At 36.1% G+C, this 72,089-nt stretch overlaps 4 protein-coding genes across 14 annotated transcripts; 1 reads left to right on the forward strand and 3 right to left on the reverse strand.

Annotated features, from left to right (window-relative positions):
* Positions 1 to 19,005: 19,005 nt before the first annotated feature.
* Positions 19,006 to 21,947, forward strand: LOC112291172 (uncharacterized). 5 transcript variants are annotated; one of them, XM_090250198.1, is made up of 6 exons: positions 19,006 to 19,222; positions 19,622 to 19,853; positions 20,161 to 20,211; positions 20,553 to 20,798; positions 21,121 to 21,215; positions 21,351 to 21,947. In XM_090250198.1, the coding sequence occupies exons 2-6, from the start codon at positions 19,787 to 19,789 to the stop codon at positions 21,642 to 21,644; spliced, it is 753 nt and encodes a 250-aa protein (XP_090106324.1). In that variant the 5' UTR covers positions 19,006 to 19,222; positions 19,622 to 19,786; the 3' UTR covers positions 21,645 to 21,947. The 5 variants fall into 5 exon arrangements, with proteins under 5 accessions (XP_090106324.1, XP_024394034.1, XP_024394056.1 ...); XM_024538266.3 differs by having other exon boundaries at positions 19,006 to 19,186; positions 20,145 to 20,211; XM_024538288.3 differs by having other exon boundaries at positions 19,006 to 19,186; positions 20,145 to 20,211; positions 21,483 to 21,947.
* A 2,157-nt stretch (positions 21,948 to 24,104) lies between these two features.
* LOC112278928 (uncharacterized) lies at positions 24,105 to 25,862 on the reverse strand. The gene is made up of 2 exons (XM_024512856.3): positions 25,274 to 25,862; positions 24,105 to 25,070 (listed from the first exon to the last, which is right to left on the reverse strand). Exons 1-2 carry the CDS (start codon positions 25,553 to 25,555, stop codon positions 24,351 to 24,353), a joined length of 1,002 nt encoding a protein of 333 aa, XP_024368624.1. The 5' UTR covers positions 25,556 to 25,862; the 3' UTR covers positions 24,105 to 24,350.
* A 3,327-nt stretch (positions 25,863 to 29,189) lies between these two features.
* On the reverse strand, positions 29,190 to 32,121 carry LOC112283630 (putative protein phosphatase 2C 26). 3 transcript variants are annotated; one of them, XR_016502950.1, is made up of 11 exons: positions 31,837 to 32,121; positions 31,490 to 31,541; positions 31,298 to 31,377; positions 31,054 to 31,135; positions 30,765 to 30,835; positions 30,535 to 30,614; positions 30,334 to 30,431; positions 30,034 to 30,172; positions 29,816 to 29,898; positions 29,623 to 29,716; positions 29,190 to 29,506 (listed from the first exon to the last, which is right to left on the reverse strand). XR_016502950.1 is itself a non-coding variant. In XM_024522625.3 (11 exons), the coding sequence occupies exons 1-11, from the start codon at positions 32,106 to 32,108 to the stop codon at positions 29,313 to 29,315; spliced, it is 1,200 nt and encodes a 399-aa protein (XP_024378393.1). In that variant the 5' UTR covers positions 32,109 to 32,121; the 3' UTR covers positions 29,190 to 29,312. The 3 variants fall into 3 exon arrangements, 2 of the variants coding, with proteins under 2 accessions (XP_024378393.1, XP_024378382.1); XM_024522625.3 differs by having other exon boundaries at positions 29,623 to 29,671; XM_024522614.3 differs by having other exon boundaries at positions 29,623 to 29,713.
* A 1,232-nt stretch (positions 32,122 to 33,353) lies between these two features.
* On the reverse strand, positions 33,354 to 38,600 carry LOC112283615 (protein CORTICAL MICROTUBULE DISORDERING 2). 5 transcript variants are annotated; one of them, XM_090250368.1, is made up of 7 exons: positions 38,231 to 38,600; positions 36,683 to 37,273; positions 35,855 to 36,587; positions 35,504 to 35,752; positions 35,264 to 35,355; positions 34,528 to 35,047; positions 33,354 to 34,407 (listed from the first exon to the last, which is right to left on the reverse strand). In XM_090250368.1, the coding sequence occupies exons 2-7, from the start codon at positions 37,141 to 37,143 to the stop codon at positions 33,856 to 33,858; spliced, it is 2,607 nt and encodes an 868-aa protein (XP_090106494.1). In that variant the 5' UTR covers positions 37,144 to 37,273; positions 38,231 to 38,600; the 3' UTR covers positions 33,354 to 33,855. The 5 variants fall into 5 exon arrangements, with proteins under 5 accessions (XP_090106494.1, XP_024378350.1, XP_090106449.1 ...); XM_024522582.3 differs by having other exon boundaries at positions 35,855 to 36,599; positions 38,162 to 38,498; XM_090250323.1 differs by having other exon boundaries at positions 36,683 to 38,031; positions 38,162 to 38,470.
* Between the last annotated feature and the right edge of the window lie 33,489 nt (positions 38,601 to 72,089).

The following is a 72,089-nucleotide window of genomic DNA, read 5'->3' on the forward strand; positions in this document are numbered from 1 at the left end:
TTAAAACTACAGCAACCAAGTGCCTTTGATAGGTTGAAAGAGGCACTCATTACTGCATTAATATTGCAACCATATGATTTCAACCTTCCTTGTATACTTGACATTGAGGCTTTCAACTTTGCTATTAGAGCTATCCTTCAATAAGACTTTGGTAGGGACCTAGAACGTATGGCATATAAATCATGTAAGCTCAAAAGAGTAGAGCGCAATTACTCTGCACGTGATCCAGAACAATTAGCAATTATATATGCTACAAAGGTATGACAATACTATTTTTTGACAAAATTAGTGGTTGTTTGGATTGACCATGGATCCTTATTACAGAACTTGCATCCAAAAAATATGAAATCATGATATTATGGTTGAAAAAAATAGTTGTAGCTTTTTGATATCTAGTTAGAGTACAAGCAAAGGCAACAAAATACTATACCAAATAGCTTATTGCAGAGATCAAACTTGAAGGCTAAATTGAGAGATAAGGTAAAAGTCATTACCATTAATAATATCATTTTAAAGCTAACCAAAGAACTAGAATTGAAAGAAGGAATACAATGGGATACTTATTTCAAGATGATTAGTAATCAGTTGAAGGTAAGAAATACACAATATCAAGATTATAATCTTAGTAATGGCTTATTTTATTTCAAAAAGTAGATTTATGTACTTCAGAATACTATACTTTGAACGTGCTATCAAAAACATGAACTAAAAGATGATGCATAAACCAATGAAATTCATGTAAAAGAAAAATGAAAAAATAAAAATAAGAAAGTATGTATATTAAAAAAAAACTCGAATGTCTTATTACTAAAAGAGAAGAAAACTTAAGACTCTTGAAATTGAACTAGAAGCAAAAAAAGAATTGACAAAATTAAAGAGGGCTTCTTTCTTATCTTTATATATACTATCTAACTAGGGGCTATGTGGCAATATTCTATAGGTCGTCTAATATGTGTTGACTATGTAGGACACATGCTTTGACTTATAAGGAAAGTTTTTCTATATATATGCCATATAGTTAGCTTGTTCTTCAAGCTATCAATATGTATGGTACATGGTTAACTTTTTTATCAAGGTTTTAACCTAAAAATCAACAATGGAGACCTAAAAAATCAAAGCAACAACTAAGAAGCTTCTTTAAAAGATTTTATAGAATTAATTTACTTTTACCTACTTCTATCTATTTCTACTTATTTATACATGTAATTACTAGCTTACATGTATATGTCTGTGACATTATCTCCTCCTTCTAGAGACGAGTTCTATAAAGAATAGTCATCATAAGTTGAAAAAATCTATAATGCGACGAATTGATTTTACTACATATTCAAATCTTTGTTCTCTTTGAAGATGATTGATAGGGACTTTCAATCATCGATAATGTCTTATATCTAAGCAAAAAGACCACCCTATTATTTGGACATTGTTGAGGCATTCATAACTTCCTTCAAGTAAAACATTTGAAACACAGTTAGGAATTATTCCTACCTCTAATAAAATTACCAAACATCGGGAGTCTCTTTCAAGGTCGTGATACCGAACGTATTATATCTCGCCATCTATTCAAAGAAAAATATGTTGTTCTTAAAGATCTTCATCTCGATTGCATTGTCTTCAAGGTTGTAACAATTATAATATCTCATTTGGCAAGTTTGCAAATGAAGGCTCTTCAGTTGAATCCGCTGGTTGTTGATTCTCCATCTCCTCAGCGTCACAAATACTTAGAAGCTACAAAAAAAGATAGAAGGTAGAATGCAATCTTTCTTGAACCTTGTTTCTTTTATAACAAAGACTTACTATTTTTATCTTGATTTAGATAGATGTTGTCAATAAAAAGCCTCCACTACCTTTGCTATATTTGTAAGATTCTTTATTGGCTCTCATATGCATTCACTAATATTATATCTGCCCCAAAAGACAAGATATTCTAATTTATTTTGGTGCCACCTCGAGTCTAAAACTTCTTTTACTTCAAACTCTTCATTATTGTATACTTCTATAAGAAGAAATGGCACTTCTCTTCTTTTAAGTATGTCCACTATCTTGTATGGTTCAAATAGAAATATGTAGAATATTGAATGGATTTTCATTGACTCCGGTGTCATAATACGTGGTGTTTGGCTTGAAAATGCACCGGGCACCTAGTTGTGGAAGATAAAAGGAAAATTACAACAATAAGTCCTAACAACTCTAATAGATTCTTAAACAAATTACAATTAAAGATTAGCAAGTATAATCAAACATCAATCAAATTCAATCAAAATTACAAAAGAATTATGTAAGAACACAAAATATTTCTAAAGACCTTTTAAAGAAATCATAAAGAAATAACATAAAAATTCAAAAATATACTAAAATAAAAATCTTAATTAAATATTAAAATAGAAGCTTTAATTAAATCTTAATCAAATCTTAACCAAATCTTAAATAAATCTTAATCGAATTTTAATAAATCCTAATAAAATCCTAATAAAATCCTAAATAAATCCTAACCAAATCCTAATCAAATCATAAATAAATCTTAATTAAATCCTAACAAATCTTAATTGAATTTTAATCAAATCCAAAATAAATCTTAACCAAATCCTAAATAAATTCTAGTTAAACCTTAATAAATCGTAATCAAATCTTATATAAACCTTAACCAAATCCTAGTCAAACTTCAAACAAATTTTAAATAGACCCTAATCAAATCCTAAAAAAATCCTAAAAAAATCCTAAAAAAATCCTAAAAAAATCCTTATCAAATCCTAAATAAATTTTATTCAAATCTTAAACAAATTCTAACCAAATTCTAATCAAATCCTAAATAAATTTTAGTCAAATTTTAAACAAATCTTAATCAAATCCTAGTCAAATCCTAATAAATTCTAACTAAATTCTAGTCAAATCTTAAACAAATCTTAACCAAATCCTTTATTAAGTTGACAACAAGTACAATTTTTTTGAAGAAGATAAAACTCACCAAAAGAAGATCAATCCTAACATTTGCACGAATGTTGGCTGGTCTCCTTCTCCAATCTAAATGTTGAATTTTTAGTGCCAATATCTCCTTATTAAACCATTTAATTGATCTCAAGTTTCTTACATAAGTAAGAAAATAAGTCTACTACCCACATACATAGTTTTTATTCTAATCCAACCAATAGATTGCAAGAAATCTAAGAAATCCTCATTAGTTCTAAACTCTACTATCTAAGATTCTGAACCTTTTAAATTTCAATAATCCTCAATCCAACTCTTTAATCTAAGTCAAAGTCATAGAATATATTGAACACATTTAAATCCACAAACCCTTAAAATTTCATTTATAGGTCTTTTACCAAACTTACAAAATTCTTCAAAAAGTATCACCTATTGTATTTTACAAATCTTGAGTCATCCAAAAGAAATCTCAACTTTACAAAGTTCTTACAAAGTCAATACAAATCCAAATCATCCAAATTCAATATTCATCAAAATCCTATTAAGTTTACTTTCTAATCCTTTTCTTTGATTTGCCAAAGAAATTAGAATTGTCATCAAAGCTCGGTTTTGTATCTTGGGATTTGATTTCAACCTTGGTTCATAACTGGCCCTCTTCGGATATCAATATCTAATTTTTCTAGATAATTTTTATTAGAAACTATTCTTAACTATTTTCCAAATGTGCTTGTATTTTTTATTTTTCTAATCTACCTTATTTTACTCTATTTGTGGTTCTATAAAGTGATTAGAAGCCTATTTTGTAAAAAAGTAATATTAACACTTTTAATTTTTCTATCCCTTGACTATTATCTATTTTTTAAAGATAATTTATTACAATATATTTTAAATAAGATTTTCAAAAATATGATATTTTTTTCACCTTTTCACATATTAGCTATTTTACATCAGGACATTGGTAAATATAAACAATATGCAATTAGATTGATTTGTGTAGAAATAGGAAATGGTCCAAGTCTATGATAGTCTAACTTGTCATAAAGATGAGTAGTCTTGATATTGCGATGAAGTAACCATATCTTACCACCCATGTGGAGTGTTGGTTATTCTTTTTGATAGACATTTGAATTGATCTTTCGTTGTTCTAAAACTTCTTTTAATTGTGCCTTCATTATTGCATGTAGCTATGACAAATGATTTGTCAAATCTTCCATCCCAAGATTATCAGCTTCTAAAAACTCAAAAGGTATTAAATTGTGGATGGTAACTATAATTGGCAAAGAAAGATGTTTGTTTTGTAGAAGAATGTGTTACCATAAATAAAATTTGCCAATGGTAAAAGAATTGTTTAATCATCTTGTTGGTAGTTGATGGTACATCTTAAATATTCCTCCAAAACTTGACTAATACGCTTTGTTTGTCCATTAGTTTGTAGATGGAATACAAAAGAAAGTTTTATATGCACTTTTAGAATCTTAAAAAGAATCTACCAAAATCTTGATACAAATTGAGTTCTCTTATGTGATATAATATCTTTAGATAATCTATAATAGCGATAGATGTTTTCAAGAAAGAATTTAGCTATTTCTTTACTTCTGATAGATTTTGTACATAATACAAAATGTACCATTTTGGTAAAATGATCTACTATCATAAATATAGAATCATAAGAACTTAAGATTGGAAGATCTGTGATAAAATCCATAGAAATAGAAGACCATGGTTGTTTTAGAATGGATAATAGTTGAAGAAGTCCATAAGGTTGATGACAGGGAGTTTTTGATCTTGGACAAATGTCACATGACTAAAAAAAGTCTTTTACTTTCTTTCATGTTTGTAGCCACTAAAAATCTCTAAATATAAGCTCCAAAGTTTTGTTGCATCCAAAATGTCCTGTAGTTGGAAAGTCGTAATATGCTTGAAGAACATGTAATCATGCTTCTTTTTTTGGAACATAGAATTTACCTTCAAAGTAGAATAGGTTGTTTTTGAAATCAAAGTTAGAAGTATTTTGGAACTTAGAAGAAAGATTCTTGATATTGTGAATAAAAGGATCACAAGCCATACTTGATTGGATTTATTTCACAAAGGTTGAATCAACAGTCAATGTTGATTTCATTACTCGAAGATGAAAATACTCTAATTTCAAGAAAATCATTCTTTATTGATCAAAAGATGCATCTCCTTCTTTTGGTGCAAGATAAGAACGTCTAGATAGGATGTTTGACAAACCTTGTTGTTTTCCAGATTGATATGTGATCTTGAAATCAAATCTTGATAAAGACATGCTCCAACAAGCTTGGTGACAATTCAGAACTTATGTTGACATAAAATACTCGAGATTCTTGTAGTGATTGGATTAGGAGTGTCTTTTAGATGATGATACCATTCTTGACATGAATCCATAATTGCAAGAAGCTCTTTGTCATAGATTTCATAATTAATCTTGACTGCTGAAAATATTTTGGAATGAAAAGCTACTAGATGAAGTTTATCATTTGTTATCATTTTTTATCATTTTTTTGTGATAATACGACACCTAAAGCAAAGTCTGATGCATCTGTTTTTATAAAAAAATACCTTAGAAAAGTTGACGTGATATAAGATTGGTGCAAAAATAAAAGGTGACTTCAAAGTTTGAAAAGATGCTTCAACTTCTTTGCTCCACTCAAGATTGTCTTTGCAAGTCAAATGTATAAGTAGGGTTGCAACTCGAAAAAAGTCTTTGATGAAGATCCAATAATACTTGGCAAAGTTCAAAAAGTAATAGAAATCTCTCACCATTTTTGAAATCTTCTAATCCATAATAGTTTGAACTTTCTTAGGATCCATCACAAGTCTATCATTTGAAATGATGTATTCTAAGAAGTTGACTTGAATAGTGTAGAATACACACTTTTCTATCTTGGCATAGAGTCCAGCATCTCTTAATTTTTGTAATACATGACAAACATAAAATTCATGTTCATTTTGTGAGTGGATTTTTCTCCCTTCACTTAAATTTGATTTAATTAGATCATAACTTACATCAGAGCCCAATACTAATTAATATAGAGATGCAAATCATCTATAAGATAAGATAACCAAAATGAGGTAATAATTAAGCTTAATCCAATAAAAAAACAAATTAAATATACTTTTTTATGATTTAACTTTTAGTATTTGTAGTTCATTTAATTAAGTGCCTTCTAAGACTTATTCTATTAAATTTAAACTCTGAAAATTATGAATTAAAATAAAATAAAATAAAAACAATGAATACCATGCTAAAGTATTAGTCTAAGGCTTTCCAAGGTAGTATTAATCATATAAATCAGAGTTCTATATATGAAATTATCTAAAGTTGAAGTTTTTATGAAAAAACTTCATCTAGAATTAAACATTCAATAATAAAATGCCTTAAATATTTAAGTTGAATGCTAACATGATGTTAAGATTTTTTTAAGATAAAACATGAAAGTTGGAAGATTAAAAAATTAAAATAAATAAAATAAATAAAATCTTAAGTTAGAATTAATAATTAAAAGTGAAGTGAAAGTTTAAAAGTAATAAAAGTAAAAGATTAAGGTTAAAAGTAAAAATTTAAAGTTCAAGGTTAAAAGTAAAAGCTAAAAGATTAAGGTTAAAAAGTTAAAAGGTTAAGATTAAAAGAAATAGGAAAAAATTAAAAGATCACATTAATCTTTTTTTTTCTTTTTTTTTTTATTCTTAAGGATAAGAATGGATGGAAAGATAAGAATTTAAGATTAATTTCTAAGTGAGGTAAAAGTTCTTTGAAATTATTAAATAACATTAATTGATGGTAATAAGACAAATGAGTGATAATATAGCAATTTAGGTTCTAAGGGATGTGATTAGAGGGTGATTAGGGAAGAAAAACTTACTTAGAGTATGTCAAGTTGAGGGCAGCAGATCCCTTGTCATTCAAAAATTTGCTAACAATTCCACAGAGCTCTCATGTACTTGAAACTTTTTGTAATTGAGGTTGATATAGAGTTGCTCCTATCTACCAAATTTCATAGTGATCCAAGGTTTGACATTCGAGATGTGTGTTTTCAAAGCAAGGCGACTTGAGCTGCCTAGGCAGTAGACCCTCTTCTACTTAAAAATTCACTAAAAATCAGTTAATAGTTTAAAATTGACAAGTATAATTTTTCCTAAAACCACACTTAGTAGAGATCTTTTTCTGATAAACTTTAGCAAAAAAATGTAAGTAAGTATTAAGATACAATTTTTCAAAGCTGATTGTTCAACACTGTCAAGGCATTAGACCCCTTCACATTTAAAAATTCATTAAAAATTTGATATAGATTGAAAATTAGTGATTTAAATTTTGTAGTAAACTAAACTATAAAGTGCATTCATTTCAACAATCTACATCAAAGTTGAGTTAGAGGTCACCAAGTTATAGATTTTTTAAGCTGATGCTCATATACTACCAAGGCAGTAGACCCTTGCCATCTTGAAAACTCGCCAAAAATTCATCACAATTTTAAATCAAGCATGCTTTATGCTGTCACAAAGCTAAGGGTGAGTAGAATCTGCTTACAAAGTTTTACAGAAATAAAATAAAAAGAGATAGACTGAGCGAGTTAAAACTGAGGCCATACAAGTTTAAAGAAGTCGATTTGCATTCACAAGATAGGGGAACATTTTGCCATGGCTTTGCCACAAGAAAATAGAGAGAGAGAGAGAGAGAGAGAGAGAGAAAGGGAGCTCAGTCATCCAAGCCCTCTTAACCAAGTGGAGGGAGGCCCAAAAGTGGCGGACACGACTCCACCATCAAAATTAGAAAATTCCTAACCAAGATCAAAGGTCCTCAATAACTTTCAATTCAAACCCGATTTTAAGGCTAGAAATGCTTAGAATTCAAAAACTAACACCTTTTTGGTGGATCTAACACCACCAATGTGTCTAAAACATATTTTTACCCTAAAATCAACTATTCACAAGCCCAAATCTGAGTTCTAAATCATAAGAATTAATTAATTTCCTAATTTAATTATAAATTTTATTTATAATTCTAATTCTAATTAGCCTACTTGGAAATCAGCAAGGGTTCTTGCCATCAAAGCCTTAATTATCACCATTCTTCAATTTAAACTCCCGTAAGTATAAGCTCTTGACAAATCCAAAACCTAATTACAAATTGGCCTTGAATTTGTGATTTTTTCCATTTTTTTTTTTAATTTTTTAACTTCAAGTAGTGATTAAAATCATTATGAGAGGAATCTCCACCAAAAATTTAGCTTGTCTCCATATTTTTAAGATCATCATTAATTTAAAAATTAGACTTTATATTTTTAATCCAATTAAATTATAAAATGAAATTTAAGCTTTAAAATTTTCAAAATTAATTAAAAAGATAGAGCAATTAGATTTAAGGGACTTTCTAACCATAGTCAAATTAGAAATTATCTTTTGGATTGAAAATTAAGATTGTGGATTAATTTAAGATATAATTCATAAGAATTAGAAGAGAAATTCTACTAAAATTATAGTTTTATTACTAAAAAAAGATTTAAAGTAATTCATGAAAAAAAAAATCATAGACCTTCTAAATTTACTATTTTTTTCTTTTGAATTTTAAAATAGTCAATCAATCTACGAATTAGAAGTATCTATCTAATTAATAACCTAAAGATATGATCAAAGTCATAATTAACTAAAAAAACTAATTTGGATCTATTAATTAGTTATATTAGCATTAAAATTAGTAAAAATATATTAAAAATTATTTAAAAAAACTATAAATAACTATTGGAACGTTTAATTATGCTCACATATTTGTATTCTTAGAATAAATTAAGATGTCATTCAGATAATAAACAACAAAATCTTCCAAAAATTCTCAAAAAAAATTATTCATTAGATGATGAAAAGTTGCTGGTATATTTGTAAGTCCAAAAGTTATGACATTGTATTCAAAATGTCCATATCTAGTTCAAAACACAGTCTTCTATTCATCTCCTTTTTTAATACATACTAGATTATATGCTCCCTATAGATCTATTTTTGTATAGATCTTAACTTGATTCAGTTGATCTAGAAGTCCGAATATCAAAGGTAGAGGGTACTTATTCTTGATGGTGATCTTATTGAGTCTTTGATAATCAACACACATCTGCAATGATCTATCTTTCTTCTTTACAAATAAGCTTGGAGCTTCTATTGGCAATTTGGAATGGGATATTAAATTCTTGGCCAGATTCTCTTCAATATATTCTTTGAATTTAGCTAATTCATTTTTTGATAAACTATAGATTGATCCAAATGGTAAATGTGCTCCTTCTTGAAGGTCAATTGAGCAGTCATATGAATGATGTTCTAGAAGAGTATTCATATTCTTCTTGTCAAATATATCTTGAAACTCTTGATATTGGCTTAGAATGCCACTTGAAGTCTTTGCATTATTAGAAATAGGTATGGCATAAATGATACAAGGTGATTCTTCTTTTGTAGAATGTAAGAAAGCTCTCGCACCTACAAACACAAGTTTTATTGTGTTAGACTTATGACTTTCTACTGGATTAATTTCTCTCTTAGTTATACTTTTAGAAAAGTTGAGAGTATGAGAAATCCAATCTATACAAGGATTATATTTTTTTAACCATGATAAACCTAAAATGACTGGATTAGAATGAGATCTTATTATATTAAAGATTACGCAACTACTATGATCATTTATTGCTACATCTATAGGAAGTATTTCATAAGTAACATCTCCAAAAGACAATGGATGACTATCTATTACTTCTACATGAACATGTTTAGTTTTTTGTACTAACAATATTTTATGATTTTTAAAAAATTCTACGTCTAAGAAACAAGTTGAAGCTCCTGAATCTATCAAAACAAAGGCTTTATAATTAAATTATTAGATTCTAAATGTACATCTATAATAAAATAAGGAGAGGATTCTCAGGAGAGGATAGGAACTTCATTAAAAATTGTACAAGATTCCAATTGCATGGTCTTTATTATAGCTAGACAAATTCATTTTTTGACACATTGTCTTTTTTGACAACTGTGTTTTTCATTTTGTGGTTTTGTCACTTCTCTAGACAATATTAAGCAGTGTGTTTAGATTCTCCACAATATAAGTACAATCCTTCTTGACGATGACGAGTCTTTTCTTGCTCAATAAGAGATTTAAAACATATTGAATCAATTTATATATCCTCTACTTTTGAATGTATGTATTGAGGAGATGTTGATGTTGCCATCGAATTATAGTAATATTAAGGCCTTCTTGTGTAAGTCTCATATCAAAATTCAAAAAGTCGATTGTCATACTTCAGAGCAAAGTAAATTGCTTCAATCAATGTTTAAGGATTAGATAAGTTGAACATCAATTTCTTTACTTCATATTGTAATCTATAGAAAAATTGGCTAATAAGTATAGTATCTTTCCACTTGATATCAGTTGCAAGTTGTCAAAACTATGAAGCATATAATGTTACAAATCAATTACTTTGTTGCAAAATACAAATCTTGTTGGTTGCAACACATGTTGCACCATGTTTTCCATACATGGACTAAAATTTTGCCAAAAATACCTCTAGATTATCCAATATTGGATCTCATCATTTAAAAAAAGATAAAAACTACTATAGTGCTGAACCTAAAATAAGTGTATCAATGAATCTAACTTGTGATCTTAGAGTTGGATAGCTTTGAGGTTGAAGTTCATTCACAAGTTGTACTTGATTGATAAATTCTTGAAATTTAGATCTTGTACTATCAAACTTCTCGGGCAATGCCACTCTTGGTTCTCTAATACTTGAAAGATGTTCCAACATGGGTGGAGGGATATGATTTGGTACAGATGTTGAAGCACCTTTAATCATCTATATATCCTCACTTCTTGCCATTCTTGTTGATCCTTGTGGTAGTAAGTTAAGTTGATGCATTACAAGCATCAATTTTTTAATTGCTCTTGCATTTGTGCCATTGCACTCTTCATTTAAACAAACTCTACCATGATAATTCTTAAAAAAATATATAATACTACTCAAGACAAGTAGAAGAAAGGACTTGAGTATAGAAAAAATACTAAGAATAATATCACTTTAGAAGAGGGTAATTTGTAACTTCTAATATGCTTATGTCTTATTATAAAAAAAGAGTAATCCACTCTTAATTAAGATAAGACAAAGCTCTGATATTATAAGTATACTCTAGTTAATCTGTCGAGGATATAAACTAGAAGATGATGCATAAACCAATGAAATTCGTGACAAAAAAAAAATGACAAAATAAAAATAAAGAAGTACGTATATTAAAAAGAAATTAAAATGGTTTATTGCTAAAAGGTAAGAAAACTTGAGACTCTTGAAACTGAACTAGAAATAAGAAAGGAGTTGACAAAAGTGAAGAAGACTATGTAACTACGTGGCAATGTTCTATAGGTCTTTCAATATGTATTGACTTTCTAGGATACATGCTTTGATTTATAAAGCAAGTTTTTCTATATGTATGCCATATAGTTAGCTTGTCCTTCAAGCTACCAATATGTATGGCACATGGTTAACTTGTTGACCAAATTTTTAACCTAAAAGTCAAAGCAATGACTATGAAGCTTTTAGGAAGCTTCATTAGAAGATTTTATAGAATTAATTTACTTTTATTTACTTTTATCTATTTCTACCTATTCATACATATAATTACTAGCTTATATATGTATGTCCGTAACACGTGCATACTTTAAGAATGATATAACATCTCAATATCTAAATATCTAGAGTGAAAAAAGATTTTTAGAACGGCTCTTAAGGACATGATTTTGAACACATTTGGATCATGATGTTCGAACTTTTGTATGTTCTTCTAAGTCATATCAACATAATAAAGTATACAACGTAACGTCTTTTAAACTATTGTAGCAAATTTTATTATCTATGGCACGTTGAAAGTAGGTGACTATGGATCTCATTATGTGGTTGCTGCAAACATCTCATAATCACACTGCAATTGTTGTCTTTGTAGATTGATTCTCAAGGCAACTTTATTTGGTCACAATGTGCTTGGATATTGATGCCTCAACTTTTACACAGATATTCTTTAATATTATTTTTCATCACTGTGGATTATCTTATATCATTGTTTTAACTCAAAATCCATGCTTCACGAGAAGCTTTTGGCAAACCTCATTTAAGCTACTAAGCACACGACTTGTTATGTTTATAGTCTTTCATCCTCAAATAGATGAACAAACAAAGCATGAAAATTGAATCTTAGAAGATATGTTGTGAGCATTTATAGTAGTTCATGATAATGACTGTAATGAATACCTGACATCCTTAGAATTTGCTTACAATGGTAGTATTCAAGCAAGTATCAATCATTCACCATTTTTTCTTAATATTGAATAATATCTGATTATTCCAACAACTCTCTATTGTCCCATCAACTCCAACAATCTGACAATAGAGGAATTTATATAATAGAAGAATTTATACAATAGAGGAATTTATACAATAGAGGAGTTTATATAGTGGCTTACAACAACCTTATATGAAACATAATACCACCTTCTTATTACACAAAATCAACAAAAGCAATATGCAGATAACCACTAGCAACACAAGACCTTCAAAGAAGGTGATTAAGTATTATTCTCCAACATCAACTTGCCACTTATTACATCAATCCAAATTTATAAAGTAGCTTTTTGATGGCTTAGATCTTTTCATATTTTTTGCACTAATTTTTGATGTTGCATACCACTTTGAGCTTCCGCCACATATTTGGGTCCATTCAATCTTCTATGTTTTACAACTAAAGGAATTTCATACCAAGCCAAAGCACTTTTTGGATTGACACTAATTACCACAACCACCAGTTGTAATTGATGACCAATAAGAATATAAAAAAGATAACATTTTGAAGCATTGCTATCTTTGTTATGGTAGTAGATGTCCACAACTGCAGTACAAAGTTCTTTGAAAAGGTTATTCCATCCACGATATAATGTGAGAACCTATACATAACCTCATCCGTTGCCAAGAGACAATTTGGAGATATCATTGGAAGCAAAACGAGGACGTTCCATAATAGAGGGAGATTAATCATAATAAAGTATAGATAAGATATTTGTATTCTTAATACATAAGGATAGATAGTTGGAACCATGTTTGAGAAATTATGGAATTTCTTAAAATTAGGGCTAGGTTAGTAAATTATGTAGGATTAATTGTGGAATATTTTAGAAAGAACTTGTGGTAGTTATCTAAGTAAGGCCTACTATAGAACCTTCTAAAAAGAATTTAGGGGGGTTATTTAAGTGGGATCCATCAACTAAAAACATTTTCAAAAAGTCCAAGATAGTAGAACAAAATATAAATAAGACTAGCCAGGGACTTTTGAAGCATTTGATCAGGTATGGATTTAGACCTTCTCTCTTAGTAAAGTTTGGTTTTACATCTTTTTATTTAATTTTTTTATTCTATTTCTATTTATATAATTTTATCTTTCATGTCCTATTTTGTCTAATTTTGTTGAGTTTTGTTCTGTTCTATTTTGTCTTACTTTATGATAAGGTTTTATATTTTTGTAGATTAGAAGAGACTTAAATTTTCAAGATAGACTGATCCTATTTCAATATTTAGAAGCAAGAGTGGAGCATTCTTTACTTTTGTCAATGCTTTTTTAGTACTTAATCTCATTTCAAGACTTTTTAGTCATTTTGTCTTTTGCAATAGCCATTTTAGTTCAATATATTACCATCTTTGAGTGATTTATTAGTCTTTTTGAGTAACATAAGAGTGTATTGAGATTTCTTTTTTTTAAGATTCATATCTTTAATAATTTGATAAGAATGATAATTTATTATTTTATCTTTTTTAGAAGTGAATGTATTATTCCATTCCTATTGTTATATTTTAAAGATTGTAGATTATCTATCTTTAAACAAATTAATTAATTTTCTAACTCTAATTTTTTCTTTAAAAAAGAATATATTATCTATTTAATAGAATTTATTTATTGTATATTAAAGGTTCCAAATAATTTCTTTCTAATTCAATTTTTTGAATGTGTTTGAGTTGATTATAGAAAGAAAGATTATAGATGTTACTTTCAATAAAAGTGAGAATGTATTTATAACTATTGTAGATCTTTATGAGCTTGTTAATACTTTAAGAGTAGAAATCTCACATATTTTTAAGATAAATCATGGAAATACTATTCTTATACATATGAAAGAAGTCTACATTCTATACCAAAAAGTTGTGCAATTGAAAGAAGCAAACAGATTAGCCTCACAATCAAATCTACAAAGTCTCGCTTCTACATGCATAAGAGAGGCAAGGATTATTATGCTTAAGAAGTTTGATGGAACAAGATCAAAATTTTGATGATTTTTGTAATAAGTTAAGTTCTATTTAAGGTTGTATCATTTCCAATACCTCAATGGATTTATTCAAGTTAGATTCATAGGTGCTCTTCTATCAAGAAGTGCTCTCTCCTAGTTTTGATCTTTGATGAAAAAAACATTCATGATTATTCTATAATTTAAATTTATTTTTAGAAGTATTTATAATTATATTTAGAAAAAATAATTGACAAAGAATAATAGAAATCAAACTTGTAATATTACAACAAGGATCACATTCAACTACTATATATATATTGCTAACTTCTAAAATCTTCCTTATGATGTGGATTAGAATGACAAAGTCTTTATTAATCAATTTTGATATGGATTAAAAGATAATATCAAAGATTTATTGTTGACAATATTGAAAGCAAATTTATTAGAGTAATTTATTACTCAAGTCATTACATGCAACAAGTGATTTTTTTGAAACATGTTACAAATAAAAATTTTAATAAAAAAATAAAAGTCAAGCCATAGCAATATTTTTTAAGTTTTCAAAAGATTACAATATAAATTTGTTTAGGATAAAAAAATCACAAAGTTGTTGCCTTGTTAGATTCAAAAGCCTTAGCTTGTTTTATAGACAAAGACTTTGTCAAAAATCAAAATATATTTTTACTTAAGCAAGTCAAATATGTACATATAGAAGTCATAAATAGTTATTTGTTGACTTCTAAAGATACTACCTATGAAATTGTTCTTTTAGTTGTAACAATTAAAAATCTCCTTCTAATTAAGTTATTTTAGGATTTACGTGATTAAAAAATATAACCCTCATATAGATTGGATTTCTTGTAACCTTAATTTTTTTTGTAGTTGGATCCAAAATTCTATTAGTCATATTAAAATACATAAGTTTAGTACATCTTAAACTTTATTAGTAGGTATAAAATCTTTTGTGTATGCAACAAAAGAAAAACCATCTTTTGTTATATATGCCATGTCCATTTTTGATGGTGGAAAGACATCAAGTAGTGTTTCTAGTCAATATTAAGATTTCTAAGATGTTTTAGAAAATATATATAAATATTCTTTTAGAACATTAATTCTATCATTATTTAATTGATTTTCAAGAAAAAGTTCTGCATTTAACTATCAAGCCTTCCTTCTTTATAATTCAAATAAACCAAGAAATCCAAACACCTTCCTCTTCAAGTTTTTTATGTTGCATTCACTAATTATGTTGTATTATGTGAAGTCTTCTTTGAGAATATATTAGACACTTGGTTGTAGAAGATAAAAAAAAAAATTACAACAACTAAGTCCTAAAAATTCTAGTGGAATCTAAAATAAATTCCAATTAGATCTTAATAATTATAATCAAACCTTAATCAAATCCCAAAGAAGTTTTAAAGAAATTACAAAAAAAAAATCATAAAATGATAAGTTAATCTCAAAGAAAAGTAATAATGAAACCCTTAAAAATCCAAAAAAAAAACCATAAAAAATAAAAAATAATAATTTTAAAATTCTAAAAATGAAAATTAGAATAAAATCATAATTTAGCTCTATATAAATCTTAATAAAATCCTTAAAAAATCTTTATGAAATCATAATCAAATCCTAATAAAATCCTAAATAAATCTAGGTAAATTCTAAATAAACCTAATAAATTCTTATAATATCTTTATAATCTCAATAGCTATTTATTAAACCATTGATATCAACTAAAATTTCATCCATATTTCAATCCACAAGTAAATTAAAAGTATATAGATTTAAAAAAAAAATCAAACTAACCAATTGAGAGAAAAAGTTCCTAAATTTCTTGAATGTAGGCTATCATCCTTCTATAAAATGGACATTTAACTTTTAGCAAATTTTTTTCTTTATTGAAATATTTAATTGCTCTCTAATTTTATAAATGTATAGATATTAAAGCTTAATATGTTCTTACAAATTTTTGCTTTGATCAAATTAGCGGATTTCTTAGGATCATAGAAGTCCTCATTGATCCTAAAATTCAAATATCTAAGATTCTAATCTATTAAAATTCTCATATCTTCCAATCTAGCTATTTGATTGACCTCAAATTTTTAAAACACATTAAAAAAATATAATAATATATTTACAAAATTCCACTTATAAATTCACTATAATATTTACAAATTTTTCAAATATGTTAGATTCTTTTTATTTTTCAAAATCTAAAACCTCTTAATACATATCTCACTTTGAAAAACTCTTAAAAATTCAATATACATCCAAAAATTTTGAATTCAATTTTAAAACAATCTTCTTAAAGTTTGCTTTCAAATATTTTTTTAAATTAACCAAAAAAAATTTAGAATTACTATAGGAACATAGTTTTGTGCCTTGAGATCAGATTTTGATTATGATTCACAAATGTTCCTCTTTGAGCATCAATTCTTGGTTTCTTAGAGTAATTTTTGCTGAAAACTATTCTTAAATCTTTTCTAAAGATGTTTATATTAATTATTGTTCCTATCCACTTTGATTGGCTTCATTTATAGCCCTTCAAAGTAAGTAGAAGTCCCTTCTACAAAAAGTTAGCATTAACACTTATAAATTTTTCTACCACCTTGTCTATTTTTTATGTTTTTAAAATAATTTGCTACAATACTTTCATTTTGGCTCTTCCATAATATAAACATTCTTTTAATCTTTTACCTAATAGATGTGTTACAATACAACATTATTTTATGTTTTACTCTTACATTAAACAAAAATGCTTAATCATGACTTATATTTATTTAATACACATCCAATTTGATTTTTTTTACATGACTAAAGATTTATTTAGAATCAATAAGGAATAGTAATAAAATTGGATGATAAATTTTGATAATAAATTTGTGTATGTTTTTATTATTACCTCATCTAATTAATAAAATAGTGGACTATCCAATAAATATCATATACAAATTATTCAGATGAAAAGTACAAAGTCCATCTCAATCAAATATTTTATTTCTAATTAGTTTACTAATATACTTAAATGTAAATTTGTGAAGATAAAAAGTTGTTTAAATAATATGATAAACAGATTTCAAGGAAATACTTCAATGTAATCACTACATTGAAACAAAATTTTAGAATACTTAAATCAAACTTGAATTGGTTTCTGGTTTTTCCCGAATTTTTCTGTAGGAACTATATTTAAAAACAATGACAATGAGTAGAAATACAAGGTGGAAAAAAATCTGGTACACAAAAGCACAAAATTATTCCAGAAACAAATGTAGAAGCAAGAACATATTCTCCATCTTCAGGAAATCAACACAAGAAACAAAGCCAAAATCTGAATGAATGCCGGGATTGATTTAAATTAAGAATCCAGCTACTAAAAGAAGAAGGAAAGACCCAATCACAAGCTTTTGCCTCTGCTATTTCGGCATGCGATTTTAGGCAACTGAAGATCACTCGGAACAATTAATAGTGGTCAACTTTAACTCTAACCTTTATTTGTAAAAGACACAAATCTAGTTTCAGTGCTCGCGCGTGCCATTCTCTATTGTCTTCTTATTAGAATTAAGAAAATTCGAGTGCTCTAGTGCAACTGCTGAAGAGAGTCCAGAAACTGTACAGGAGGGTAAAGAAGTTGGCACTGAAACTCTGCTCCGAGCAACATCCACAAGGATTCTGTGAGGTTTATGGTATTGTTGCATCCTTCGAAATGGGATGGATTATTTCAAGAGAACATATCATAACATATATACCCAAAGATGGTTATGGAAGCTTAGGCTGGGTTGCATGCATGCACGCCCCTGCAGCAATCAATCATCCTCCACTCGAAACTAGCACTTGGCAAATCAAATTTCTACTGAAGGCATGGACAAAAGTATTTGGAGAATCAACTGCTGCACACAATTAAAATGCTCCGCTCGGCTGAATGTGCGCCGCTGCTGCACGGCACGCTGAGAAGGGAAGGCTGCTGCTGCTGCTGCAGTTGTTGATCCAGTATCAGGGCGGGTTGCATCACTTCATTCACAAGGTGCTCTTCACCTCTCCTTTTTTTTTTCACTTGTACCACAATACCCATTAAAGATTTCCATTGCCACTGGAAACACCTGTGTACCGTGTGTGTGTCTGTGTGTGTGTACACACAGACACACAAACAGACATCATTATAAACATATATGTATATCTCAATTTTGGAAACTGCAAGGAGTAACACTAGGCCAGGGAACAGGACGATAAATGAGGGGGTATCAGTCGAGATTGCATGATTTCATTATCAACCAGAACCGTCATCCTTTGACCCACTTTTTCTTTTATAGATTTCACCTCCGATTTAACTTCATTTGAAAGTGGAACTTCTAGGGTTGTTGATTTGTATTCTATGTTGACGATAGAATCAGTTTAGAATCGGCAAGTAGGACATGTAGCAAGACTTGGCTGAACAGATTTGCATGCTCTCTCTGTTCACTCTGGGCAGTTTCATGCAAGGAACGGAGACAAATGTTCTGTTCGTCAGCATACATCGCAGCGCGCATCTCGCCGCATTGCCGAGCGAGATCGCCACCGTTGGAAGAGTCTGTGCCGGCCAGTGGGTGCGGTGGAGGGAGAGGTGGTCGTAAGCCCGGGGGCCTGCATCCCTGGATCACGAGCCGCAGTCCAAGGGAAAAGGGCGCGGTGAATGATCGGGTTGAGTAGCGACACATGCTCGTGATTGTGCCAAAGGTTCCACGTACAGATATCTTTGAAAGCGTCTCCCGGAAGGGTTACAGTCCCGTCGCTGCCACTTCTCTGTCAAGATTGGTGGAATTCCCCAGCGGTAGCGTTTCCAAGCGAGTGGCATGAACGCGGGACGGAGCTACATTCACGTGGGCATGCTCTAGTTCAAGGAGTTGCTCTTGTATGCTTGGATCTGATTTTCATCGCCCTGATTCTAATTGTTGGAAACGGTTAGGAACGACGGTGAGTTCGGAATTTGCATTGTCGTGGTCGTTCAGGGTATGTGGTTATGGTTTCGGATCTTGTCGATGAAATTGCAGTTTGATAAGCAAGGGGCTTGATGCTTGTGTTGCTGAGAGACTGTTGGTTAGTGCAGTCACTACCAGTGGTTGTATTTGGGCCTAATTCGGTTTGGTGATTGCTCCGAATCGATGGGACATCTGCTACTTTGTTGCGGAATCCCTGCATCTTTTTGTGGGCTTTTATCATATTGTGTGGTGTTGATTTTATGGCTGGTTGAGATCATGTAATACTGCAACCTACAGATCGAATCGGTTTAACATTACTTTTGTGCACTGGTTTCCCTGTCACACCTCTCAGGACTTAGGTCTATGTGATGCTAACTATTGGAACCGTGCAACTTACAACTATTACCTTTGTTTCATAATGTCTTGTCAGGTGGCGTTGGTTTCGAAGCACGTTGGGGGTGAATAAGAGGAGTGTTTTGAAGCGGATCGTTTTACGACTTCCATTAGGGTAAAGGTGCCTGGGTTTCGCAAATAGGTCGAAGCAGGTTCTTGGCTGTGTAGCCGGGGCCCCGTTTAGTTCGCTTGCAATACTAACATGAGCAATGTGGTCGCTGTTCCATCTACTCCTGCAAATGATGGGGTTTCGAACGCAAGTGATATCGGTGAGTTGCGCATCATTGTGTTCGTTAAAAATCTCTTTCTGAATTGGCCTGAGGAAGTAACTAGAGCATTAGAAAACGTTTCAAGTAATAACCTCAATAAAAGAACCCACAGACAGTATGTGCAAAGATTGTGACATTTCAAAATCTGAAGTCCTTGTATGTAGCATATATTGAAAGACATCAATGTAAAATCCGTGTTTTTATGTCAATCGATATGGTTTTCTTTTAACTGCATTACACAAGTTGTATATGGTGCCGACGCCTGAACATTCCTCTCGACTGATTGTATAGAATTTGTTGTGTACAGGCTTAGAAGCTGGGACCAACAATAAAAGATGCGAAAGGAAAGCTGGGAAAGGTACTGAAGCACAAGATCCAGCTTTCCTGTATTGTATTTACGTTGATCCCTCAATTTCTCACAGACGTATGGCAATCTAGATATGAGTTACTGTTGGTTCCCTTGAAGAGATGGTGTTCTTTTTAAAATAAGCATTTTTCTGAAATTGTTAATGAACTCTATGATTCCGGCGAGTAAATCTTGTAACCTCCTTATAATTAGCTTGGTTTTGCATCAGTCTTAATGTATGCCTTTTACTGAAAGGACTTAAATATCGTCCTAGAAGTCGAGAAGGTTTTTGCTGTTGTGGCAACTTTCTGATCACATGCATTGATTTCGATCTTCTGTCATTAAACTGGCAGGTAGGAGAAGAAGACAGGCAGCCGAACAGCGGAGGATTGAGCAGCAAAGGTGGGGTCAGTACGTGGAAGACGAAGATGAGGATTTCAGCGTGGTGGTTCCCAGCCCTTCTAATTTGCGTCGTCGTGCAAGGCGATCCTTGCGTCGGAATTCAGCTCGAGATGATCTGGAAGAGTACTTGAATGGCCTGGCAAACGATGACCACATTACAGGAGTGGATGGCGATCAAGATCTTGACCTGGCTTTGGGTAATCCTTGTGGCATGCTTCCAGTAATGGAAGTCTATAGAATGTCTTGCATCAGGATTCTGGCTCTTGTCTGATGCTTGGACTTTGTGCGTATTCAAGAAGGTAGGTTTTGGGGCTATGACCATGCTGTGCTGATGCAATTGAAGGCACAGTTCTTCTGGGCTTAGATATAGGTTTTGCCAGGATTTGTTAACTTACGCTGAGTCTTTCATGTTGGTCAAAATAGATTTTTTTAGTCGCTGTTGTGATTTCCGGAATCGTGGTTGCGATAAGATCGTAATTTAACCCTCGTCACTGTTGGAATTGTTGTTCGTTGCAACAGCATTGTCCTTTTCACTTGCGGAGCAGACCTCGACTACCCATGTTGCCCAGTTTGGAAGATCAAACCCATCAAGCATCGCTGACATGTCATACGAGGTTTGTATATAATCTTGAATTTTAGCACGGTCTGGTCAGTAATCTCTCCAAGTGCTTTGAGTCCAGCTTTAGAAATAGTTGTTCGCCACGAAATAATCTGTTGCGACTGAAGAAGAGATTGTTGATGATAAGCAGAATCTGGTTCAGCTTGAGAGTGTGCGCTGTGTAGCATCAGCTACACTAGTTGCTGCTTTGCCGGTGTGCTGCTTTAAAAAGGAACAAGCAGCAGCCTCTGATGAGGCATCGGAAGTGTGCGTAATTTGTCAGGGAGAATATGAGCATGGCGACTTGCAGGTCAATCTACCATGCCATCATGGTTTTCATCAGGCGTGTGGAGCTGAGTGGTTACTTTCGTACTCCAAGCTCTGCCCTGTTTGCAAGTATGATGTTACTGAAGTGGCAACAACTGAGGCTTCATCATCCATGTAGTTACCTTTTAGGCGTAGTTGTATTTCCTGTTTACACATTTTTTTTCGCCCTTGTAGATTTCGTGTGAAGATATGGTGGGATTCAGTGTCCTTCCAGTCACTTCAGCTCATTGCTCATCATCCAACCACCTTCAGCTCTGTAGCTTGTGTAAAAGGCGACGGTGGGGTGGTGTTGAAAAGAGGCAATTGGATCTTTGTTTTTGTTATGGTGCTGTATGGTGCCACGACATGTAAAATCACATCTCCTAAATTTTGTACAGGGTTGATTCGAAATTCGGTACAAAAATTATCCCTAATGTCTAAATCCGCTGCACTGTTGAAATGGGATACTGGTGTATGGAAATCGCGCGACCGTGAGCAATGAAAATGGACACTTGGAATTGCTAACTGTGAAGGGTGTCAAGTCCAATCACAAGAAGTCTTACTTCACAAACCCGCACTATATTGGCATCCTGGAGATTGTGGTATGCTTTTGTGAGGTTAGGAAACGATGCCACAATACCTCTATCATTCTGAAGCATGACCCCGGGCTTGCGATGAAAATTGGACCGTCATGGTATAAGCACGATTGTTTCCTTTACTGCGTTGTACAGGCCATCGAAAATTAATTCGAGTGAAGAGTTGTGCTTCCTTATCGGTGCCCGAGAGTAACCTAAAACTGCACATACATAAGCATGAAGCGGACGGCTAGGTGGAGGGATAAACAGCCACACACACAAGCAGATGGTGCGAATCATCTGTGTGTAGTTATGGCACGGTAAAGGCTGTGTCTGTGATTAAAGATTCTTTGTGCCAAGTTCGGCATTTTTCGCAACTTCATGAGGAATGTAAAAGAAGTAAAATTGCGAAGGCTGAAGTATCGTTACACCGAAGCAAATGTAACAGTTTTAATTTGCACCATGACCAAGTCGATGTGTTCGTGACACATTTCCCAACTCCATTCATTCTTATCAATACAGATGCTACCTAATCCAGATATTGACGAAATCGACTCTTCTGGTTGTTCTTTGGTGTGTGTAGTAATCAGTGAGGGGCAGGTTTACTTGGAGCATGGATCTTTTTGTGTCATTCATCGAAAGTAAACGACTCAATGTTTGCTGAATCTGACGCTTCCTCATCACAGAGGAAACCGATGTGAAAGTTGTGAACGACGTAGAAATTTGGCAGTTGAGTTTCAGTCTCCATAACTTTACACGCTTTGGGATTTGGAACTGAGGCTCCTGCTGATGGTGCTGTGGAGGAATCCCTTAGCGCTTCCTCAAATTTGGACCAAGTCCCATTCAGCAGGTTTCAGTATCAGTTACTTTTCTGGTTGTTGGTTTGAGGACTATTGTTGAGCATTTCTAGATGGTCATGCACAAATCTGTTTTCTGTTAGTGAGGCTGGTGAAGATAATCGGTTAACTTAATTAACAAAATTTTCACAATAAAAAAAATCTTTGTTTTGTGAAAATTTAAGGTAGATTCTAAAATGTATTAATATAGTACACATTTTTTGAGAGATGGCATGTTGGTATTAAAATGAATGTGCTTGAGTTTGTTGTTAATTTTGTAGTTTGTGGATGTTTTTGGATGATTTGTGTGATCATGTAATGTATTTGAGAAATAGAAAATTATGTCTTTTTTTGGAAATACTAAAACATAATATCTCTTGTTTTGTTTGATTCTTGTATTGATAAGCCATTGATTAGAGTGTGATCAAATAATTTTCAATTAATTCAGAAGCAAGAAAATATTCAATAAATGCATGCTTTAGTGCTCTCAAATTATATGTCTAGTAATTTTGTTTTTATCAAATATCTTTAAATCCTCTAAATTGATAGTTTATTAATTACACACACTAATAAATTTGTTATGCTTGATTTTTTAAGATATGATTTTTTTTAAATGAATATTTTTGTTCTAAAATTATATTTGATACTATCAAAACTTTAATGATGAAGTATTATGATAGGTTATTGATAAACTTTTCTTTCTTGGTTTTTATATTTATATTTTATTATTTTTTCTAATTTAAAACTTCTAAATTCAAAAGCTTTTACAACCGAGCGTAGCCATATTCTCAAAGGATTGTGTATATAAAAACATTTCGTTATTTCTACTTTAAAATCTTGTCAAGAGAGCAAAGAAAAGTTTAGATTAAAAAATCTTAAGTTTTAACCAAGATAAAACCAATCACAATAATTCTATAGATGATGTTGTTTAAGCATTGAGGCGTTTTAACAAGAGAAAAATTGTAAACATATAACTACAAATTACTCAACGTGACGTACCGTCATCAGATTTCTAGAGTTTATGAACACTACGTATAAATGCACTACTACTAATGTGTTGTTGCTGAAGACCGGCTTAGGGCACAAGGCTTTCCACCAGAAACGATGTGTTTGTTCCTTTCTTTTCAAAAAACCCAAATGCTTGAGCGATAGTAGGTTCTTACATCTTGCAGATTCGCCCACTCCAAATTCCGATTTATCTTTGATTATTAAGATGTGACACAGATTTGATGGATGATTTCTTCCTGTAAACGACCTCAAAACTAGGCTCTAGGTATTTTGCAATCTGAGAGTGTGAAGATATCGAGAATGGTGGCACCGTTTCATACATCTATATATATATATATATATACATATATTAATTGGGAATGTAGGAGTAGCTGTGAAATTACTGCAATGGCTGCTTGATTGGCTAAAATAGTTGGTGTAACACACCTAACGAAAGAACTCTCGCACGGGAATGCTCTCCTCAAGTGCCCGTTGCAGCACCCGGTTGCGTACATGATCGGTGACAGTGGCATGTGTCTGAAAGCGCACTTCGGTCCATTCACAGTTCTTCAAATGCTCCAGATGCATCTCCGGTACGCAGGGTTGCCTCCGCCGAATGGATCCCACTTGTTGTACTATTCGCAAACTGCTGGTAACAAAGGATTCTGTCCATGTACCTCTCGATTCCCACGACGGCTTGACCTCCCGGACAGGAATTCCATCTTCTTTACAAACTTCAATGACGAGTTGCCGGATTACGCCGGGGAGAACTCCATCGTCTAGCGATGCTGTCTGCACCTCCAGATCAGGGTTCATCGCAACCACAAAGAAATTCGTGACGGAACCCTCGAGAAGTCCGTCCCCATCGTCGGACACGAGGACGATTTCAGTTGCACCCACAGGCTTGGCCCTTTCCAAGGGCTCACGGGTGCTTGCCCACAGGGAGAATTTGGCAAGGGGGAGCCTGCGCCTCGAACCTAGTACCGCTATGTGAGCAGCAGGCGGTGGTGATCTTGGCACATAGTTGGACATGTGAACACTCACGTTCCAGCCGAGATTTGCACGCTCACTATCCGGACAAGTCGAAAGGTGATCGGGAGAAGCCAGAACAGTGATGTTGATCTCCTCCCCAGATCTTCGCAGCGTCAATGCTCTATGGAGCCCCGCCTGCATATCCGAATCAAACAATATGGCAGCGAAGAACAGACTGAAAATGCTGCAACATGCTTAACATTGAGTGGAAGACTTGGCAAAGGCGTATCAAAAGCTCTAATAAAGCCTGAGAAAATCCTGTCCCGCTCTTGCCAATGAATGAATGAGATGCCTCCTGGGTAGCATGTTTGCAACAACCACAGAAGGAATCCGCTGACCTGCAAGGATGGGTTGACGAGGTCATGAAGTCCGTTGAAACTCCCAAGCGGATGAGGGAAACGATCCGACATAGCCGAGGCCAGGACCTCCATGGACTGGAACAACCTCCGGATGTGTCTTTCCCACAACAACACCTGTGCCCCATCGTTACAAGTGCGAGTAGTGGTGTAGGCTCCGTGGGTGCTAGACTTCAAAAACACGGAAGCAGGCCTCGTATCGAGATGGACACATCCCTTGTTGCAAACAAACATCCACGGTGCAGCAGCAGGTGATTCCACCATAGCCAGCAGCCGAGTGAGTGCCTAGGTCCAAGCTACGACGACGACGAGGGAGTGCCAATGTAACACAACAGAGGATGAAACCACTACACCGGAAAGGAAATAGTGCGAGAGACAGCTCCGAAAGAGTGGAAAAGAGCGTGAAAGAGCCGCAAGAACGATAATAAAAAGACCCACCAACAACAACACCAACAAAAACAACAAGAGAGGTGAAGAATTCAGCGTCAATTCGAGAGACCCAACTGAGAGACAAGCAACGTGAGCGAGGGAGAGAGAAAGAAAGCGTTGCATATTTCCTTCCTTCATTCACAATTTGCACCTTCTCTTCTCCCACCTCCATATCTATTCCTGATTCTTTCACAATTCTACTTAACCTAATTCAATTTCCAAAGTATATTGATAGTATTCTAAATGGATCAATGATTTTTTATTTATTGTAATTAGTGAATTATGATTAAAACCATTAATATGTGGCTTGTGTATTATATACAAAACTTTATAGTTGATTTTTTTTTTTCTTTTTTTTCTTTTTTTTTTCTTTTTCCTTTTTTTTCATTATCTGAATTTTAAAAAATTAATTGTATAAATGATGAATAATATTTTTTAACATTTATATATAGACTTGTAATTTTGCCCAACCAAAATTAAAACATTGTAGTATGTTTTATTCCAAACAATAATAATAATGCTTAACATTGTATTATTTTTATTTTTTGTAATTGGACATTTTTTGGTTGTACTAATATTTAATCATTCTTCTATTTACACCAAATATTCAATCAATATAAATGCATACAAATAGTGCTTATCAAAACAATGTGAAAGTAAGTGAGTTAAAGCTAATTATATTTTATAAGGTATAAAAGCATAAGCTTTGAGATAAAATATTTAGAAATGGATGAAATTGTACTTAATACAAAAATATCACAAAGAAATATAATATTAGTTCTATTTATATTACTAGAAAAGAAGAGAAAAAAAAACTTTAATTCATTATTAATTATAATTTATCATTTTTATTTTTTTTTCTATTGAAATATAATACTAAAAAAAACTGATTCAAAAATACCTATTATATTCTAAATATAATAAAAATATATGTAGATATCTTTATATTTCTAAAATGTTGAAAAGAATATTTGACAAGTTACAAAAAAAAAAATTAAATATCATATACAAATTTGCCAAAAAACTATAAAATTTTTACAAAGTATATATGTAGTATTGGACAAAATAGACATATAATAAATTTATAACAAGATAATTATATTATGTTCTTTATTTTCACATTTTTATATTAATATTTTATTAATTCACCTTAATGTCTTAAAATGATGATTTGAAGACATGGAATCAACTTTAAATACAAAAAAAATTTAAGAATACAATAAATAAATATATATATATATATATATATATATTGTAAGCCTCTATAAAACAACACATACATACCTCCATACAATTTTAACACAGCAAATACACATAGTACAATACAACAAATATACACACATATATTGCAGCATAATAAACATATATACATAATACAATACAACAAACATATATATACAATGCAATACAACAACCATCCACATACAATGTAACACAATAAGTATATACACACAATTTAATACAATAAACATATTTATAATAAAACATAACTAGCATAAACATTATTCAATATAACATATACATTTCTAGATCAATACATCTTCATTGTGAATTTGTAACACAATGTCCCAATCACAATATATATCCACATTGCTATATAAAATACATCTTTATTATTACTTTGCAATGCAATATACAAACTACTTGACCTTCTACTTACAACTAGCAATCATTACAAAGCAATGGTTTCAAACCTATTTGCTACAGACAAACAAGGTAAATATTAGATAGCCCTTCATCCACAACATCCATTATCATCAAATGCATATTTCTTTTCTTGGGTAGATCACAAAGATGAGACATCATAATCATATCAAGTTATCATCTTCTTATTGGTTATTTTGTTTTTTCTTAGAATATAGATTTTAAAAGAAAACAAAAGAATCAATGATAAGATGGTTTTTAATACACATTTATATTGTGACACTTATAAATTAATAGTAGAAAATAATTTTTTTATTACCAAACATTGTATCTAAAGTCAAATGAATGTCCATTATTCTTTTTTTTTAACCAATTTTTTTTTACCTTGATGGAAAAAAAATATGTAACAAATGCATTGTATAAACCAACTAGAAATTAGGTCTCTTAAAATTCTCTAAGTCCAATGACAAGATCCTATAACAATTTACATTGATACACATCTTCTTAGAATAGTTTGAAAGTCTCCAAAATATATGCTTAAAATAAACCTATTTTAATTATAGAAAAATTCTATATTCCTTAAAAAGACATAAGTATATGTAATTAGATGAACATTCTATTTTATTGGTGTGAGGTGACTACACTCCACAATTATCTATTAGCTATGTTGTTACAACCATTCTTCTATCAAAGTTAGACATTTGACATGGCCTTTATTTCTCCTTCCCATCTAAGCTCTACATATTCATGTTACTTGGTACAACTCTCAATACTTATATTTTGTAATTGCTTCTTAATTCTATTAATAGATTTTCCTTTTATAAATCTTAATGGAACTATATTATATTTTTTAAATGGAATTTTGTAAGAACTAAGCTTCTTCCAATTGACAACATTTCATAAAAAATTCAAAAAATTGAATTTTTTTTCTACCTAACAAGCATAAGATTAAATCCCCATAATCAGCAATATCCTATTAAGTAAAGATACATCAATGCATGAGACCAATGGAATCTTAAAATAAACCAATTATATAATTTTAAAAATTATTATATAAAGTTGTACCACTTCATATTGTTTGACATCAAAAACCACTTTGCAATTTGTGCACCTAGTGCATTCGTTGCATAAACACAAATTCTTTTGTTTTAGATCTATGTAATAATATAAAGTATATTTCTATACACAATTTTAGTAGAATTATAGATTCATCACAAAATACAATCTTTACTTAAGAGGTTTGTGTACTCAAAAGACCCCTTTCAAATGCCATGGTTTAAAATGTCAGCTTCATATTTTTTTCTTTGTTAAGAAACTTTTAGAAGCATTGGCTTTTGGATACAATATTGAGAATCTTTTAAAGTACAAAACCACTTTTGTGAAACTTCTCAAGTTTTCAAATCTTTCCCCCTTCGCCTTCTCCTAAGTATAATAAAGACCCATTCGTAAGCGGTGCTCATTCAAATGTGCACCTTGATGGACAAATGCAAGTGGGACTGTCGTCAATGCTCCTATACTTTTAGGGGAGAAGCGTTTGATTCCCTAGTGGAGAAACACTTTCTACGGCTGATAGTGATCACATATACAATGCCATTGCAAGGAAGGTTACAACTTCACTATTTGAACGGAATCTTGTCTCTCCATACCATTCCACAATGTCAACATAGATGCTGTAATACAACTCTGAAACGCGGGATCGTCGATGGTCGTGCAATCAAGTTGCGGAACCGTCAGGATGAGAAGAAAAATAGATCAAGTAATTCAGAAGATCACCAATGCACCGAAAATACTGGGCTGGTATTCTCCAAACTCAAATCAGGGGATATAACTTAAAACAGTGCTCCAGTGAGCATTAAGTGGAAAATGGGACTCTTCTGCAGGTTGCTCAATGATTTCCACAGAGATGATCCAGATCTGTACAATTTGCCAAAACAATCGGCGCCTAGACTTATGCCCAACCCTCAGATAAGCCATCTGGAATTAATTGCTCCTCATCATCCCTTCTTTGTACACTAGTCTCACCATCTACATCCTGCATCTGCGGTACTGGCTCGCTCCTCATTTCAACAATTGCTTCGTCTGGAGACTTCTGTTCTTTTACGACGTGGGCGACGATCACTGTAATATCGTCCATTTTCCCACCTATACTTTGTAACACCACATCATTAGCTGCAGGCATGTTTATGTACACAAGCAGTAACCAAAAACCAATTTTCTCAGTCGAAAGTAATCACTTGCAGAGAGAGGTCTACACCTACCTGTTAATTTTTGCCCTAAAATCTTCTTATACCAGGGTACATCCAAGCCCTGCACAGACGATGGATCACGTTTGCATACAGCAGCTAGCAGCTACTGCGACCAAGAAAAGAAAGAAAGAAACAAGGAAGGTCAATAAGTAAATCAATTCTTAATCAATAACAATGATATTGACACAAACTGTTTGAGACTAACCTGCTGAATAGCCTCTTTGCTATAAGGTGATTCATATGCAGGATCCCTGGAATTCTTGCTGGCCAGTGCTGCCAGCGCCTTTGCTACAGTCCAACCAGATTGCATTGTCAACATACGCAAGTCATCTAGTATCTGATATTTTAAGTTACCGGTACAAGTTCCACGATACAAGCTTCCACCCTAGTGAGTACACAACAGGAGAACCAGTCCAGACTTACCACTCCGAATGGCCGACTCCTCATCAGAACCTCCGAAGACGCTGAGTGTAGTCTCGACATCCCGATCATACACGTTATCGAACAGTCCATCTGACCCCATCACGATCGAGTCTCCTTCCTTCAGTTCTGCTTTAAATACCTGCTCCACACTCCCCCCGCTGTACTTAGCCAATCCAGAACCAGTACGAGGATAATCGTCGCAAACAATAAGGGGATTGGAACATGACACATGCAAAGTAGTTGACACTGAAAATAAAAACATTCTATTTTAGCAAATCTTGGCATGATATTAACAATTACCATTGCATCTGCAGCTGATTGACCACTTTGCTCAGAGCTGAATTGATACGGACAATCGAAATAATGCTGTTGCGGTTGTGATGCAAACACTACCCGACCTGTGGAACAACAGTCAATCTTCGATCAGGCTTAAATCCTGCCAGTTCTGCAATTCAGTCGGCGCATGACGGAGCCACTGAATATACAAACAGATGCACGTACCTTGCCGAAGAATCCTAATGCCACAATCGCCAACGCTGGCTACATGAAGAACGCCATTCCTTTCCAATAGTGCCACGATGCTACCTTTCAGAGAAACCCGAGGTGTCAACAACCCGTCACTTTGTACACTTGTTTATCCCTCATGAAGGAAAGTTCGACCAACTCGTAAAAAATTACCTGCATATAATCATTAAATCCACTAATTTAAAGATGTGTGGTGAGTAACTCACGCTGTAGCAGCTCCGATAGAATTCGTTGCAGCATGTGCTTTCGCCAGTAGCATCTGCGCATTGAATTCCATCTGGCAATACCATGTACCTCGTTTTAAATTGCAATTCGCTGGATATCATGCGTATTCATCTCTTGAAAACCCAAAGAGCTCTCGTCTTCTCCTAGCCTTTTATTTCATGCAAGTGGATAGCACTTGCAAGAATGGGACTCACCTGGTCTCCAAAGAAGAATACTATTTAGTCTAACGAAGTACCTAGAGTAAGACTAGAAGTTATTTTTGAAGCAGACCTCCTCAGAAGACACAGCAGCCTCAGCATGAGCCATAAGCTCTTTGGAGTAAAGTGCCGGATCGACATTTTGCTCTGCCCACCTGACATTGCAAGGCAATCCAAAATTAAATAGGTTCTTTTCACACTAATTACACACGTTTATGGTGATAGGTTTCAAGGTGCATTAGTGACCACTTCAACAGATCCAACATTCACAGTTCCGAAAGTAGAATGCGGACAAAGGGCTGCATGAGAGATCTTACCCCCCGACGCCATCAGCAATCCCAAGCACACCTCCTCCGTAATTGCTCACAAAGTATGCATCTTCACCACCTTTCTGTACCTGCTCATGTAAACACTCACACCAAAATGGTTGAATAAAGTAGCCCAGACCTAATGGCAGCAGTGACAGCTGTAAATGAAATTAATACTGCTACCAACACCGAGATCCCCACCTTATCTGGATGTGGAGTCATCGTAGCCCCAACTGCGAAGGCCAGCTCCACACTGCACACTCCACCCACAGTCACTCTTTCGAGACAACGGAACTGCGAAACGTCGGATTATCCTCATGAAGGAGAACCAACAACGTCGAGCAAGTCGAATCCTCAAGTAAACACCGAAGATATATTCCCTCTACAACCTCTCTCCTCACAGCCAGAGTTACGAAACGCGCCTTCCCACAAAAAGCATGCACGAAGCTCTCTAATTACACGAATTTTCGGCTCCACAATGGCTCGCCTTCAGGAACAATCGATCGAGAGCGCCACGAATTTCACTCGAAATATGAAACACAAGTTACCTGGTGGACTCCAACGCTGTTTGATCCTGAGAAGCGGAGGTGGCATAGGCCACCAGCTGATGAGAGCATGAGTATGAGTGGAATTGAACGCAAGGAAAGACCGGCGCAATTCGAATGCGAGACAAGTGATTCCACCCATTTCCTGGCGGGGCACAGAGTCGAGAAGGGCCGACTAGTTGTTGGTGGTGGTGGTGCAACCGGGCGTGGGGGCGCACCGCAATTGCTGGTGTCGCCATAGCCACTGGAATGAGGCTAAGCTGGAGGTGGTCCATGAGAACGATCAATCTGCAAAATGGGTATCAGATCCTCAGCTTCCCATCCACTTTAGGCACTGCTAAAAACTTCGCTTTGAGCGTACCCAACAAGTACATTTCTCATTCCTGTTCACTGGACAAGGCAGTTCCACACAGAATGGCCCTCCGTCTTCATCTCTTCACCACAAAGGTCAGTGGGCTTTACAAAGCGACACGATGTTAGGGGGAGATGCCCGCATTATCTCATTGCACCCAGTTCTTGCCCTTGTTCCAAGCATTCACCAGAAATGAAATAAGGGGGCCCACTTATAATCCAGGATGGTCCCCCCCCCCCCCCCCCCCCCTTCTTCCCTGGAAAATATTTCTCATTGTAAATCATTTCCCCAAACTATGATCCATCAGACCTTAAAGCCATAGATGGATCAGAATCGAATAGCTGGTATGAAGATTATGCTGGGTAGTTCAATCATAAAAGTCCAATCTTGGAAATAAAGTTACAATTTTTTTCTGTTTTACTCAGTTTGGCTGTTTTTTCACAATAAGGGTTTCTCACTCGTAATGTCAATGCCAGAGCACTACTGCTTGTTTTGTCATTGTGGAGGCTTGTCAACAATTTTATTGTAGTTACAGCAAGTTGTCATTAGATAAGAGATTCAAAGATTGAGACCCTTTCTCGATTGCTCCGGGTACATTACCAAAATTTCCTAAACGAATATGTACAACTGTCATTGTTGAAGTCTTACAGCAAAATTCTTAGTCCGACCTGTGTCTCGTGTGTTTTTTTTATTTTATTTTTGGTGCTTAAAAGACTGCAATTACGTGAGCTGTTCTCCGCGGCAGAGGTGACAGATCAATTCACAGTCGTAACGCTGCGGCTCATCTGGATTTGCCCGGTACATCTGGATGCAGACAATCTGGGTTGTGCAATAAGTAAGCTGCGTCTAATGGACATAATCCAGATGAGTTGGTCACTTATTGTTCGGAACAGGGTTTCAAGAATGAACTGGAATTTCGGGACCCACCTGTTGCTTATGTGTTGAAAACGTGCAGTCTGTGAGCAAAGCAACAAACTTGAAACGAAATGTGAGCAAGCCAACTCAGGAGGGAGATGATCGTGACCTAGAATATACAGCACTCAACTCATGCTTCTCTCGTTGGGATATTAATGCAAACGTGACCATGAGGAGATCGATGCTATGCGAGACGCCAATTGACGAGACTAAGGGATAGACGGCAGTTGTTCGAGATATGACTAAGAGGGGAGAATAAGAAGAGTAAAGTAAATAAATCAACCAGAATGTATAATGTACAAGGCCTGGCAAGCCTGAAGGTTGCGACTATTATATGCAAACAGAATTGAGCTTCTCAATCAACCCATCTCCAACCTACTACCTTTGCTATGTCGCGGTTCATCCTCAACCTTGTAAACGAGTGTGGAGGTCATTGAGGATCGCCATGGCAGCCTGGTTCCTTGTTAACATCACTTGCAATTTCTTTTCCGTTGCAGCACGGCCTCGACAGTAGCACTGACCTCCACAGGCTCACTTCAACCCCGCACTGCAGTTCTTTGCTCACTATTTGACAAATTACAGAATCCTGTGAAGCACTCAACTATATCTCACTTGAGTACGGAGGTAGAAGCTACTTTACCCAATCTCCCTTGTCAATGAACCACCATTTTATCTTCTCCAACGACACTCGTGAGCCCTGTATTGGGCAACTTGCACAAACTTGTATGTGTAGCTGTTGCTGCGGCGGCGGCCGATCAGTTCACGACCTGGGGTTTGGAGTAAACCGTAATGGATGAGACGTTTCCTAGCGCCGCAGCGGCTGACTCAACGTGTCGGAGTAAAAAATCATATATCTTTCGCTTCAAGCGAGCTTTTGTTTCAATCAATTTAGTGTCTAGATCATCGCCCATCAAGTCCAACCAATCGTTCACTCGCTTCAGTTGGGACAACATTGTGGCAATGTGAGAATTCTCCTGCTGACTCATAAGTTTGGCTCCGTGTGGCAGCTCGTCTCTGTCGCTGTTGCCTGAAGTGGCCACATGGAAGCCCACATCCAGCGCATTTTCCATAAAGTTGAGGAACCACCGCTGCGCTTCTCTCTCCACCTGCTTCGCCAGCTCTGCCGTCTCCGCTAAACCCTTGCCTCTCACCCATGCCGGTGAGGACGTTGCAGCAGTTGGAGCAATAGACGCCTTCATCTCTACGGGTTGTGCCTCCGGAGTCACCTTGCTCGTTGCTTTGGAGCTCTTTCCTAGACCAATTCTGCTGATGGCGTTGCTTCGTCGTGAACTCGTCAACACAGGTCCCTTCATCAGGGAAAACATAAGTTTAGCATCATGGCACATCTGCCAGACTCGTATCAGAACTAACACAGATCACATTCTTGCAGACTAGTTCCTAGCACGAAGATAGGATTCGAACTTAACTGGAGACTGGGATCTCGGCTCTGTGGCAGTTCTCTTCGCATTTGCGACATGGCTTACACTTGTCAGAGCAGAGCGAGTTTTTGGAGAGGATGGAGTTGATGGAGTGCTCCTGCTTGTTAAAGAGGGCGAGGAACTCCTCCCTCGAGGCACCATGCTAGAACTATCCAGCATGACCTGCGACGGCTGATTCGAGGTTCTCTTGAGCATACTTCGAAGAGTGTTACCTGATACTGATCCTAGTTGTTTGCCCTGAATCGAAAAGGTGGCCAGATCAGAGGTGAGAGCAGCATTGACCCAGCTTGCAGCACTGCGCGACTTCTCCATCACTATTAGAGCCTTCTCATTCGACGCCTCGTTGGCGTCATCGGTGGGGAGGACAGATTCGGGGGATTTGCGAGCTATAAAAAGTGCATCTGATACGGCCACGGCATGCTTGAGAGATTGATGGAGGCTCAGAAAGTGCTCCACAGAGGGTTGTGGATGATCGATCCGAGCAACAGAGCACAGCTCTGCAAACATGCTGCACAGTTCGCAAGCAACACATGGGTAACTCCTACAATCCGATTTGTTTCGACTGCGAAACCATTATGATGCAACAACAACAACACATAATAATAATAATAATAATAATTTTAAACAAAAAAAAAAAAAAAAAAAAAAAAAAAAAAACTGTGTGTTGTATCAGTTGCAGAGACGCAGTAGTTCAAGTGAGGAATAGGGTTTCCAATTTGCTTGCCTGAGACTTCGAAGAACGCTCTCCGCTGCTGAAGCTTCTTGGAGGGCTTCAACCGCAGCCAACGCTGCAGCCTCCCTTGATTGCATGGCTTCCTGCACAAGTATCAAAACTCTCTCATGAATGAGCTCATTTCGAGAGAGAGATGACTACACTCCAATGGTAATTTAAACCCTACATTCGAGTTAGCAAGAGGAACTTGACGCAAACCAAGGTAATGCTGGAGTGACTGTGAAGACTGACCATGCCATATGTAGCGAGGCTCCCGGGCAGAGAGTCCCAGTAGAAACCAGCGGAAAGTCTCTGGACCACATCGATGTCATTCACGATGACGCTGGACATAGAATTGGACGGCGAGACGGGTCCTACTGCAGAGCCGGTGCTTTCTGTTCTGGCATGGCTCACCTTACCATTTGCTACTTGCGGTGACGACGACCCCGTTTCTGACGACGTTCCATTGCTGCCCCCATTCTTATTCCTCGATCCAGATACCTACACATCAAAGGTTCCGTCAGCCAAGCAATCCGACATCCTCTCGCCGTACATAAAAGATTAAGCTCCATACAAATTCAAAGGAAAGATTAGACAGCTTACCGAGGACCATAGCTTAGCCTTGACGTCCGGTTTGGAGGCCTTGGGCTGAAGACGATCTTTGACGTTCTTGGCAGTAGCCGCACCTTCCCAGCTCTTACGCAACGTGTTCTTAACAACCGACGCGGCAGGCTCGGGAGCTCGCGCATTGGTGCTAATGGGGCGTCTTTTGGTAGCATCTGTGACGATATTCGCAACTCTGCCTGTGCTCACGGATCTTTTGGTGATGGGTGATGCTTGCATGGCCCTAGTACTGGTAGTTGGAGAGTCTTTGTGAGGATCTTCGGAACACGCCACCACGCTTCTGGTGAAGCCAGTGCTCGGCGATCTTCTATCCGTGAATAGAGAGTTCGTGACAGATTGGGATCTGAAAGGGGACGAGGATTTGTTCACCTCCTTCTGCACCAAGGTGCAATCCGCATTCATCTTAGGTTTCTCCGAGCGCACTTTCACTCTGGAGACCTGCCTCCCTTCTTCGTGTACCACATTAGACCTCGCAGACTCAGGAGCAGGCTGGGGCTTGAAAGACGCATTTCTGACCATGGCACCCCGCGCCAACCTCTCCGTAAGCTGTGCCCCGTAGCCGTCCGAGGAAATCTCAATTGTCTTCTCCACTGCCACCTCCACATCCTGGAACCTAGCAGAGGGAGACCTCCCAAAGGAACCATTCACCGACGGCCCGTTCGACCTCTCCGCATTCTTCCCTGCAATGCTCTCCGCAGATGATGGATCAAACCTGCCATAAATCCTGTCAATAGCTTTCAGCATACTTCCTACAGCCCCACAACTCAAGAGAAATAGATTCAACTGGATGGAACCGTTTTCACCAACCTGTTGGAATTGCATCGGTCGATGGTGTCCGAGGTGCGCAAGTCGGGCTGAAACAGATCGGGCTGGAGCGAAGTATCGATCGCTGATGCCGGCACGACCGTGGCCACAAGATCCTGCGGATTTCCCACACACTGGTGACGTCCAGGCAGAGGTCTAACTCCTCGAAGAAGCGGCACGGGGGATCCAGCCTCCAGCCTGTCTACGTGAATGAACTGCCCCAGTTGCAGCTTGTCACTCAGGATTAGATCGTCGTGCTCCTCTCCTAGCGAGACATAGGTGGCGTGCGACGAGTCGGACACCTTAATGTAGAATCCTTGGTTTGGCCACAGCTCGCTTCCGTGGAGCGCTGGCACGATGGAGATCACTTGCAGAAGTGCGGAGCGGTGTTCTCCTGTCACCTTCACACCCGAGTTGATATGCTGCAGGAGCTTCAGTAAAACTCCCGGCGTTAGGGTAGCCATCACTAGGATGCACCCTTAGGTGTACTCTCGATCTGAAGCCCTTCCCTACAATCCCTGCTTTAAAATGCGCTTAGGATTACTGTCACCTTCTGGCGCAATTGTGACCACCGCGCCCCACTTGTGGGGTACCCTGCAAAATATGAATATAGATGGATAAGTGTCACTTGGCTTTACTCAGCTTAGCTTGGTTCTGCTCTCTCGAGGATCTTGAGTCAAAGGAAGCCATTGCCTTTCACAAAATTCCTGCAGATTCCTAAAGAATCAAGGACTATCAAAAAGCAGAAGTCTGCTGGCTCCTGGTAAGCAGGATCAACGAGCAGAAGCTCCCATGTATTCACAAATACACAAGCGAATTGGCGCGCAGAAGCTCATCTTGATATTATACCGAAAGCTCGGTGCATTACTGCAAGACTCGTCTGATCAATCAAAGATTATTCTTTCTTGCCATGTTAAATTGCAAAGACACGATTCGTGCGAGAATTGGCTGATCTTCTCGGTACGGCAACAGTCCCCTGCTCTACGCCTGGAATTCAACCATAAACCTTACCACTCTAAACTCAATATTTGAACAACCAAGTTCCTTCTAGATTTCCTGCGCCTTCGCAATAGGCGGAATTCGTCACAACGCCTTCACCGAGATGGTGCGCTTCCAATTCCGAAGCGGTTCTCAAAATCTTCGAATCTGACACATTCAAACCATCGCAGAAAACCTTCCCTTCGCCCCAGTAGATGCAACACCAAGAAACGACGGTCTGCATATTCAATCCCCGATACCTTCGACACAACACAATCCTGACCCACAGATCGTCCTACTCATGGACCCAGAAAAGACGCCCTCGAAAAATCATCCCTCGACCGAGAACGCACAGCTTCGCAAGCTCCAAACTCCTGCTCCAAGAATTTTGAAAGGGAAAATACTAAAAAAAAATGAAACCGTAGGAGCCCAATAAAAGAAGGGGGAAAAAAATGAATAACCCACACCACACTAATGAACAAGTCAGACGATTAGAACACACACCAAATCGCCTGCATGGGAACACGCTCTAATCTCGCGTCGTGTCTCGTTCGGCCCAGAAGTCCAACTCACCAAGCTGTGCACCCTCTGCCTAAGCAGATAGATATCTACAACGGAAGCACGTGGAAGAATTCGGGACAGAGGAGAAGGAAGAGGTGCGGATAAATCCCGACGGGCAGCGCAGCCACGCACACGCTAGGCCAAGAGGAGAGCAGTAGGCGGTAGAGGGAGCAGCAACATGAGAAACGATGAGGTTGTTGTCTCAGATGGGATCCAGAACGGTCGTTTCCGTCCCCTCCGCTTTGTTCCGCTCCTTCACTTGGTCGCTGTGTGATCGTCTTCGTCTTCTTCTTGTTCTTCAGCGGTGGCATTTGGCAGTGAAGGAACGAGCTCCGCATCCTGCTCTCGCGCCATGGCACGCGGGGACCCCTTCCTCCCTGTGTGCTCGTCGATTTCCTGCAATGGCCTCCGCTGTGGTCTTTTCGGCTGCTGTGGGGTCCCTCCCCCACCTGTCCCTGGACACGTCCCGCTCTCCCCGCTTTGCTGCCACACTTGTAGCGGCCTTGCCTTCCCAGCTAAGCTCAGCTCCACCCGCCCGGGATTCCTCCATTGCTATTGCGGAGGTGGAGCAGGAGGAGAGGAACAAAAAAAACATCGGTCAAATGCTCGCCCCCAAGGTACCACCTTTGGGCTCCCCATGGTACCACGTAAGGATTGGTTTGATGATTCTCTCGTCTCCCTTGGCTGGTAAAAACTACCGCTACCGCATACAATCTTGTCGTCACTCCAAACCTATCCTCCCTCCCCCCCCCCCCCCCCCCTTCTCTTCGCTTCCTTCTCTCCTCAATGGGACCCATTTCTATGCTTGCTGCCACACACAGCTACATTCATTTATTTATTTATACTTTTGCTGTGGGGTTTTCCTTACCCTACTGGGAAGCCATGCTGTGGGGATTTTTTGGTGCTTCACCAGCTTTGTGCAAATTTCCTGAATTTCTGCTTGGCCTGCTGCAGTTGCTGGGTGGCATGTGTGCATGTGTTCAAGTGGCTGGTAAACCAAAAGGACCATGGGAATTTTTTTTTTTTTGCAGAAAATCAAAAACAAAAATGGTGCTGCGTGACCAGGCACTCCCCCCAGGGAAAGTGAGAAAGTGAGGAATGAATGGATTTGATGCTGGCATGATGATCAGATTCTTAGCCAGTGGATAGACCCTACACACCTGCTCAATCCATTGAAATGTGGGGCAGCCTTGGTCAATGAATGGAGGCTTTTGTGTGGATTTGAAGGGAGGGAGGAAAAAGAAGAAACAGGTGTGTGTATGTATATATGTATATGAGTGAGAAAAGGAGTGAGCTTTGAGCAGAGCACCCAGTTTTCATCCTCTTTCCATCCACACACTAACAAATACAAGTGAAGGGCCCTCTGCCTTAAATCCTGCCTTCCACACAGGGGGAGAACAGCTCTCACCAATGTTAAGCTTTCAAATCCAGTGTATGACCATTGCTTGCTAAGGCAACCTGGTTTCAGAGGACCCATGATGAGAAGCTGACATGTGTAACTGAATATGAGAATGAGTGACAGAGATGGAAATTGATGGTTAATCTCAAATGGAAGGGGAGGGACACTGGATTGTGAAGAATGCTGTGTCATGGAGTTGGGTGTGTTGACCCAGTGGCAATCTAAGCACACTTACCATCAAATCAGCTTTTTTGTTGTATCCCTCTACACCCATTACATCTCTCCTTCAGCCTTCAATTTTGGCTTTTAGTGTGGACAAGCATACCTGTGTGAAATATCTACTTGTCCTGTGGAACAGGCCCTTCTTTGGTTAATCCCCTCATGTTGTCTCATAGACTGCTTTGTGTGACCTGAAGGGCTTGTATTCATGTGAGTGGCAACTGTATGCCAATGAAGCACTTGGGATTTCTACTGTAGAAGCAAGATGGGTTTCTACAAGCATGTGGAGTGGCAAGTGATGCTGCAATGTTTCTGCTGTACTCATCCACAGTAAACCAGGTTGCTTTAGGAATAAAAGGGGTGATGCTGGACAGGAAGAATTATCCACTTTTAGCACCAATGGCCTTACTCTCAGGGATTTGTGCGCTTGATCGTACAGGCATTAGGCATTTGACCCTTGGAAACCCTACATGAGCTTAAAATAGCCAAAGACTCTAACCATGATAACTTTCTAGAAGTCAAATGCTCCAACCATGGTTGCTACCTAATTCAGCAACCATTTGATACATCTCCACAATGAGATTTTTTTCCTAGTTAAAAGCATCTCATAATTCCATAATAATGTTATTTTATTTTATTTTATTTGAAGATACAGACTTGTATATGGCAAAAGAACTTTTGGCATTCACAACAAAGTAGAGTGAAAATAAGTGTTGACTGCAAATAGTGGTGTCATCATTAAGAAACTATTTCTTCTTATTGTGCTCATATTCCAAGTTAATTACATAATTCCACACATATGAGTGCTGATTAATTTAATAATGTGGTAAAATTACAACCACTTCATAATTACCTTTGACTTAACAACTTTGGACTCTCAGGATGTTTTGGGAAGAACCAATGAAATCTGCATTGAAAGAAACAAACAACCTTTAAGCAAGCAAAATGTTGCATGTGATTAAAAACTATATATAAAAAAAGTCTGTATCCATTGAAAGTAATCAGGGTCATGGAACTTGGCCATGAATTACAGTGAGCATGGTGCGTAAATCCCAGTTGACTTTGATCCCTCGACCACCAAACCAAGTCTGCACTTATCTCTTTGAAAATGTCACCACAAATTGCTGAACACCACCATTATTGTTCTCAGCAGTGTGATTAAGCTTAGCTATCAAAGGAGCAGGCAGGCTGGATTAGTCCACACATTCTAAGCACCATGAGGGTATGAGCCTACAATGCAGGAGACACACAACAATGTGATGGTGGGCCCTGCCTGCCATGTACAACTAGCTTGGCTTACCCAGACTCAATATCTATGACAATTTCTCTGCCTTTGAGAGCTTTGCCTTGCAGGTGTTAACTTGTCCTGGTGTCCCTACCCAACAGAGCCAAAGAGGCCACTGGGTATCTCCAGTTGGTGAAACCCAGCTGGAGAGCACACCAGGATATTCCATAACCTTGAGGCACCATGCAAATGTTTCATTAGTAAAGAGTAAGGGTGAGCGCCTTTGTCAAATATTAAGGACTGAGATGAGGAAGAGCAGGGGCAGAGGTAATTTTTAGGAGACGATCATCGCAAAAACAGAACAAGGGTCAACAGGGAACACGAGGCCGACACTAAGTAAAGGTTGTGGCTCCGAACATTAATAGCTTGAAGCCAAGGTGCGCCACAGAGTTGTCCTTTTGGCTTCATTTCCAATATTGGTTCTGTCCTGCCGTCTTCTATATTTGTGGTCTGTTCCATTTACGATCTCCCCTCCAGATCATCTACCTGAGTTTCACATTGGCATCTCAACGCCTAAATATGACGGTCGGGAGCAGAGCAGAAATCATCTACCAACTCTACCTTACTCCCACGAATTCACTTGTAAGCTTGCGCTGAGAGCAGTAACCGGCGGAGTTTTGATGTGTCTGCCGGGGTTTGCTACGTTTTGCAATCTTCAGTGTTGCTGCAACATTGTGACTTGAGGGAACATGGCACTGAGTGCAGAAAATTTCTTTTTTCTTGGTTAACACCATACCAATCCTTGATCTGTAATCCTGTGCTGTCAACGTTCGTCGCAACATCGTAGTTCCTCAATTCTTCTATATCTGCTATAAACCATCAACAAACGGCTTCGCTCGCTTTTATCGCGGGCTGCAACTGCTAGACCTTGCTCTGAATCTGCAGGTAGAATTGGATATTGTTCAACTCGACGAGGCCCGAATGCATTAATTAAGTTAAATTGATTGCAGTTTTGTTTTGTTGACATCCAACATCATCAGGTGTGCGCTTAGATGAACTCGCATGTATTCCTGATCAATGTCTCAATACAGATCGATTCTAGGCATCGAAAGCTGCTGAATCGTAGCTTCTATTGCGGGGGCAGAGAGTTCTCACTCAGTTGGTCGGCACATCTCACTCGTTTCATTAGAAGCTTGAAGCTTCCTTGACACAACAGTCGGGTTACAAAACTTGATTCGACTTGAGCTCCGAAGGAGATGCCAGCAAACGATTAGGTAAGAAGGAAAAAAGGAATGTCTATTTAGTAGGTTGATAATTTTGACTAGGTTTATGTAATCACTTCAATTAGAAAATCACCAAAACTAATATGTGTATATATATATATATATATATATATATATATAGATTGACACCACATGCATGAATGCATGATTGCAACTTCGAGTTAAGCTTCGGTTTTTATGACGGTGCCCTGCTTAGCCTTCGGAGTTATGCGTCATTTCAACCTAGTAGGAGTACATTAAGCGGTGCAAAAGCTAGTCTCTGGATCTACTTCCTCAATTATCTAGTGTCTAAGGCAGATTCTACTCTCCACGAAATACCCATATCATTCGACTGTTTCAGAAACCACCTCAACATACAAACCATCTCGAGATAGATGCATGAGTGTGCTTATCATCTGATGGTCAACCTGCTCCACCTTACTCATATGTGTGGTGCATTGCATGCTAACATTCAGTAGTGCCGCTACTTTCATCTTGACTGCACAACATTCTGGCATCATCTCTAGAATCTTCAACAGAAATTTATTATCAGTTCAAGGAGCGGAATAAAAAGATCGGATCGAGAAACAACACATGCTTCTTCTTTATTTAGCGAACAGAACAAACATAGAATTTCAAAGAAACGAAACTTGGAACGACTCATATAGCAAATGTCCCTGTTATTTACCTCAACTGAAGGGTCACGAATGCTGCGAAATCGAGTGATACAGCTGGTGATTTCAACACAGTACTGCACCGCAAGATTTTCTGAGATGGATTCGATCTGCCTCAATAGCCTTTTGCAGTCGCATGTTACACATAAATGTCAACCTGAGGTGAATCCCCTCCAGCACTTCCGTCCTCGCAACACAATGCGAACAAAATATTCCAACTTTCAAAATGCAACTGTGACCGAACACAGACCCAATGCCGGCAATTTCTTAACGTCAATGTAGATAGCAGGACTAATCTCATCCAGAGAAACCGTTACGTGCACAAAAACTTTCCAACCACATGGTGCAATCAAAACCTGCATTTCAACGTGGGATCCATATTGCACAGAACGACATTCGAGTCATAAGTCATGAGCTGAGGTAAGTGATGCTGCCACTGGCAAGCTAAGGGTGTGCTCCACATGTGGGATCCATATTGCACAGAACGACATTCGAGTCATAAGTCGAGCTGAGGTAAGTGATGCTGCCACTGGCAAGCTAAGGGTGTGCTCCACATGTAATAGAAGGTTTGGAGGACTACGCCAACGTGAGGGACAATGTCAGAAAAACAGAAACCGAAGATGGGCCCTGAATTGTTTCTTTAAATGAGCTCCAGTGTTCTCACCAGATCCGATGATGCATCCCTTTTAACTCCCCACAATGGACTGAAAGTTGTTCGGTTCATCATTTCATCTTAGAGAGACAGTTCATAATCAGTGATCAACTACCGAAATCTCGTTAAATCAGTCGGTTTAGATTAGAATGCACGTACACACTTTAGAATGCTTTAGAATGCATGTACACACTTGCGTCTGCTAAGCTTTTCCATAGGGCAAATGCAATGTGATGCCAAGTATATGTATTAAGTGAGTAGAACCACACTATGACTCTTACAATTATTATAAGAATTTTTTTGACTCAAGTTAAAAATGATGAGTTTATTATATAATTATATCTATCATGAAATCACCATATTTAATCAACATGTATTCCAAATAATTATTATATTCTCTTTAAAAGTTTAACAAGAAACAAACTCAACATGTACTCCAAATAATCATTTGGAATACATGTTGATTAAATATGGTGAGTTTATTTGTTGTTGGTATTGTTCTTCAACGAGATTATCTTAGTTGAATGTCGTTTTGGAGTTGTTCACAATGTGGTGCACACGGCTACTTCAAGAGCTAATATCATGGTGGTTTTGCAACTGCAATATTTGTTAAGATTGTGACATGGTGATAGCCACCTCCAACAGCCACACATTTCTATGCCATTGCAATGGATGTTTCTATTGGATTTTTATTTGTCTTGAGGATTATGACAACCTATCACTCTCAATCTCAACTTAAGCATTACTAGATCTAAGCAAACATATCATTGCTTGTTTCCATCTATAATTGCTTGCTTTGCTTTACAATTGCCAAAAGCTCTATGTCTTTTCTTTGAATGCATACCCACATGCTACTATCTTGTTGCCTTTGCTAAAAGTAGCGCAATCACTAGAGTAGTAGATTAAGATTCTTTTACCTCACCTAGTTCTTTTTTAAAGTAGATAGTTATATGAATTTGCTTGAATTAGAGAGTGGTTTAGTGAAGATGTGGTAGATTAGATGGATTAGAGCGTAAGCACAAATACTTTAAAAAGACATCTTTTTGGCAGAGTTAAACTAAAGATTGAAATTACATTGGGATTATATTGACTGTTTAGGCTAGCACTAGCTTGATTTATGTGCATTTGTTAGTAAGGATCTACACCTTCGTTTGAGTTCTAAAATCTTAAGTTTTGTTGAGTTTTTGGATAGTTGCTAAATTGGATTTTTGTATGTTGTTCTTATTGGTGTAAGTAGAGCCATCACCAAAGTAATTAATGAAGATTGCTTTGTTTTGCATGTTTTATTAAAAAAATAGGTAATTTTGTGAATCTACTTAGATTAGGGAGTGGTGTAGTGATGAAACAATGGATTAAATAGATTACAGCTTGAAAGTAAGTATTTAAGAAGAGCATCTTTAAGACAATTAAATAATACAATACATTCTCATGAATTTTTATTATTTTAATATTTAACATCATAAGTACTAATAAAAATAAAACAGCAATAGTTTATACATAAACTATCAAAAAAATCATAGTGAAGAAGATCTAACAAAACAACTAAATCCAAAGTTTTGAAAAAAACTATGATGAAAAATAAAACAAAATGGACTAGATTTAGAATTTAGGCAAAGCATCAAGCAACAAATCACTTTAAAAGCATTAAGCAACAAAGTCGCTTCTTGATTTTACTCTACCTTAAAATAAGAAAAAGAAGATTTATCATGGCTTACAATTGGATAGAAAAATTTGTAATTATTCCATTGATTCTATTAAATCCGTTGATTCAATAAACCATAAATGCTTAGTTTGTCAATGACAGGATTACATACAATGACATTAGCCTCTTTAAATTATTCCTAGATATCTATTGAAATCTATATTAATATTATTAAACTATCTATTTGGTTTTGATATTATTCTTTTAACTTTCAACTTTATTTTTTTAACCACCAAAATAATCTAAACTATAAGAAATAGCATATAACATAACATCAAAATATAACATACCAAATTAAAAAAAAAAAAAAATCTAACATGTAATTTTATTGTCACAACTTATTACATATTTTTGTAAAAATAAATGCTAAGACAAAGCTTTTTGTTATATTGATTTAATAAAATGATATTCCAGCTTGTAATAATGGTTATTTTTGTTTATTTGTTTTTATGCATCTATGCACTATAATTATATAGACCAAATAGATCTGAAAATTACCAATTTTTTTTGTGATTTAAATTTTAATATCTAACTTTGTATAATTAAAATGTAAAATTATGACTTAGATATTGTAAATAAAAAATTATAATTATGAAAAAATATAGAATAAATAATAAAATAATCATAAAAATAAAAAATATCTCAAAATCGTAATATAATAATATCTAAGTTTTTAATTGAAATAACATCCTTAGATTCATAAAGAATTTTTAAGATAGTAAGTTAAACATTTATTTTAAAAATATCAATAATTGGTATAATTATCATCATAATTAGATTTGATAAGAATTTTTTTATTTACTTTGAATTAAATATTAAGTTAAATTTAATATATTTATATCAATTTTAAATAATTTTATAAATTATCTAATTTAAATATTGAAAATTTATTAAAATTTTTTATTAAATATTTTTCAAAAAATAGTATTAATTTTTATTATTTATCTAATATTTCATCAATTTTTATTTATATTTTTTAATCACTTAGTATCAATGAGTTATATAGTAGTTTTAAACTTAATATATAGAATAAACTTGCATATATTCAAATATATGTTTTTGATGCTAAAGTATTACACGTTTTAATCACTAATAAAAAAAATTAAATAAAGATGCTAATGTAATAAATTAATTAATTAAATACAATCATTTAATATATTTGAAAAGATTTGAAGTAGAAGAACTAAGTAGTAGAATTATACTACTGCATGACATAGTTATAAAAGCCTTAAGTATAAATAGATTTTTACATTTAAGTTTTAAAATCCAATGAATAATACTAGAAAAGTAAAAGTTTATAAGATATCATGATTTGATTGATAAAGACTAATTTTTCATTGAAAATTTATTTTATATGTATAGACTTATTAATAGATAAAAATTTAATAGAATAAGTAGTTGCATTAAAAAATCATAAAATTATATATTATAGGAAAAAAAACTAATTATTTATATATATAATAAAAAATAATAAAAGATAGTAAATTTGTGGCTTGAAAGCAACTTAACATGTAATGTAATAAAAATCTTTAAAAAAAATCAATATAAAAATCAACACAATTTGGTAAGTAGATTAATGTAGAAATACATTATTTTAAATTATATCAACACATTAATGTATTCCTTTGTCCTTCTGTAGTAACCTTAAAGTACAAAAAGTTGGAGATTACGTACTACTCAATAGACAACCTTCTCTTCAAAGGATGTCTCTTATGGCTTTTAGAGCAAGGATGATGCCTGATTCTTGTACCATAAGAATCAATCCATTTGTCTATCCAGTATTCAATGCAGATTTTGATGGAGATGAGATGAACATATTCTGTGCATCGTCATGCCCATCTAAAGCAGAGTGTGATGTACTCCTTGCTGTTGACAAGTGCATCCTGTCACCTCAAAATTCGATGCCTACTGAATATGCAATACAGGATACGATTACAAGAGCGTTTATGATGTACAAGATGAATAAGCTATTAAGACGATCAACACTGCATGATTGTATTATGGTATTATATTCATCTTGATATTACTAACGTACATACTTCAAGAGATCTCATACTTATGCTTATTAAGTTAATAAGCAATGATAGTAATCTAGTAATCAAGTCGCTCACATCTAGTACAATAAGAAATATAATAAAGAGTATATTCATAAGCAAAGATGGACGTGATACTTTAATGTTTCTAGGGTCACTACAGAGGATTGTTGATTGCTGGTTTCTCGAGGAAGGATTAAGCGTAGGATATGATGATTGTGTAAACAAGGTTAGCCCTATTGCTATAGAGGATGTAGATATAGATGATAAGAATGTGGATGTCGTTCTTAATAATATTAGAAATATAAGCCAACGATTGGTAGTAGAATCTGTCGATAAAAATAATCCACTCTTCACAATGATAGAAAGTAGGTCCAAAAGAAGCTTTGTTAATCTGGGACAGATATCTTCATTAGTAGGTCAACAATGGATAAGAGGAAAAAGACCAGCGAGGGTATTACTAGGTGATAGAGCTTTAGCATGGTGCAGTCCATACGATAGTTCATTACAAGGACAAGGATTTATTAATAGTTCATATTCACAAGGACTTAATCCTATCGAGTACTTCTTCCACTGTCAAGGAGGTAGAGAAGGACTGGTTAATACTGGTGTGAACACTTCTGATGTTGGATATATACAAAGACGTATATCAAAGTCAATACAAGATGTAACAACATAGTACGATGGTATTGTGAGAGATGGTACAAACATTGTGCAGTTCTGCTATGAGAGAGACAACTGAGACAATAATAAGATATAAAAAAAAAGTTTTTATATTTGCCACTTGTTATGACATTCAGAACATTCAAACATCATAGTCATACCTTCATCAGCTGATCTCTTCTGAACATCAATGGACATTGTCTTCTTACTTTTACATTTAGGACATTGCTCTACACCTTCTTCTACGACAGCAGCTGTCCCTTTCGAATCTGTATCGAAGAAGATGGTATTATTGATATCCTCATAGCAATTGATGCTTGGTACTTTAATGCCTCTTTTGATCATACATTCAACATTAAATTCGTACCACTTGATCATGTCTTTGTCACTACCTTCTGGATGGGAAAAGTTCATTATCTCGATAGCAGATGAGCTAGACGAGATAGTAACTATCTTGAAGAGGGAGATGGACAATGGAGTTATAATATTTCCAGCACTGAATGATGTATTAAGAGTTTTCTATGAAACACCATTAAGCGATGTAAGAGTGGTGATGCTTGGTCAGGAACCATACAAAGGCATTGATAAGGCCAATGGATTATCCTTCTTTGTCAATAAAGGCTATCCAGTTCCTCCATCACTAACAAATATATTTAAAGAGATATCTGATGAGATAAGAAGCTTTCATATACCTCCTCACGGTGATCTTACTAAATGGTGCAAGCAAGGTGTACTGCTTTTAAACTCAGCATTAACAACTGAGAGTGGATCAAATAGGAGTCATGATGCCCTATGGCAATGATTTACAAAGACATGTATAAGATTATGTTCTGCAAAGGGAGGAGTAGTATTTGTTTTGTGGGGAAAGACTGCATCTACCTTTGATAAGGAGATTGATACATAAAAGAATACAATTCTTAAAGCACCACATCCATCACCGTTCAGTACAAACAAAGGATTCTTTAGTTGTAACCACTTCACGATCATAAATAATCTCTTAGATACTCCCATCGATTGGAATCTATGAGTATATCATCACTCGATGAAGAAGATGCTAGAAAATCATTGGATGTATTGCCATTCTCTATAAGACACTTTAATATTGGTTCAAAAGTGGCAAGAGCTGTTGAGAGGATACTATGTGGTATTAAAGTTCATGGTATGAACATAACGCTTCTTGTTGCTGTAGCTGTTGTATTAGCAAAGTGTGGAGAAAGGATAGACATACGATTCTCTATGCTCTGTAACAATGTTATCACTGACATTGTTGATACTGATCCAAACATATCTGATTCTAAGTTTTATGATAAGACTACAATTAAAAAGAACATTCTTAGGTATTGCAGATTCATATTATTTAAGTAATATGATTCAAGTCATAAAGGAGATGGTACGAGATAGAGGATATGTACCTAATGATAGTACTGTTGAGTCCGATGAAAGGATGGGCCCATATGCAGGACAAGAAAATGACCTTGTGGTACTGTTAGCGAGAAACTTCGTAGATAAGAATCCCTTTGGAGCAAATACGAACGTTCTTATAAAGAAAGATATATCAAACTTCACGCTTGAATATTACAAATCTATACAAGAAGACATCATAGAGTTTGCTACCATAATAGTAATGCCATCAAATACCCTTGATGCTTCTATATTCGAAGGTGATATATCTGTGTATGGTACAACAATGTTTATTGAAGAAGAGCTTATGTTCAATCCTACATCTAATGTGCTTGTTCAAAAGCACTATATCGCATCAAGTTTAGAACTACAAGAAATGAAGGAGAAAGGAATATCTCATGATAGCCTACTAAAGATATATGCTGAAGATCGAATATGTAAGTGGTACGGATTTAAAAGAGGTGATATAATAAGAATAGAAAGAGATTACTGCAATGAAGTTTACTACAGAATAGTAATATAAAAAAGTAAAAAATATTGATATAGAAAGGTACTTTTTACACTGGTGTTATTTTTTTATGCTTATCAAGAGACATGGATTCTTATATGATAAAAGAGGTAACCTTAGTCTGGCGCATTAGCGATACAGATGGAAATACACTTTTTGATACTATATGTGTATCCAAAGATGTTCCTCTTGTCGAGAGACATGTTGGTGACTATCAATGGTACAAGCACTTCTATCCTGCAATGGAAGTCGACAACACATTAAAAGGTAAAGATACACTTCTTATTACGTTCATGATTCCAGCCCTTAAAGACGATAATAAGAGGACACCTATAAAAGCACACTTTGACTTTAGCTCAGGTGTAATGAAGGTAAGGCATGTATCATCACATGCTGTATCTATTGCTGAACTTGTTAGCATGATTGGTACTACAATCTGTATTGATATACAACAAGATGTCGAAGTGACAAACATAGAGTTATCTGCTAATATAAGAGAAGAGAAGCTAGATCTGGAGCTACTATGTGATATTGTAATGAACGAGCCTAGACTATGTGAGATCTTTTCACTAAGAAAAAAAACTCTTCCAATATCCATAAAAGTCAAGTATTCTTTTTACGCTAAACTTGGAATAATAACATTCAAAAGAGGAGAAAGCAAGACTATCACAATATCAAATATTAAGGACGAAGAACATATAGATGACATTATAGATCAAATCCTGTTCTTACTTAGTGTCTACGATGAGATAAAAGATGAGTTTAACAAGTTATACAACTTCATAGTTGAAAAAGAGAAGGTATCTAAACATCATACACGAACATTTGCTTTAAAAGAAGAAGTTCCAGAGTTGTTTGTATCTGGATATGCAAGAGAGTACTCTATTAAACCAATAATAATTATAGAACTAGAAGAGGAGAAGTATAAGTCTGAAGGAAGACTAACTATGAGATATCCCAAAGATGGTCTGTACTCAAGAGTATATGCTTGTGACGTAGGACTATTTCCGGGACTTAGAAGAAATAGATTACCTAATAAAGATGTGTTCGAGTTCCTTCCTTGTTGTTATCCTACAGACCATCTTAAGAGACCACAATCTAACTATTACAAATACATGCATGATGTATTTGATGAAAAGAGAAGTCATAAGAAGATAATGCGATTTAAGCCATTGTATCCTTTAGAGAATGGCATAGTTGGTAAGGCTCCGAAGGAGCTTCAGGAGATGATATGTTCAATGGATTTCATAAGAGTAGGTGTTAAGAAAGACAAGTCTTCTATATTGTATTGCATGCCCTACTATATTTCAAGAGAGAGTCTAAGCTTTCCTCCTCACATATGTCTTCAGGAGCTATGGTACTTAACAGAGGAAGAAATACTTCTCAACACTAGAGATAGAGATATATTTCTTGATCCAACACTCTACTGTAGAGCATTAGAATACATCTTTTCAACAAACATATATGTTCTTGATGTCTTTGATGATACAAGCGTAAGAATGTCTATACCATGTACTAAAGGACCATACATATGGGAATATGAGTATGATCAATCTATTATTGTTTTGTGCTATAGAAACGTTTCTCCATACCCTCAATGCAAATTAGTAATAGGTCATTGGAACGATGCATTGAAGCAATTCAAGATGCAAATAACTATTTGTAAGGATGCACTAAAGCCCTGACGGTTCATAAAACAAAAGATAAATAAAGATGGAAAATGTATATTTGTATTAACTAAGAGCGGGTGGACTCGATGTCTTTGGAGACCATTGAGTGTAGAGAAAGTAGAAGCAGATGAGGTATCACAATCTACTTTAGTACATGCTCAAAGACTTAGAGCCTACTTTGTACATGACTTATATCTTATGTATAAGCGGTGGAACATAATTAACATTAGAATTGTTAGAGATGATGTCTTCTTTATTCGCAAGATAATAAGAGAGACGTTTTCTACGCCCACTAAGTTTGTAGAGTATTACTCATCTAGGTATCCTTTGTTGTTTAGTGGTGGTGTTCTCAGAGTTACTCGAGAGACATACAATAAGTTAAAGAGATGTTATGAACGTTCAACAATACTTCCTTTAGTAGTATCTTCGAACGAATTCATTAGAAGAAGGAACAACATGATTAGTATCATACGTGCTACGAATGATGAACAAATAAAGATTGGTATCAGCAATTGACTTGCAAGGGGGTGGAGCTAGCCGGATATCATCATTATATCAACATAGTGCTGGAGTCTATTTGTAAACAATGGAAGTATCATGTATGATGTACGATTGGAGAGCTGGAGCAGATGATGAGAGGACTGTACTATATGGATTTGGAAATCTTATAACTGAAGAATCCGTAACCATTAGAGTACATGATTTCCTTTTATACTGCTACGTACTTGTGTCTACTATGGGAATAAAAGTACGTGAGAAGATGAACAAGATATCTGAACTAGTTGGTCGTAACAACATTACTAAGACTGTAATGTGCACTAGATGGCTACTAAGATCATACCTTGAAGGTGACAAGAAGTTCATTAAGTATTACTTTTATAAGAGAAGTATGCTTAACCACTTCTCTAACCTGATGAAGAAGTTGGATATAAGAGTTTACGAAGGTGATATGAAGACAGAAGAAATGTTCATCACTGCTACAAACATAAGCTATTCCAGATGGGTAAAGGCACTATGCGCGGGTGTAGATGACAACATACGATTATGTTCTACAGATCTGGAATATACATGTAGTTGGAGTGCAATATAAGTTATAGATCAAATAGATGTTCTAAGGCCATTAATAATATGTATGGATGTAGAAGTGTACTCATCTAATGCAAGTGCTATACCAGATCCTTGCATAGAGAAAGATAGGTTGTTTATGATATCCATAGTATCTCAAAGGTACCTTATGCCTAGGATATCTAAGAAGTATATATTATATATTGGACAGTACAATATAGATGTTGATGAGACAGACACAAGAGCATTCTCAACAGAAAAGAATTTAATAGAAGCGTATTTTCTTCTTATCAAAGAAATAAATCCAAATGTTATAATAGGATATAATATATTCATGTTTGATTTTAAATATATCGATACTAGACTACGAAGAAAGCTTATTAACTTACCTTCAAGTTCCAGAGTACAAGGTATTGGTACTGAAAGAATCGATATTAACAGGAGCAGTTCAGCGTACGGCTTTAATGACTATATAGTCATCGATCTACCAGGGCATACTGTTATAGACGTCTACCAATATGTTACGAAGGAGTATAAGCTACAAAGCTATAGCCTATCTTTTGTGTCAGAAAAGTTTACTGGGAATAAGAAAGTAGATCTACCATACAAAGAAGTATTCAACTTATACGAAAAAGGGGATAAAGAGTCTATCGAGACTATTGCGAGATATTGTATAGTAGATTCATTGCTGACTATTGCATTATTTGATAATATGAACATATGGGTCAGCGTCACAGAGATGTCAACTGTTGCAAGAACAAGAATTAGAGATCTCTACACTAGAGGTCAATAAATAAGAGTAAAGTCTCAACTGTACAAAGAATGTTATGATAAGGATGTTATATTTGACAGAACAGATTTTCTACTTGAAGAGTTTGAGTACGAAGGAGCTACAGTATCAAATCCTACTCCTTGACTCTATAAATGGTGTTCTTTACTTGACTTCTCAAGTTTATATCCTTCTGTTATAATAAACCATAATATATGCTACTCAACGTTTATTAAAAGAAACTCTGATCAACCTTGTTTCACTGTGCAAGTATCTGACAAGAAGTCTTACATGTTTGCTAAAGAGCCACTAGGATTAGTACCATCTCTATTAAAGACATTAATACTAAAGAGAAAGGAAGTTAAGATACAATCTAGTACAGCTATAGGAATAAAAAAGGTAGTTCTTGAAAAGAGACAACTTGCTCTAAAGATATCAGCTAATTCTGTATATGGTTCATATGGAACTCGCAATTCTTCATACTTACAGTTTATAGAAGGTACAGAGTCCACAACAGTAATAGGTAGATCTATGCTCATGCACGCATCAAGCATCATATCATCCAGATATTTAGTACAGCTGGTGTATGGCGATACCGACTCGTATATGTTTACATCTGATGCTGCTCAGGATTATGAATCTTGTAAAGCATTAGTTGTACGTATGTCCAGCGAAGTATCAAAAGAGTTTCCTGCACCTATAAAGCTTGAGTTCGAGGCTGTATTTGAAATGTTTCTTTTAATAATAAAGAAGAGATATATAGGACTTATAGCTGGTGAACGTAAGATGATATACAAGGGGGTTGTTGTGTCCAGAAGAGACAGTTGCATATTTCTGAAATGTATGTATTCGTCAGTAGTAGAGATGATTATGAATTCATCATCGCATGAGCACATAATAGAGTTTGTTAGAGCTGAGCTGTTGTCTCTAATAAGAGGTCATATCCCTTTGAAAAGCTTAGTAATTACAAAGACATTAGGAAAAGGATATTCTAGTGCTAGTACACCTTTGCTAGTGTATAGCAATAGATTGAAAGACCTAGGTATTGAAGCAAAGCCTGGCAATAAACTTGATTTTGTATTTCTTAAGACCAAAGAAGGATTTAAGCTGCAAGGGTACAAAATGAGCCCACCTCACTTAGTATTGCCTCACAATCTTGAAATAGATTACTTATACTATATCGAGACTCATATATCTAATTCCATTGATCAAATCTTACAGCTGCTAGGACAGAAGTCTTTAGTGAAGGAATTCGCTGGTGCTATTAGGGGCTTAGCTATGGCAGGAATTAATTCTTACTAATTTTTTTTTTTTTTTTTTTTAATATAAGAATTATAATATCTTGATTGAACTTTCTAACATATCAAACTCTTCATTAGCTTTAATAGAGAACCATCTTACTTTGTGCTTTGGGTATGTGCAATTATATATTTGTCTTAGCTTGTTGATGCTAAGTTCTTTTTTATTGTAGTACTTAGTGTTCTCTAGCTTTCCATGGCTTTATACTTCAGCAAGAGCTATCTTGGGTCCTACCCTGCTGCTCTTCTTATTATAATCCGTACCCATTAGAATGCATATGTCTATCTCTTGAAAGTGGTCTATGTTGAAATGACTGTATATACTCTGTAGTGTTATAACGTCTGCGTATCCTTCTACCATATCGATGTTCTTTATTAGATAAGGACATCCAAATAACAATCTATCATAGTCACTACTTAGTACAGCATCTACTTCTCCGCTTTGGCACATATGAGCACATGTAACGTCTGCTTCATATTCTCCTATTGCACATACATCAAGAGATGCAGGAGCTTCTGATATACTTAGCTCTATACATTCAAAGAGTGCATCATAGTACTGCTTTGCACTTCCCTCGTTTGATGTATCACGCTGGAATATCCTTCTCATTGTTCCTAATGTCTCTTTCACTCCCATGTGTTTCCTTGATTGTCTTTCCATCTCTAATTGTTTCTTAGGAAATATCTTTCCATCAAATACAAAGACACAATAGAATTCATCTCTTAGGATTTCCATTGCTTTCTTTATTGTGTCAATACAGTATGAACCATACTCTGCTCTTTCGAACTCCTTATGACGTAGTACATCATTAGCTTCCTTTAAAGAGACTTTTTTTTATACGATGACGTATAGCACACTTGGACATAATGAACATCAAAGCATTAACATCAACAGCAATCCTCATGCGTGCTATCTTGTATAAGGGCACTCTTTGTATCAAAGGAGATAACAACGTTGAAATACCAACTGGAGACATGATAGTTCTAATATTATAATTTTTTACCAGTGTAGTGGGCTGAAACGTCTTTGTGCTTATTGCAGCCAATAATGATATTGTATCAATATAAATATAACAGCGAGATTATTACGTATGCCAAAATGGCAAAGCTAATTGTAAGAAATGCTGTAAAAGAATATCTCAAGATCAACACTAGACTATTAGGCAAGGACCTCGAAAAGGGTGCTAGTATCATTCTAGTTTATTTGAAACTGGGTATGATCAAGACAGACGATGTACAATTTGAAAAGGATAAAATAAAGATTATACAAAAGATATGTATTAAGGACAACAATGTTCTTCTTGCAGGCAAGAAAGGATCATCTTCGCCCCCTTTCACTACGGCATCAACTACTATAAGAGTGGAAACCCCACCAGAGAAATTGAAAAGATTATTGGAGCTGTGATGGTCTAGTCACATGTTCCTATGCTCCTATGTGCATAGTCTATATAATATATACGATATTGTTGTTTCATTGTTTTGTTTAACATACATATTATGGCTTCAAAGTTCTTTAGCTCCTTCCAAGTCAAGGCCGATGCTTTGAAGAAGGGTGCAACAAGATGGGCAGATGATGCAGGAGAAGATCATCATCCTTTGTCACAGGCCTTTATGCATAGCAGTACCCAACTACATAAGCGTGAAGTATCTTCTGACGAGGACGATGTGGAACCACCAAGGATGAGGTTTGATGCAATGCCATTTAAGCCAAGTAGCAAAGTGGATCCACAAAGTTCATTGTCCGTATTTGCTAATAGACCTATAGGTGCTCTCTTATGACCCAATAATCAGAAGGATGTGCAAGCTCCTGCGCTTAAGTCTAGCACTTTTAGTATCACATCTAAAGCACCAGAGCAGCAACCACCTTCTCAGGACATGTCAGCTGTCCTTGCAAAGCTGTCTTCGATGGAGAACAGAATAATGTCTTTCGTGGAGAATAAGATATCCTCATTAGAAAAGAAAGTGGATGCCTCTAAGAGACGTGTTGTAGCAACAGCGAAGGGCGTAGACAGTATTGGTATTATTGTCGAGAACCACATTACTAGTGGTCTTAAGGTATCTCGTGATGACCTAGAGTATGTTATGGGACTAATCAACGAATGTACAAAAGAAAGTGGCGGTTTACTGTTTACACAGATAGAAGAAATATGCGAGAAGATCGCCAATATGAATAACTACACTGTACCCGACAACATCATAAAAGATGTACAAATAAATAACAATGAGGTTGTTGTGATTGCAGCTAATAACCCTCACGATACCATATATAAGATAAGCGCTAAGGAACTAATGTCCATCATAGAAGGACATGCCATATATGTATGCTCCTCACTTGATGAGCTTAAACGTGACATGAGATTGGTATGTGAAGCAGATATCGTAGAGGAGCAAGACACTACGACTGACAATGCTTGAGTGCTTTAGTATCTTGGAGGAGCTGGAGTATACATAGTATAAAAAAATATATATTTTTTTAATTTGAAACAAACAATGATTCATACGAAAGTCATTGTGAATAAATTAAATGGTATTTTATAAGTGATATATTATCAGATGTGTATGTGATAATTACGGGTTGTCGTAGCTGTCATAGATATAGGTGTCATAGGTCCTATAGCATAATAGAGTCATGTCGGACGTTCAAGCAATCAAGTATGCAGTAATGCAGGAGATCCAAGACGGTCTTATAGAAGACTTGCTTCACATGAAGCAGCAAATCTTTGATGAACTGGTCGAGTACTTTAGTGGGACCGATAAGACTCCTCAAGGTATTGCAACTCCAAAAGCACCTCCATCTGATTCTAAGTGTGAAGCGACACTCGCTACTGGACCAAACAAAGGTTCAAAGTGTCCAAATAAAGCAAAGGATGGCACTCCCTTCTGTAGTCGACACAAGAGAGTAATCGTGGTTGACAAAGATGGTGTTGTATAAAAGCCAAAGTACTGTAAAGCAATAATTCACAACTACACGCTACAAAAGAGACAGTGTGAACACCTTACAAAACTAGGCTCATCGTTTTGTGGTGTTCATAGAAACTATCGCCCTAATGGTTTAAATGCAGTTCCTCAAGCATTTGATACCTTGCATGACAAAGACGAGTCTATAAGAAAGCTTCGTGAAGCTCAACCTTATCTTGACAGATTAAAAGAGAAAAGAATAAAGATACCTATACTTAATGATTGTGTAGCAGTGCTATCAACCCATCCTGATAGGTTCGAGCAAGGTAGAGAGAACCTGTCCAGAGGAATAAAGCAGGATGTTGGAGAGTTGAGAGTAGCTGTAAAGATGAAAGAGGAAGAAGAGAAGGAGACAAAAGCGATTCTTGATCAACCTCCTACAGAAGGACAGATAAAAGAAGCTGAAGAGTCAGGAATGATTCCTTACCAATACAAAGATAAGTGGAACTTACAGTGTAGGATGGTCAATGAGAGAATATATCCCATACTACCAAGTGGCTGTGTTGAAGAAGCATGGGATAATATACGAGCGATGACAACACAAGAAGAGTACGATTCACTCAAGGAGCTCCAAGTTAAGCATCCTCATATTCATGAGTGGATAAGAATAATGAACATTGGCGAGTTTTGTGAAAGAAGAGAAGAACATAGAACTGCACCTAGTGATAAATATGATGAAAGATTTGATTTGACTATAAATGGAGGTATACCATTAATGGATAAGCAAAAGCTAGATCGTATTGGACTCAGTATGAGAGTATACGAAGAAGAAATGAAGAAAAAAGGTATTTCATTTGTACCAATAGGCATTGCAGCTAAGTTACCTAATGAGAGATTAGAAGAGAGTATGACAAGAAGTAGAAGAAAACCTGAGGAATTCTTTAATCCAGCGGATCATCCTTATTATGAAACAAATACAATAACTAAAACAATATACATATACAAGAAATAGGACTTCCATGATGATAAGATACTTGAAAGACTTAAGGATGGACAAAGAATGAGAAAGTCCACATTTAGTAACAATCTAGTGATAAAAGATAAGGATAACCCCTACGAAGGTGACAATGAAGAATATGACTCTAATTGCTCTAAAGGATTTGTTGCTGGGGATTATTTCCCAAGATTCATTGAGTTTCTTATACCTAGATCTAAGAAGTTTGAGATGTGGACTAGTAAGCCAAGATATTGGTAATCTAGTAAGAGTTCTTCACACACATTCATCATGGAGTACATTACTGTTCGTAATGGTGCTAAAACCGGACATGTTAAAGCTCAAGTTTGTGACATAGGTGGGCTCAAGTTGTCTGCATCTAAGTTTGCAAAGTATAAAAAGGAAGCACTTAAGAAACAGATAATGTCTCTGAGATACTTTTTGAGTACTTTGAAGCACAAGTAGATGCAAAGCTTGATCATATGTCAGTCCAGGCTATGGTCAATGTCTTTCTTCAAAAGTATAAGCTTGACAATACAATAGAATTAGAGATATCACCATCGATATTTAAAATCAAAGGTGTAGACAAGGTGTTTGTCATCTTTAGTAAAAAAGTATCTAAGTGTAGCGGGACTGAAGCTACTGTCTTTTTGAATCAAGAGTCGAAATACTTTCTTTAATGACCAATATAAAGAAATGCACTTTGTCCATCAACACTAATACATCTTAAGCGTTATCGTATTACGTGCTTTTCAGCTCGAGAACATGCCGGGCGTTTGGCTGTAGAAGGTAGTATGGAGATTCGCCAATAGTCAAGCAGTCTATCAATTTTTGACTGCTAGAATATAAACGACTGCAAGAATACACCGTAAATCTATACGGATGCCCTTTGACTGCTTGTCGAAGTCCTTTTTGCCCCAGCCGGTAGGTCTCTAGACGTTACAGAGAACCCTGAACAACCCAATCTGTTAATCTCCGATACCGCTTTGTACTTACGATCTTGTATCCACTGACTGTCTTGTTAGATTAACCCAATAAATTTCATTCATTCCACATACTCAATCCTACAGACACCCTTTTAATCCTTCAATCACAAACGTAACTCGATTTCATAAAATAGTCAAGAGTAATCAAACCCACTTCATTAAAAAATCCCGATTCACCATTACAACACTGACTTCAGCAACGATTGCCTCAGTCTTCCCAAAACTTTATGAAGAAGAAAAATCCAATTCTCCGTCTTTTCTTCCTCGATCCAAAGCATGAAGCTCCTCTCCAATCCCCTTGATCTCCAAAAACCTCCAATGAAACCGAACTAGTAACCTTGCAAAGAACTTGAAGCTAGCTCTTCGATCCAAAATCCCCCCCCCCCTGATCTGAAAAAAAAAACCTCTCAAAAACTTATTCTCTCCCTAACCTTATCCTCTGAATTCCTTCAATCTTCCGTCTTGGATCCGGAATTGGCTCCCATTGTCAGAGCTTAGATCTGAAATTGGCTCTCGCCGTCAGAGCTTCCTCCTCCGTTTTTACCTTGAAGAGATCCATTTACCGAAAACAACGTTCCCTGAAACAGAGAATAGGACAGCTTGAAACAGAATCGAAACCCCGTACTCGGGTCCACATTGAGTCGCCCGACCAATTCAGGTCTCATATTGGATAAGAGTCCAGTAGTAAGATCCGGATTTCCCCGTAATTAGACTGCATTGGATTGCCTGACCGATACAGGTCTCATATTGGGTAAGAGGACCCGTAGTAAGACCTGGATTTTCCCGTAATCAGACTGCATTGGATTGCCCGACCAATTCAGGTGTCATATTGGGTAAGAGTCCAGTAGTAAGACCCGGATTGGATTCTCGAAATTGGATCCAATTAGCTCTTCGAACTAGGCTCACCCGTCGCGTGAATTGGTCCTTTCTCTTCCTGCTGACTCCCGTTATTGGAATCGAACGGAGCATTTCAGTATGCCCCGGTTGACTGTAACGGGGTGATTGAACCTGGCCACTCAGTATTTGCACTGGAGTTGGTCGTTGCTCCCAATATTCGAGGTAACTGAACATTAATGAAAGTCCCCTTTCTTTATATTTTCACGGTATACTCATATTACAACACGCCATCTACCCCCTCTGAACCTGTGCATCCTCCGATATGCACCAATTTATCCAATTGCTGTTTGATTCAGAATATACCCTCTACGTCTTTTTTCTGTTCGTCTTCGTCACCTTCATTATCCAAATCACTTTCATCTTCTTGCTGCTGAATTTCTATACCTTCATTAAGGTCTTCCATATTCATCTCTGCGTGTCTTCGTTTAAATATTTTTACTCGCTTCCCTACAATTGGTATTTTCAATTTTGTACCATCTAACTCCCGTAATGAGTAAGTCGCATTATCATGAACAGTTGTTACCACATATGGTCCAAACCAACGTTTTGAAAATTTCCGCAAAGTACTATGTTGATTATCTAGACTATTGTCATAAACAAGTACCCAGTCACCTTCCTCGATTGCTTTTGGTCTCAATCGATGTTACTTATCGAATCGCGCCTTGTTTTGTAACCTTGCTCTCTTTAATCTTTCCAATGCTATCTGGACATCTTCCGTTCTTTGCTCCAATTGTCGAATCCTAATAGCCAGAAGTTCTTCTCTTGTCAATCCATCTTCCCATGGTAGCATACTCCAAGTAAGTACCTTTTTTTCAATCAGCATAATTGGTTTTTGACCTGTCATAAGTTCTACTGGCATATATCCTGTCACCGAACTATGTGTTGTTCGATCAGCCCATAATGCAAATGACAAAAGCCGTGGCCACTCTTTAACTTTCCCATTACAAGCTTTAACTAATGCTTTCACAATAGGTGGGTGACCGCGTTCGCTTTTTGCATTCCCTTCTGGATTATAAGCAGTAGTCAGTGATAGTTTAACTCCACATCTTTCAAAGAACTTACGAGCTTCTTGTGCATTTAATTCTCCACGATCTGCAGTGATTTTTTCTACGCATCTGTAGCGGCAAATGACGTCTTCAAGCAAAACCCTACAAATCCCCTCTGTAGATTTTGTCCTCAATGTTCTTCCTTCTACTTGATTTGATAAATCTTCATGAGCTAAAACCAAATATCTCATCTCCCATAACCCAACCGGCATAATAACCAAATCAACAACCCATTTAAAATGAATAGCCAGAGGATACGTAGGATGAAGACCATCTTGATGTCGGATATTAGAATACGATTGACAGATTTCACATGACTCTACAAATAAGAGCACATCTCGATACATATTTTTCCACCAATATTGTTCCTTGAGTTTAGCAAAAGTAGCCCAGATTCCTCTATGCCTTGCCCATAAACTATCATGAAACTCCTTTAATAATTTTAGTCTTTCTTCCTTTTTGCCTATCACTCGTTGTGGCATCCCAATTCCTTTCTTCGGTCTCTTCCATAAGAATCCATCTCGAAGTAAAAATCCATATGCTTTTTTTCTTATTTGTTTGAATCTTTCTGTAGACGAATTCCTCTGCTTAGTCAAGGTATTCAAGTAATGACCAATATCCAATAATTCTCCTTCATAAGATTCTTCAAGAAATAGCTTGTCTTCTCTGTTGAGATTTGATATTGAATAGAATTTCAATCCGACGTCATCAATGTCTTCAACCATTTCGTCCTCCCTCTCGTATCTTGCTCGAGATAGCATGTCTGCTACTAAATTGTCCTTCCTAGTAATATGCTTAAATTCAAGATTTAGTGACTTAATATAAGCAATCCATCTCAACATTACAATATCTGGCATTGAACAGTTAATAATCATTCCAAGCAATGGCAAGCAATCTGTTTCAATTACTACTACTGCCTCAATCAAATAATCCCTTTCAGCTTTCGTAGCTGAAACAACTTCCCAAAGTTCTCTTTTGACTTGCGAATATGCACGCTGACGAATACTTAAAACTTTAGCCCTAAATCGAACTGCAAATCTATTCCCACTGGAATCATCTTGACGCACAGCCCATCCAATGGCAATTAGACTAGCGTCCACAATAAGAATCACTGATCTATTGCACTTATAATCAACCTTCCTCAATATTGGAGGTGACATCAATAATTTCTTCAATCTTTGTATTGCCTGAATATGCCTTTCTTCCCATTTAAATCGGTAACCCTTGCGTAACAGTTCATATAATGGATCCGCTATGTGAGCAAAATGAGGGATCCAGATTCGATAAAATACACATGCACTCAAAAACCTGCGAACCACTATTAAAGAATCACAATCCTCTTTCATCCTTCCAATTGCATCAACTTAAGTCGGATCTGGTTTTCTTCCGTAACATCCACATAAATGTCCAACAATTACAACCTCTCGTACTCCAAATACGGACTTCATACCCGATAATGTAAGATGAACTTCTCCAAGCCGAGTTAAAATCTTTTCACAATCTTGTATATAATCAATAACATATTTGCGACACCCCCTCATATCTAAAGTTTCATCCTTGTCTCCTTCTCTGCACCTTTTTATAGAAACATCATCCAAAAAAGGCATAGTCTTTTCCAAAATAAAATCTCTCAATACCTTATTCATCCCATTCATCATATGCGCAACTGAGTTGGTCGCGCCTTGAGGAAGAGTGCACATTCTAACCAATCCAAGTGGTGTCCTCATTGTTGTCATATCTCTACTTCCTTCGGCAAGTTGAAATTGATCATAACTTGAATATAAGTCACCCATTGAATAGATCGCCCTTCCAGCAAACGCCTCAACAAATTCATCCACAATAGGCCCAATTCCTGCATTTCTGACAGTTACTGCATTCACCAGTTGCATATCTTGAATAAACCGTAATGACCCATTCTTCTTAGGTATCGTAAACCATCGACTAGAATACGGCGCAAATGAAGGTTCCAATATTTTCATCTTTATTTTTTCTTTTAATAGTTCCACCAATTTAGGTAAATGTGCCCTCGGTACTGGAATCGATCTTAGATTCCAAGGTACATGTGGTACAGTGAAGATAACCATAGGTGTTATAATATTTGGATCCACACACCCAATTTCATGAGATTCGAAGGCAAACGATCTACCTTGTTTAGTCAACATCTTTTTGAAGCAAGTAATTTCCTCCGGCAATAAAGAACCATCAGAATCAATCTTCAATTCTTCAAAAGTCTCTTTAGTAAACTGATGTCCAATACTCATTGGATCTCTTAAACTTGCTTCTTTTGATGCTTCTTCCATTTGTTCTTTAGAATCTTCTGGTAATGGTTTAGCAACAGGCTTTACCTTCTTATCTACTGTTTTATATCTCGTCTCTATAGTGACTTCTCGTGCTTGAAAAGATTCAAGCATGGTATAAACCTCTCTTGAATGAATCTCAACAATCTTATCATTATCCCCTAATCCAATAGATGTAATCAATTCCAATGAATCTTTCAGTTCATTTTCTTCATAAACACCTAAAATCCTCTCATCATCTTGCAATGTACCTAACTTGCGTAATTGTCCTTCAATATCATATAATCTTTTCTTTTCTTTTCTTTTAAAATCATCAACTTTCTTATACATAATATTTCCATTCTCCAATATACCAATAAAACTCGCATCAAAGGCACCTTCATCTCACGAGAGTATCTCCTCTTTTGTACCTCCATAATCTCGCTTTACAATGGTACCTCCCCAAAATCCTTAAATCCTTCAACAATCTTTAGCAATGGTTTCTCCCTCAACCTATCTCGATTCCGTTCATGGTTAGGAGTTACTGTTAGAAATTGTACAGCTTTCCTCCCATCTTTGCTCCGTACCCTTGCATAAGCAGAACCATCGTCAAGTACTTTTGTTTCCATCCATGTTGCCGTGATATAAGGTTGTCCTAAAATCAACGGATAAGACGTTGTATCTTGAACAAAGAAATGTTGCTCCGTCGCAACATCCCCAATCGGAATTTTGACATCTAGACAAGCTCCATATAATTCGCCCCGTGTGTTATTAGCCGCTCAAATTACCCATCCATGTTCCATATCAATTGGCCATTTTTGCTTCTTATAAAGATCTTTAGACATAAGATTTATTTCAGAACCATGGTCGACTAAAGCAACTATTGGTTCTTCTATATCTCCTACTTTCACCAATACCTCAGTAGTTGCCCTTGCCCAATATTTCCGAGTATAATGGCTCAAAGTTTCCATTTCCTTGTCATTAGAATCTTCGAAACGTACTCGTTGATTATACCCATTCTTTTCATTTGTTGGTTGCTTGTAACCAATATCAACTTCTTCTTCATCTCTATATATTCTTGCATCAATAACATGACTCATTCTAGTTTCGCCCATTAATTGCCTCTTTCGCTTAATGCTGTCAATGATGACATCATGAAACTCCTTCTTTACAATTTTCAAGACTTCTTTCAATGTGAATTCCACCTTAGCGTTTAATATACGTTCTTCCAACACCCCTTTCAAATTTGTTGCCGCTTCAATGTCAGAAAGTAGCTTATAAGCAATTCATTTGCCCTTATCTTTTGTCTCCTTTGTTTTTTCTCTCAATGATGCTGAGGTATCCTTTACAGGCAATTCTTGTGAAGCTGCCTCTTGAGCCTTGTCTCCTCGAGTTTGCCTCTTAGAAGAATTTCCTTCTCTAGTATCATCAAAATTTCCTCGTCTCTTTTCTTCCATCAAAGCTTCATGTTGGCTCTTAGCAATATATGCATGAACTGAAAGAGACTCAACAGGATCCTCCCAAGCTGTTCTACCTCGTATTGTAGCTGCAGTTCTCAATAACGCTTCTCGAGATAATTTCCCTTCTTGCATTGTAGAAATGGCAGAAGCCCAAAATTCACTAGTTTCCGTACTTCCACCAATTTCATCATCTACTCTAGCACCATAACTTGCACTTTCTCGTGCTGCTGTTTCATGCTCTTTTAAGTAATCTTGAACCAATGCTCTCATTCTTCCCTTGCCAAAATTGGTTTGAAGAAGATCCTCTCTATTTTTCAATGCTATCTTCCCATCTTTCCAACAAATAATTCCCTGCCGTATCATATTATTAAATTCATTGCAATCTTTTCTAGTGTGTGAAGCATCATCACACCAAATGCATCTTTGTACATATCCTTGTTTTGAAACATTCTTCGAATTATTTATAGAAGTATTCTCTTCAAGTCTTGCCAATTTGATTTGAAGATCTCACATTCCTCTTATAATTTCTTCCATCTCCATATCTGCTTTCTTTGATAAGGATGTCGAAGGTTGAACTGTAGGCATTGTTGGTGGTGTTGTACGTACTGGAGCTTTGGGTGCTTGTACTGTTTTCGGAATATTGCTCCTATCCTTCCTCCTTTCTCTTTTTGTAAGCAACCCCACCGCATCTTCAACGTTCTTCCACTTCGCTGTCAATCCTTCATCTTCTTCTTTGTCTTCAAGAAGGAGTTCTAATTTCCCTTGCAATTCTCCATCAGCAGCTTGAAGAAATAGATTAACTTTGTTCGACTCCAATGTCAATTTTTCTACCTTCGATAATTGAGAGTACTGCCTCTCAAATTCCTTTAGTAGCTCTGTTGCTTACAAATTCTTATTGGGCCGTTCAATCCATTCCAAAAACAGCTTCTTAGTAACGCGATCAGCATCTTTCAAGAAATATTCGTCTTTCAATGCATGTGAAAAAACCTCCCATGAATTCCCATAACGATCTGTAATCGATGTAATGTGGTCTCTTATCTCCGGTATCATGGCAAGTCCAAATAGTTCAACCATTTTCTTCTCAGAAACCCGATTTAATTCCATTTCACGAACATAACATCTTAAATACCTTGAAATATTCCTCCCATCAAATTGATTAATTTTATTGACCACTGCTTGCAATGCTTTGGTTGCCAAAGCTTCCTTTCGATCATTGCTTTACTGTTGCTGCATTGATAATGAGAAGGCTTGAAACATACTAGCAATAGATGGATCCATGTGCATACCTTGTCCTTTAGAAGAATCCTCACCAGAAACTCCTCCCAAAAATCCTTCAAAATTTTTATTTTCGTTTTCCATAAAATAAAGATAAAATCAACCGAAATCCAATACCTTCCACCTCAAGCTTTCACGTCGGGTTCACCACTTTTGTCGTATTACATGCTTTCCTGCTCGAGAACGCGTCGAGCGTCTGGCTGTAGAAGGTAGTATGGAGATTCGCCAATAGTCAAGCAGTCTATCAATTTTTGACTGCTAGAATATAAACGACTGCAAGAATACACCGTAAATCTATATGGATGCCCTTCGACTGCTTGTCGAAGTCCTTTTTGCCCCAACCGGTAGGTCTCTAGACGTTACAGAGAACCCTGAACAACCCAATCTGTTAATCTCCGATACCGCTTTGTACTTACGATCTTGTATCCACTGACTGTCTTGTTAGATTAACCCAATAAATTTCATTCACTCCACATACTCAATCCTACAAACACCCTTTTAATCCTTCAATCACAAACGTAACTCGATTTCACAAAACAGTCAAGAGTAATCAAACCCACTTCATTAAAAAATCCCGATTCACCATTACAACTTTGACTTCAGCAACGATTGCCTCAGTCTTCCCAAAACTTTATGAAGAAGAAAAATCCAATTCTCCGTCTTTTCTTCCCCGACCCGAAGCATGAAGCTCCTCTCCAATCCCCTTGATCTCCAAAAACCTCCAATGAAACCGAACTAGTAACCTTGCAAAGAACTTGAAGCTAGCTCTTCGATCCAAAACCCCCCCCCCCCTGATCTGAAAAAAAAAACCTCTCAAAAACTTATTCTCTCCCTAACCTTATCCTCTGAATTCCTTCAATCTTCCGTCTTGGATCCGGAATTGGCTCCCATTGTCAGAGCTTAGATCTGAAATTGGCTCTCGCCGTCAGAGCTTCCTCCTCCGTTTTTACCTTGAAGAGATCCATTTACCGAAAACAACGTTCCCTGAAACAGAGAATAGGACAGCTTGAAACAGAATCGAAACCCCGTACTCGGGTCCACATTGAGTCGCCCGACCAATTCAGGTCTCATATTGGATAAGAGTCCAGTAGTAAGATCCGGATTTCCCCGTAATTAGACTGCATTGGATTGCCTGACCGATACAGGTCTCATATTGGGTAAGAGGACCCGTAGTAAGACCTGGATTTTCCCGTAATCAGACTGCATTGGATTGCCCGACCAATTCAGGTGTCATATTGGGTAAGAGTCCAGTAGTAAGACCCGGATTGGATTCTCGAAATTGGATCCAATTAGCTCTTCAAACTAGGCTCACCCGTCGCGTGAATTGGTCCTTTCTCTTCCTGCTGACTCCCGTTATTGGAATCGAATGGAGCATTTCAGTATGCCCCGGCTGATTGTAACAGGGTGATTGAACCTGGCCACTCAATATTTGCACTGGAGTTGGTCGTTGCTCCCAATATTCGAGGTAACTGAACATTAATAAAAGTCCCCTTTCTTTATATTTTCACGGTATACTCGTGTTACATCACGATAGCGTTTTAAACTCTAATATTCCTAGTCGAATTACAAAGGGCTCTATATTCACATGTCCAGAGTATGTATCTTCATCAAGTCCTGAGTATTATGTGCCCATAGTGCTCACCATTGGTCTTGTGTTCTGTAGCAACCAGGACAGGTACAAGGAACTATTCAACTGTAAGGTACGCATTGTCAAGAAGGTCATCGATTTCCTACGGATTGATCGAGATGTATTATTCAACAAGATAGTTGGTGACGTTGACAAGGTGAAAGCTGAGTATACTACTAGTATAGACATGACCAACTTGCAACTTCGTGCTTTGTTAGCTGTGGACGCAAAATTCTTCATAGTGCTTTTGTGATTCTATGCAGATCCTGATGATACTAAATATCCTGGTATCGAGATTGAGCATGAGCTATTAAAGATTCATACAAGTCCCATTATGAGAGATATTTCATAATGGGAAACCAAGTACCATTGCAGCTTCTTAAGAATGCTATAGCAGCTATTCATACTGGTCCAATACCATTTGGTAGACTGAATGATAAGTTGGAAGTTGATATAAAGCATTTGATAGAGACTGTCTCAATGTTCAATGAGATATGTGTCACTGTAAATCCTACTGATGATATATCTATTATACAGTGTGACCATATCTTTGGATGTATGTACGAGATTATGACTTTTGGAGAGAGCACTAACTACTCGTATAAGGTGTATAAGGACATATTAAACATCAGTCGGCTAAGATTCTCTGGAGTAAAAATATGTGCTTCTATGGGAAGGCTGATAAGTGTCCAGTTTGATGAATATTACAACACCATATTCATTCCTGAGGCTTCCATATATAGGCATATCAAATGCTATATCTGAAATGTTGTCCTGTACGAAGCAGTAGCCAAGAAATCTCCTGCTTTTACATCATACATAATATTCATGAGCCGTCTAATAGACACTGTGGACGATGTTGGTATCATGAAGAAGCACAAGATTCTTATTTGTAAACACAAAGATGATGAATACATATCTAACATGTGGAAAGATGTGTTGGATAAAGCAAATCCTTTGATGTTGAAAAGATACAGTGATATGTTCAACAGGATAATTGTAAGGTCAGGAAGTAGGACATGAAGAAATATTAATGAATTAAAATAGAAGTCGTGTTCTTCACCAATCATATTCATATCTGTCATTGTAGCATCTGTAATAACTATTTGTACCTTGTTACAAACAATATACACTATTCTTGGGTACTATCAGACATAAATGGACTTGAGAGTATTTGTAATCATTTCATTGGTACTAATATTGCAAATAGCTTACCAGTGTAGGGCTCAATCAGATGATCAACCAGATCTGTGTCCCATAGGTACGAAATGTGCACAGATAGACACTGAATATCGTCCACGTCCCTTAAAGGCTTCTAAAAAAGAGAAGAAACAAAAAAACATATTGCACCTGTCAAGGCTGTTGCAAATAGTTTTTTAGATATGTTTAAGGATAAGAAATGTGCTAGAAGAAGATTGCTTCAAACTCCACTAAGCGCTTTTGGTGTACCTAGTGCATACATAAAGGATGGTGTTAACTATACATTCTATGTGTATGAGTGTTCAAGTACATTGGTAGGTGTAGATTGCGATGCATGTATTATGTCCATTAATCCTAACACAATAGATTATGGACGCTTTGCACTAGATAGTCCTATTGTTGTTTCAGGTGCTACTCCAAACACTAACATATCTATTGTAACCGCAGCATGTGCTGACTACGAATTATCAGACACAGAGAAGTGTTCGTATTGTTTTCTTAGTGAGAATAGCCGTGGAGTTATAAACATGATGCTCTATTCTCTTGGTGCTATGAGTATCTTATCATATACGGTACTGTTACATTAAGCAATAATAAAAAAAAATTGTTCCTAGATAATCAAAGGATTATAAAGAATAGCTTTTTTATTTATTATATCAAGTAGCTACAGCCTCATCATGTGATATACATACAGATAAGAAGACAAGGAAGCACATATTCTATGATGGCTTATAATAACATATGAGGACTAAATACGATTGTGTCATGCTAGTTAGTATGAGTGGTATAAATTTTTTTTTTTTGTTATCTATATCAAAGATAATCCTTGAATCTGATCTACAGCATCTTTGGTGTACAAGTTCTTGACTAGATACTGTCGTAGAGATGATATATCTTTTACTTTCATTGTTGGAAACATATCCTTTGACCAGTACTTGTAAGTATCGTACAGCTCCTTTATAGCAACTATACTCTTACTATTCTTTTCAACATTAGCACTCAAGAACTGTCCAAAGATATCATTAGACACATGAAATGTCTCGATGCAGTCCTTAACTTCATTAGGTTCTTCAAGACCATAAGTTAGATATTGCTTGTATTCTTCTATTACCAATCTCATGAATACGGGGGCAAGCAAAGGAATCTTGTTAGAAAAGTTAATATCCTTTAAGTGCGTTGTAAGAAGATCATGAATAGTTCTATCTTATCAACAAACGTCGATACAAATGGCATTACTCTAACTCTACTCCACACTGCTTTATCAAACGTACTCATCTGTGGGATCCTGTTGGCAATGAGTACGAACTTCGTTGTCTGGGGTATGATAGTTCCTTCTTCGTACAGTCCTCTAATATAGAGGCTATCGTTCCCTGTAAGCTCTTTCATAATACCAAGGTTGAGCTTATCACCTTCATCAGGTTCTTGAACGAGAGCTATAAGTCTTTCTTTAAGCATTGCTAGCTCGAGAGTGGCTGCTGACGATTGTACTCTCTTTCCCATAAGTAATGATGTTGGCATCTTTATTGTATAGTCTCCAAATGCTCCTTCAACTAGAGAGACCATAACAGTCTTTCCGTTGTCTCCAGATCCCGACCATATAGAAAATATCTTGTTTGCATTTTGTCCTTCTAAACATGATGAGATGAACCTCATAAAGTATCTTCTTATGTCCTCGTTAGGGAACACCTTTGCTAGGAGATTAAGAACCTCATTAGTTGCTTCTGAGTTATAATCGAGTGGTACAAATGGAATCCTAGTTGACAAAGTAATATAGTCATCCGATTCCATCCTTCTAAATCTATCTTCTATAAAGTCGTATACACCACCTTTCATACCTATCACATTTCGTCTAGAATCCAAGAGTTCTTCAAAGCCCTCTTTGTATAACATTCCTGCACAGGTATACATCATCTTCCTTCTATTGTCAGATAATTGTATAAAATCTATTATCTTAATGGCAGGCTCGATAGTCTTCATGTAGGACTCGCATACATCAGCTATGAATCTATACATCCCTGTGAGGATCTCTCTCATCATTGATGCTTTGGAGCTCTTTAGAGCCCATCTCTTGGTGTCGAAAAAATATATGGTTATCTTGTCAAAGTTAGAGCATACAAACTTGTCATCGTATATCACGCAAAATATCTTTGAAGTGATAAGCTCAGGATTCTTAGGACATACACATATTAAGTCCGTTACAATCTCCTTCTTTCTACCTTCTGAACATTGTATACTGTAGATGTCACAAGGCCATGTAGGTGATATCTTCGCATACATATCTCTCTTGCCTCTCTCTTCAAGTTGTATAATCCATGTGGAACAAGCTTCTACCATCGTGCTGTAGTGCTTGCTCTTGTTACAGCTTAGACCAAGATATTGTACAATATCATCAACATCATCGCAAGGAAAGCAGAACATTGCTTCCTCAACGATACAAGATTCGTTGGTTGAGAATACAACACCAGAGCCATTGGAAGTAATAGTTGTCAATGATGATATCAGCTTATAGTCTGTAGGTATTGTTGGGAAGAAGTACGCATAGGTACTCTCTTGTGATGTTTTAAAGGCTATGCACATTCTGTGCACATCTCCTATAATATACTTTCTATTGTAGGCATCAAGAAATTGTAACATTGGGTCTTTAAATTGACCTTAGGGAAGCCCAAAAAGCT

Source organism: Physcomitrium patens, chromosome 1 (genome assembly GCF_059467195.1).
Source record: "Physcomitrium patens ecotype Gransden chromosome 1, ASM5946719v1, whole genome shotgun sequence".
In the NCBI taxonomy this organism is placed as follows: Eukaryota; Viridiplantae; Streptophyta; class Bryopsida; order Funariales; family Funariaceae; genus Physcomitrium; species Physcomitrium patens.

Excerpts from the sequence above, each read along its gene's own strand:
- LOC112291172 (XM_024538266.3), top strand. The coding sequence starts at position 19,794 with ATGTGGTCGCTGTTCCATCTACTCCTGCAAATGATGGGGTTTCGAACG. Across the intron at positions 19,854-20,144 it reads TTCGAACGCAAGTGATATCG|AATTTGTTGTGTACAGGCTT; the intron begins GTGAGTTGCGCA and ends CTGATTGTATAG. Across the intron at positions 20,799-21,120 it reads AGATCTTGACCTGGCTTTGG|CATTGTCCTTTTCACTTGCG; the intron begins GTAATCCTTGTG and ends TCGTTGCAACAG.
- LOC112278928 (XM_024512856.3), bottom strand. The coding sequence starts at position 25,555 with ATGGTGGAATCACCTGCTGCTGCACCGTGGATGTTTGTTTGCAACAAG. Across the intron at positions 25,071-25,273 it reads TCGTCAACCCATCCTTGCAG|GCGGGGCTCCATAGAGCATT; the intron begins GTCAGCGGATTC and ends TCGGATATGCAG.
- LOC112283630 (XM_024522614.3), bottom strand. The coding sequence starts at position 32,108 with ATGGACCACCTCCAGCTTAGCCTCATTCCAGTGGCTATGGCGACACCA. Across the intron at positions 31,136-31,297 it reads ATTGCTGATGGCGTCGGGGG|GTGGGCAGAGCAAAATGTCG; the intron begins GTAAGATCTCTC and ends TTGCAATGTCAG. Across the intron at positions 30,173-30,333 it reads AATCAGCTGCAGATGCAATG|GTATTTAAAGCAGAACTGAA; the intron begins GTAATTGTTAAT and ends AGTGTGGAGCAG.
- LOC112283615 (XM_024522561.3), bottom strand. The coding sequence starts at position 37,143 with ATGGCTACCCTAACGCCGGGAGTTTTACTGAAGCTCCTGCAGCATATC. Across the intron at positions 36,600-36,682 it reads GACCGATGCAATTCCAACAG|GATTTATGGCAGGTTTGATC; the intron begins GTTGGTGAAAAC and ends AGCTATTGACAG. Across the intron at positions 35,048-35,263 it reads AGCGTTCTTCGAAGTCTCAG|CATGTTTGCAGAGCTGTGCT; the intron begins GCAAGCAAATTG and ends CGAACTGTGCAG.